Source organism: Rhincodon typus, chromosome 13 (assembly GCF_021869965.1).
Source record: "Rhincodon typus isolate 14 chromosome 13, sRhiTyp1.1, whole genome shotgun sequence".
In the NCBI taxonomy this organism is placed as follows: Eukaryota; Metazoa; Chordata; class Chondrichthyes; order Orectolobiformes; family Rhincodontidae; genus Rhincodon; species Rhincodon typus.
The window spans coordinates 33,983,340-34,044,287 of record NC_063344.1 but is presented as its reverse complement, the minus strand read 5'-3'; the positions used below and the strand labels follow the sequence as shown (position 1 = coordinate 34,044,287).

Below are 60,948 nucleotides of genomic sequence, written 5' to 3'. Positions count from 1 at the left end.
AATATATTTTAATAAGACAGAAAAGTTGTGGAAACAGATAAGCACGTGGAAATGTGATATCATGGGTATGACAGACTTGGTTGAAAGATGGAACAAAAACAAAGTTGCTGGAAAAGCTCAGCAGGTCTGGCAGCATCTGTGAAAGAAAAAACAGAGTTAATATTTCGGGTCCAGGCCTGAAACATTAAGGGCCTATTAGTAATTTTAGGGCCTAAACTCTCCCATGTCCCAGCCCCCTTCCCCACACACATAGGGGTTTAAACCCCTTATTACCACATAGCCTGCCGTTGCACACCCACTGTGGTTAGTCACTAACAGTCCCCATTAACAACTATTCACCCTCCCAGCCTGATCGTTAGCAACTCCTTTCTCTGTCCAACTGTCTTTCTCTTTCTTTGGGCCCTATCCTATGGTTTACTGTCTACCCCACCCACCTCCCTATTTTCTGCATATAAACTGACGTTTTCCCAGCCACCATCAGTTCTGAGGAAGGGTCACTGGACCCGAAACATTAACTCTGTGTTTTTTCCTTCACAGATGCTGCCAGACCTGCTGAACTTTTCCAGCAACTTTGTTTTTGTTTCTGATTTACATCATCCGTGGTTCTGTCGGTTTTTATTTGGTTGAAAGATGTGCAGGATTAGCAGCTCAATATTCCTAGTTCTAAGCTATTCAGAGAAGATAGAGGAGGGATAGGAGAAGAGGAAAAGTCACAAAATTGACCGTGGAATCAATTCTAACATGAAGAAGGGGTGACATCTGGGAAGCCATGTGGACAGAAGTAAAAACACAAGAGGGGCAAACATGCTGTTGGTTGTGTACTATAGGCCCCCTGATGGAGGATCATGTATGTATCAAATTTCAGAGAAGTGCAAGAAAAATTTGGCAGTAATAGTGGGGTATATTAACTACCTAAATGTTATTGGTATAGTTTTAGTGTGCAAGACAGGGAGGGAGAAATTTTCTTAAATTGCATACAAGAGAATCCTTTTTTCCAATAGACAGAAGATCAAACAAAAGAGGAGGCATTTCTGGACCTAACATTCAGAATTGAGCCCAAGCAGAGGGAAGGTGTATCAGTAGGTGAGGATTTTGTGGATAGTGACCATAAATTAGTTAAATTTAGGATAGTAATGGAAAAGTAGAGTGGGAACAGCTACTTGCAAGTAAACTGTGCCAGAGCAATGAGAGACATTCAGAGAGGAAATAGTGAGAGTACAGGGGAAACCTGTTTTGTAAAAACAAAAGATGGGACCGAGCCTGGAAAATCTTGAATGCAAAGGAACATAAAGGATATGATTAAGAAAAGAAAGCTAATTGCAGACACCAAGGACAGAATACATCAGAGTCCCTAGAGAAGTATAAAAAGCAGGGGGGATCTTAAAAAGGAAATTAGAAAACTAACACAGTTTATGAGAAAGCATTTGTCGGTAGAATAAAGGACAATCCAAGAGTTTTTTTAAGCAAGTGAATAACTAAGCATTTTAAAGCAAGTGAATAACTAAACAAAGAGTATGGACCATAGAGGTTATGTCTGTGTGGACCTGGAAAATGTGGACACATTTTGCGTCAATCTTCACGGTGGAAAAGGATGATGCAAGTGTAGACATCAGCATAGATGATTGTGAAATATTAAAATAAATTAATATCAGGAGTGAGGAGGTACTGGTGTTTAGCAGCATTAAAAGTGAATAAATCCACAGGGCTAGATAAGATATGTCCTAAGCTGTGGAGGGAGGCAAAGGAGGAGATATCAGGGTCCTGGCAGTAATTTGTAAATCCTCTCTGACCACAGGTAAGGTGCCAGAGGACTGGAGGACTGCTATGGAGGAATACATGATTGCATTATCAAAAGAAGGGAGGAGGGGATAGACCAAAACATTACAAGCCAGTCAATCTCACCTTAAAGGTTGGGGAAATTATTATAAATCATTCTGATAGATAAAATATATCTGCGTGTGGAGACACTTGGATTAATCAGGGAAAATCATCATGGATTTGTTAAAGGAAAGGTCACGTTTGACAAATCTGATTTTTTTTTAAGGAGTTAACCAGGAGTTTTGATGACGTTAATGAATTTGATGTGGTTTACATGGACTTTTGCAAGGCATTTGATTATATTCCTCATGACAAACTGGTCAAGAAAGTAAGAGCCCATGCAATCCAAGGCAAACTGGCATATTGAATCCAAAGTTGGCTGACAGACAGGAAGCAGAGGGTAATCATGAAATCCCTACAGAGTGGAAGCAGGCTGTTCAGCCCATCGAGTCCACACCAATCCTCTGAAGAGCATCCAACCCAGACCCACACCCCTACGCAATCCCTGTAACTCTGCATTCCCATGGCTAATCCATCTAGCCTGCATGTCCCTGGACACTACGGGCAATTTGGCGTGGCCAATCCACCTAACCCATGTTGGAGGGATATTTCTGTAACTGTAAATCTATTTTCAATGGGGTTCCACAGGGCATTGTGTTGGTGCTCTTGCTGTTTGTGATATACATAAATGATTTTGTTCAGAAAATTTTTTCTGAAGAAGGGTCTAGGCCCGAAACGTCAGCTTTCCTGCTCTTCTGATGCTGCTTGGCCTGCTGTGTTCATCCAGCTCTACACCTTGTTATCTCAGATTCTCCAGCATCTGCAGTTACTACTATCTTTGTTAAGGATAGTCGGGATGTATTTGTTTAGGCAGGTCATGTCTGACTAACTTGATCTTTTGAGGAGCTACATCAAGAAGGGCTGATGAGGGTAGCATATTTCAATCACTTACATGGATTTTTAGCAAGATTTTTGATGAGATCCCATGTGGCAGGTTGATTAGATAAGTAAGAACCCATAGGATCCAACAGCAACTGGCAAGTTGGATCTAAAGTGGTCTTGCTGAGCACTGGTAGCGTATCCAAATATTTATTTGAGGCCCAATCAAGGAGCCATCAGACAAGTGTAGCATGCACCCTGTCAAACACTTTCCCAATATTCTCTCAGGATGGAAATCTGGCCTAGAATCCATCTCTCTACACCAAAATTTGTGAGATCATTGATTTTACTAGTTAGAAATAAATTCATTGTCTAGATCATGAAGATTTTGTATTTCTTGACAAGTTGTTAATATTGTTCAGCTCTGTGATGATACGATTGAAAGCACTGACAGGACTTACCACCATTGCTTCGCTGGTATCAGAGCAGACACAAATGGAATAGATATGTGTCCATGATCATTCAGCATCTCATATCCATTGGACCTCCTGCTTGTAATGACAGATAATGTCCAAAATATTGTTCAATTAGGGTAGGCATATTGGAAAAATACTCAAGTGGTGGAAGTATATCATTCAACAAGTTTTCTATATATATATATATATATATACATACATATCCAAGAATACTTGTTCATCTCCAATACCTAGGAAAGCAATGGCAACAGAGGTTTGGGAGGATTGAACTTTAAAAATTGTGGGAGCATGCAGGAAATTGCTCATATGCTACGCACGAATAAAATAGAATTCTATATTATTATCAGCAACTTGAAAATGGGAGGCAAATGTTTTCTGTGGCAAATCTCTGTAGCCTCCCGTAGCACAGAGACCCGAGTCCCCAGTCATATATGTCCTTCACAAACAAAATACTATGCCATTGTCATTATCTGAAATAAATAGTCTTGCTTGACTGGAGTCAGTTCTAGGTAGTTCTGGTTATGTTATTATGTATCATCATGAATTTAATTTTAAGAAATTGCCTGGAATCTGAAGTAACAAGAAACAATATGCAGTTCCACAAAACAGGTTGAGAATTTGCGGTTTCCTTAGTTCATATAATCCCTGATCGAGGAACTATCTGCTCACTCTCTCTTGTATAATTAATTAATTGTCAAGTGGAAACTGCAGCATCAGTTGCAATTAATGTGCTAGTTAAAACATTCATCCTGCATATCAAGTATCCAGGGTTCAGACAGTTAGGGAAAGAGCAGGGACCTAGTCTTACATTTAAATTGCATTACTGGAATCGAGAATTTGTATAAATAGGACATTTTTGATTTTTTTTAAATTTACGTTACATACAAACATATTGTGGTTAAATTTAACTGAGCCTGCTCTTCGAAATAGGTACAATTAGCAACTTAACAATGGCCAGTTGCCAACATATATGGGAATTCAGGTCACTGCTAAAATGGTCAGAGCCTTTATTTAGGTGACCGTAAATGTAGGGCTCATTTCTATATTGGAATGAGGCTTCAGTGCTCATTTCAGATTCAGACTCTTAATTTTGTCTGCTCTTGTCAGAGTTTATACAATTTACCTGCCATCCATGAAAAGACTGCCAGTGGTCACCTTTAAAAAGGCAAAGAAAATCTGCAACATTTTGCTTATTGCTGAGTTATAAAGTATTAGGATAGCACCTCCTGGGTTCATGGAACAACTGCAGCTGCTACAAGTTTACTTCACTTCCTCCTCAACAATGAAACTTAATCCTGAGGCCAACATTTTCAGGGTCCTACTGCCAAGGTACATTAGCTGCGTGATCAAATAAAGGGACAAACAAGTAATGTATCTATTCTGTTAAGGAGATACTCCATTAACAACAATCTGATTTTTATGTTCTACTTTCAATGAGTAACAGTCCAGCTGGGCTAGCAGCTCAGTAATTCTTCACTGGGTTAGGACAGTATTGTTTACAACTGCTGACAGTACTGTTGTAGATTCATGAAAGCCAGTGTTCTAACTGAGAGATGCACATTCCAGAAACCACGAGGTTCCTACCCTAATTTTTACAGGAGGTTTTTTTATAAAAAAATAACAACAGTTAAAGTTGAGAGAAGAGGGATTACACTAACACAGACATGACTTTCATTAGCTGTGAAACAAACATGGAATTTAAACTCTCAGGTACACAAAAGAATGTCTTGTGTTGATCATACTGTATTTGTTAGTGACAATCTGTTAAAGTATCTTTGTATTTTTTTTTGGGATGAGGATGTGGATGTTGCTGGTCAGGCAATATTTGTGGCTTCCTCAGTTGCAGTTGAGAAGGTGGTGGGAAGCCACCTTCATGAACCACTGAGATGTATCTGATGCAGGGATAACCAAACTGCTGTTGTTGTTGAAAGTTCCACGATTTGGACCCAATAAAAGTGAAGAAGTAGCAAAGTAGTTCCATAAGAGGATAATGTGTGGCATGGAGGGGAACTTACAGGGGAACTTACAAGTGGTGATATTCCTATGCTCCTGTTGCCCTTGTCCAGCTAGATAGTAGGGAACACAGATTTGGAAGGTGTTGTTGAAGGAGCCTTGGTGAGTTGATGCGGAATATCTCTTAGATGGTACACATTGTTACGACTATGCAATGGTGAAGGAAATAAATACTTAAATAAAAAAACTGAAAGACTTGTGGATGCTCAAAATCAAAAACAAAACCCAAACAGAAATTGCTGGACAAATTCTGCAGGTCGGACAGCATGTGCAGAGAGAAATTAGAGTTAAAATTTTACATCCAATGACCATTCTTCAGAACTCAAACTTCAGAACTCAAACATTTAAGTCGGTGGATGTGCTATTGAAGCAGGGTAGTAAAGAAGGCATTTAGCATGTTGGCCTTCATCAGTCGAGGCATTCAGTATAGGAGTTGGGATGTTACGTTCCAGATGTATAAGACGTTGGTGAGGCTGCACTTGGAGTATTGTGTACAATTTTGGTCACCCTTTTATAGGAAAGACATAATTAAAGTGGAAAGTGTGTAAAGAAGATTTACGAGGATGTTGGCAGGACTAGTAGGCCTGAGTTATAGGGAGAGATTGGCCAGGATAGGACTTTATTCCTTGGATCGTAGGAGAATTAGGGGTAACTTTATTGAGGTGTATGAAATCATGAGGGGCGTGGATAGGCTGAATGCATACAGTCTTTTTCCCAGGGCTGGGGAATTGAAAACTAGAGGGCATAGGTTTGAGATGAGAAGGGAAAGATATAAGAAGGACCTGAGGGGCAACTTCTTCACACAGAGAGTGGTGTGTATATGGAATGGGCTGCCAGAGAAAATGGTTGAGGCAGGTATAATAGCAACATTTAAAAAACATTTGGATAGACACATGGATGGGAAGGTTTTAGAGGCTTATTTACCAAATGCGGGCAATTGGAACTAGCTGACTAGGCATCACAGTCAGCTTGGACCAGTTTCCATGCTGTATTACCCTATGACTCTATAACTCCTTTGGCCTGTATGGCATTGAGCATCTTGAATTTTGCTGGTAATTCCATGATTGTCATGGAAAAATTATTAGATTCTCTCCTGGTGGAGAAGGCCTGCCATTTGTGTGGCGTGAACATTACTTGCCACTTATCAACCCAAGCCCGAATCATGTCCAGGTTTTGTTGCATATTAGCTGCTTTAGTGTCTGAGGAATCACTAATGCTACTGATCATTTTGTACTCATCGGAGCAAGTTTACAGTATACCATGCTGACTTGTGCCTTGTGGATGGTGGACAGTCTTTGGATGGTCTGTAGGTGAGTTACACACATCAGTATTGTCAAATCTGACCTGCTGTAGTTGCCACAATATTTATATGGCTGGTTCGATTTAGTTTCTGGTCAATGGTAATCTTCATAAGGTTGACAGTGCAAGACTCAAAATGGTAATGGCATTGAATGTCAAGATGAGACGTTGGAGATGGTCACAGCCTTGGCCTTGTGTAGCATGAATGTTACTTAGCACTCGTCAGCCTAAACCTATATGTTGTGCACTTCATGATGCATATTATCATGAACTGCTTTGTTATCTGAAGAAAACCAAAAGAACTGCAGATTCTGTAAATCAGAAACAAAAACAGGTGTTGCTGGAAAAGCTCAGCAGGTCTGGCAGCATCTGTGAAGAGAAATCAGAGACATCTGAAGAATTGCTGTACTTGGCATGCCTTCAACCGCTGGAGAGCTTTCCTCCTGATTCCCACTGACTTCAATTTTGCTAAAGCTCCTTGATGCCACACTAGTTTAAATGTTGCCTTGATGTCAAGGGTAGACAGTCTAATCATGGAGAGTCTGAGATGGGAAAACATAATTATACAAGTCAGTTTGGTAGTATTCACCTGTTCAGCTATATGTATCTTACCTCGTGGAGACACGAGCATACCTGGATGAAAAGCTCAAATGCATTGAATATTTTGCGTTAGCGAAAAGTAACGTTAGAATCAATAAAAGAGGAGGTAATGGAGTACAAGAAGAAAGGAGGGTGTTGAGTGAACCTTTTTATTATTCTGCGTTTTAGGTGTTTACAATTATTATTAATATTTAAATAAAACACCACTGTCATGTATGTTTACTTCTGCTTCAAAGTATGTGTAAACTCAAATGAGAAGCTGGAGGCTGATCCGAAAGGCCGAAGTGAGCAGGGGTTTAGATTATCCAATAAACGCATTGGTCTTACAGGATAGAAACACGGGCTTATTTGGAACAGAAGACTAAAAATAGTTGCTGAGGCTATAGTGACACATCTGACGTCCTATATTACATTATTACATACATGTGAACAAAAATAGAAAATCCCCAGATTTAGCCTTTGTTGTGTTGATGAATGAATGGAATTCCAGAAAATCAAAAAAAAGTTCAGGGGCAGTGACAACTCTTCACACGTTCGTTTAAAATTACCATAACAATACTGAGAGTGACAGCCCCCAGTGCACACAGCAATGTCACTGGTGTAATCCTTGATTTGATCTGCATACAAGTTTCAGGGTGCTTTAAAACTTCAGGAATGCTGTTGCCCGTGTACGGGGACACCTGCCTTTAATAGGGCCAGCGCTAAACAGTGGTGTGGGATGTTCAGATCACAAGAGTAAGTCGGTTTCCTGAGCCATGTTCTCCTTCATCGGCAAACGCGGCCAAGCATTTTATCACGCGGAACTAAATCTGGGAGCTGTTAGCAATTTTCATTTCAGCCGTCTGCTAATGAATGGCGCCTGGGTCATTCGCTTCATTAACTTGTTTTGACGAAGCATCGTTTGTGAGCTTTCACCTAATCGATTCATTCGGACTGTTAACGATTATGAATCTTGTTTAATTTTGAGGAACCCTTCAATAATGATCTTTATTAAATGTAATCTCAGGCTGAAAGATCGAGAAACCATATTCGGTTACAGAAAATGAGCAGCTATAACCGGGGTTTTGAAATGGAAAGAGTTGCACTGCGATCAGCAATACTTAATTGTAAAAATCGTCATCGATATTTATTTTTGAGCACGTTAAACTGAACGGCCAGAAGTCGAGAAATGCAACTTTTACGTTTGAGTTTTGCACTATTCCTTGTGTATAGGTTTTAATTGAATGGAGTTGAACTGTCCTATGTGTTTTGCTATATGGTGACAGGCATGGCGAAAAATTAGAATTCATAGAATCCCGACAGTGTGGGAGCAGACCGTTCGGCCCATCGGGTCTATACCGATATTCCGAAGAGCATCCTACCCAGACCGACCCTCCCTTCCCTATTACCCTGCATCTCCCGTGGCCAATCCACCTAGCCTATACATCCCTGGACATAATGAGCAATTTCTCATGGCCATTCCACCTAACTTGCACAGCTTTGGACTGTGGGAGGAAATCAGAGCACCCGGAAGAAACCCACACAGATACAAGGAGATAGTAGGAACTGCAGATGCTGGAGAATCCGAGACAACAAGGTGCATCAGAAGGGTCTAGGCCCGAAACGTCAGCCTCTCTGCTCCTATGATGCTGCTTGGCCTGCTGTGTTCATCCAGCCCTGCACCTTGTTGTCACAGATACAAGGAGACTGTGCAACCTCCACGCATGCACAGTTGTCCAAGGCGAAGGTCCCTGGCGCCGTGCGGCAACAATGCTAACCACTGAGCCACCGTGCTGCCCCTAAAATTCTTTTAGCCCTTAAGTTTAGAAACTCACTCTTGTGAGTTGTACTTAACTGAATAGTATAATTTATCAGAAATGATTTGGATACATAGAGGGACCAATATCAACATTTCCCAAATATGTCATATAAAGGCATTTGATAAACTGTGGTGGGAGACAGAAAGGTAGGTGATTGAACAGACACCATAGCATGACATGGATAGTTGAGATGCATATTAAGTTGTCTATTGAATAGACACCTAGTTTATTGATAGTTGGTCACAGTTAGCTTGGCATGTTTCGTACAGTTTTGAATTTGTGATAAACAATGTTACAAGTCTTTTGTTATGAAAATTTGCACTTCTGAATACAGAAGCTCAAATAATATTATGCTATATTTCAATCAACAGTAACATGGATGGAAATAAGGAAACAAAAGGCAGAGATGTGATGTAAAGAGTGGATCTCCAAGCCACTCTGTGTTCGGAACCACAGTCTCATAGGAGTATTATTTCACTTGAGACACACAACTGGTAGTGAGTTCAGTCAGACGATCACCATGCCTCAGGTGGTGAGGGGCAAGGTTGGTAATGCAAGACCTCTTTAGTTACCTCAGTGGTAACTGTACCCATTCAATTGGCATCATTATGCATCACAACCAGTCAACCAACTAAGCTACTTCAGAATGGTAACATAATGGCTATGTCAATGGGTTTGTAATACAGTGGTTCTCATCTGATGATGTTGTTAATGTCATAAAGTGGGATAAAATGCTAGTTTCAATAATGATAGCCATGAATAAAATTTTGCGGTCCTGAAAGTGGCCACTTAAATGGATGGAATGCTGGCATTACCTGCATCCACCACCTATTCACCTCCACTCAAAATAAGTGAGGAGCAAACAGGAAGGTCAAACTTTGAGGACTTAAGTGGCCAATTAAGGACAATTTAATAGCCTCATTCTGCCACTGTAATAATTAACTCAGGTAGATAGGCCTATCACCATATTGTGTGCCCAGCAGGTGAACCTGAGCTGGAATACTGTCAGCTTGAGTGGGTACGCCTTGATCAAAGGCAATCAATGCCTGATTGAGGGACTGAACATAGGAAAAGCGATGTGAGCAGGGACCCAACCACTTGGATCTTTTCACACCATCTTAGAAAGCCCTCACCCACAAATCACTTACCTTACACCTTGATCCTGGGTGTTCTTAGCAGCCTTGGCTTCCTCTGTGACGCTGCTGAGTATAAGAGCCACTGGCCTCATATTAGTTGGCAAGCTCTCTGGCACTACAGTGGTCTTTGGATCCTAATTCCAGGTAACAGCCCACTGTTGGTCTCACCAATGTCTGATTGGCATTGGATTCAATAGGCCATGCCATAAAGAATCACATAGATCAGCACCGCCAGCTGACGAGACCTCCACATCTTCCATAAGATCCATGTCACTGCCAACATTTTTAAATGAAGCAGATTTATTTTCCCTATCTAGCCTGTGATACCGGAACCACAGTTTTGAGTGACTTAACTGTCCTCTGAAAGGCCAAACAGGCCATTCAGTAGTTAAAAAGATGGCTCAGCTTCTCAGCAGCAATTAAGCATGGCAATACATATTAGCTTTGACCCAAGTCACCCAAAGAATTGAAAAAAGAAACTCATGTATTCATAATGGTAAACCAAAATATTTGGACCCTGAATGTTACAAAAAACATATGCTTTTTAAATAGCCAATTGTCAGCTCATTAGTGTAGAAATTAATTGGATGCACAAACACCTTAGTCATCGAAGTATTCCTCACAGCAAAGCCCATACATAAACAGATATGTCATAGAGTCATAAAGCATGTCCTTTTATAAACTTAGTCTTCATCTGTGAAACAATGCATTCCTGGTTAGTTCTTATTTCCTGAAGACTTACTAGCTAATGAGACCTCACTGCTTAGCACTCAGTCACTGTAAAGCTTTCTAGAGTATTCAAACTTTCTATCAGCTTTCATTTCTACAGCTATCAACATACAGCTCCCTCTCTGTCAGGTTGCTGTGTGAGTTTTCTCCTTTTCTCTGCTAGTTAGTGAGAAAATGGTGCAAACACTCAACAGGCCAGTCCAACATCTGTACAAAGTATTGAGTTCAATCCAGATATTAGTCTCTACCGCAAGCTCACTGTTACAGGCTTTTTCTTAAGGGGAACGATCTGCTAAGTGTTTGATTTTCCAGACTTGAAACTTTTTTTTTTGTTATTGAGCCAGATTATGAACATTTGTACAAAATGATTCAATAGCAGCTCACAGGAAATTATATTATGTGTGAAAACTTTGATCAATTGTGCAGAATATTTTTCAATGAACTTTTTTTAATAAAAACTCTAATAAATGTTTTCTGTTTCAGATGGCTTCTAATGACCACTTTAGTGTGGAATACTCTGGGGATCCCCAGCCTGGGGACTTAATTGAAATATTTAGACCTGCATATCAGCATTGGGCTCTTTACCTGGGAGATGGTTATGTTATAAATGTCACACCTTTAGGTAAGATAAATGCATGAGAAAAAAATTAATGCCAACTTTGACCTTTGACTCTGTTCTAAACTATCCAAATTTAAAACTAATCTTTAGTTTAAAATAGCCCTTAAATGCTATATTGTCTTGATTCTTAAATCTTCAATGTGATCCAAATAAAGACACACAATTTAAACAGTAACATGAGATTCTACTCCAACCCATCCTTGAGCTATAACCCCTATTCAAGCCTTTGTTCAGTTTCTTGCCAGATTCAACTCCAAAATGTGAGACAAGTTCCCTCAATAAATGTGTGCTCATTATAGGACCAAAACCTCACTAAATACTAGGACATACCACGCACATCAGGAACAAAAACAAAGTTGCTCTAAAAAGCTCAGCAGCTCTGGCAGCATCTGTGAAGGGGGTGGGGGGAAACAGAGTTAACATTTCAGGTCCAGTGACCCTTCCTCAGAACTGATAGTGGCTGGGAAAACGTCAGTTTATAGACAGAAAAAAGGGGCGGGCATGGGGTAGGGAGTAAACGATAAGGTAGATCCTAGAGAGAGAGAAGAGCAGCTGGACAGACAAAGTGTTGCTAACGATCAGGCTGGGAGGGTGAATAGTTGTTAATGGGGACTGTTAGTGACTAACAACAGGGGGTGTGTAATGGCAGGTTATGTGGTAACAAGGCCTGGTGTGTGGGACAGGGGGCTGGGACATGGGAGAGTTTAGGCCCTAAAATTATTGAACTCAGTATTGAGTCTGGAGGGCTGTAGGGTCCCCAAGCGGAAAATGAGTTGTTGTTCTTCTAGCTTGCAAAGAGCTTCACTGGAACACTGCAGCAAGCCAGAGACAGAGATGTTGGTCAGGGAACAAGGTGGTGCATTAAAGTGACAGGCAACAGGTAGTTCAGGGTCTTTTTTGTGAGCAGAAAGTAGATGTTCTGCGAAGCGGTCACCTAGTCTATGACACCATACCACACACATACTCTCCTATCTCAACTTAATTGTGGTTCCTTGATTTGAGAAGCCCATGTACTCAAAAATCGTGGTTTTCTGCCATGGGACTTCATGAGACTGAACAGGCTAATTTTAAACCAACAGATGTTTATGCACATAGTGCAGTGTGTCCAAGAGGTGGTAGGATCTGATTTCAGGATTTGTTTTTTTTCTTTCTCCTGCTACTCTGCCTTATTGTCAACATTGTTATGACTTAAAGCATGATGCAGCTTGAAAAACAAGTTGTTGCTATTTTGGTAGCAACCTCCTGACAGTCATTAATGTCAATTTATTTGCACCTCAAGAAGAACTTGAGAGTGTGTATGTAACATTTTCTCTGATCCGTCACTCCTAGAACACTGGCATTTGAAGACTGCAGAAATAAGACCTGGCAGGGAAGATGCTTTTCTGCCATCTGAACACAGTAACCAGTTCATCGTAGTTGAATTTGTAGGAGTTTTGCACGAATGAGTGTGGAGTTGGATTAAAAAAGTACACAAGTGTTTGTTGGCCCCCACTTTGATTCAGGTGAATGTAGCAGAGACGTTGCTGACAGGATTTTTCTGTACTCTAATGTGTCACTGACCCACAGAGTTTAGGTCTCACGACTGTAAAGGAATATGGTGATGCCAACTGCTCTGTACACTAGGACTTTTATTGACATGCAGATGTCTTTGTTTTCAAACACTTACTGCTATAGTTTACTGAAGACTGGTGTAGCTGATCTGGAGTTGGACCTCTTCTTCAGTGGTGGCTTTTTTGAGAGAGGTGGCTAGTAAAATATGGGAAGTGCCGAAGATATTTCAAAGTCTCTCCTACATATTTGGGAAGTGAAATAATTAGACATGTGTGAGTTGAAATGCGTTTTGTTTTGGCAACATTCAAGGACAGGCCAAATTTCTCTTATGCAGAATTGACGAGACTGATAGTGGCTTGTAAACCTGGTGTAAATTTAATGGAAAATGATATGACAGTTCAGTTTCGGCATGGATATGACTGAGGTTAAAGAATAACCCAAACAGTAGGAGAACAGGTGAAAGATGTCTGCGGGCGAATCTTACTTTTGTTAGCGTTTTTCCAAGTTGCAACAATGTTTATGGAGGTTTTGTCACTGCAAGGCCAAGTGAGTTCTCACATATGTTATCTGCACCATCTTAGAATCAGAGCGTCAGAGAGTAATACAGCATGGAAACAGGTCCTTTGGCCCAAACTGGTCCATGCTGACCGTGATGCCCCCTCAGTTCCAATTGCCCGCATTTGGTCCATATCCCTCTAAACCCTTCCTATCCATGTACCTATGCAAATGTTTTTTAAATGTTGCTGTTGTACCTGCCTGAACCACTTTACCTGGCAGCCCATTCCATATACACACTACTCTCTGTATGAAGAAGTTGCCCCTCAGGTCCTTCTTAAATCTTTCCCCTCTCACCTTTTTTTTCCTTCTTTTATTCACGGGATGAGGGTGTCACTGGCTAGGCCAGCATTTATTGCCCATCCCTAATTGCCCAGAGGGCAGTTAAGAGTCAACCACATTGCTGTGGGTCTGGAGTCACATGTAGGCCAGACCAGGTAAGGTTGGCAGTTTCCTTCCCTAAAGGACATTAGTGAACCAGATGGTTTTTTTCCTGACAGTCGGCCATGGATTCATGGTCATCATTAGATTATTAATTCCAGATTTTTATTGAATTCAAATTCCACCATCTGCCATGGCAGAATTTGAACTTGGGTCCCCAGAACATATCTGGGTAAAAACCGAAAGAACTCCAGATGCTATAAATCAGGAACAAAACAAAGTTGCTGGAAAAGCCCAGCAGGCCTGGCAGCATCTGTGAAGGAAAAAACACAGAGTTAATGTTTCGGGTCCAGTGACCCTTCCCCAGAACTGATGATGGCTGGGAAAACATCAGTCTATATGCAGAAAATAGGGAGGTGGGTGGGGTAGAGAGTAAACGATAGGATAGGACCCAAAGAAAGAGAAAGACAGTTGGACAGACAAAAGAGTTGCTAACGATCAGGCTGGGAGGGTGAATAGTTGTTAATGGGGGCTGTTAGTGACTAACAACAGGGGGTGTGTAATGGCAGGCTATGTGGTAATAAGGGGTTTAAACCCCTATGTGTGTGGAGTAGGGGGCTGGGACATGGGAGAGTTTAGGCCCTAAAATTATTGAACTCAATATTGAGTCCAGAGGGCTGTAGGGTCCCCAAATGGAAAATGAGGTGTTGTTCCTCCAGTATGTGTTGGGCTTCACTGGAACACTATCTATGCCCCTCATGATTTTATACACCTCAATAAAGTCACCCCTCATTCACCTACGTTCCAAGAAGTAAAGCCCTATCCTGGCCAACCTCTCCCTATAACTCAAGCCTACTAGTCCTGGCAACATCCTCGTAAATCTTCGGATCACACTTTCCATTTTAACTATATCATTCCTACAAAAGGATGACCAAAACTATACACAATACACCAAGTGCGGCCTCACCAACGACTTATACATTTGTTACATAACAACATCCCAACTCCTATACTCAATGCCCCAAACGATGGAGGCCAGCATGCTAAATGCCTTCTTCACTACCCTGTCCAGCTGTGATGCCGCTTTCAACGAACTATGTACTTGTACTCCTAGGTCCCTCTGTTCAACAACACTCCTCAGGACCTTACCATCTACTGTATATGTCCTACCTTGGTTTGACTTTCCAAAATGCAACACCTCACACTTATCTATATTGAGTTGCATTTGCCAATCCTTAGCCCACTTCCCCATCTGATTAAGATCCCTCTGTAATTTTTGATAACCTTCCTCGCTATCAACAATATCTCCTAATTTTGTATCATCCGCAAACTTACGAATCATGCCTTATACATTCATATCCAGATCAATTATGTAAAAAACAAGTAACAATAGTAACCTAACCTTCATGACTAGCCTGCCGTGCGGGTCCTTGTAAAAGGCCTAACTAAAGTCCATATAGACAACATTGAGTGCCCTCCCTCATCTATTCTCTTGTTTACCTCTTTGAAAACTCTAAAAGATTTGTCAGATATGACTTCCCACGCACAAATCCGTACTGAGTATCCCTAATCAGACCTTGACTATCCAAATGTTGGTTGATCCTGTCCCTCAATATTCTCTCCAATAACTTGCCTACACTAGCTTGTCATTGCCACCTTTCTTAAACAACGGAATATTAGCCACCTTCCAGTCTTCTGGAACTTCACCAGTGGCTGAAGATGAAGCAAAAATCTCTGAAAGGCCCTCTGCAATTTCTTTCTGAGCCTCCCACAATGTCAGAGGATGGAGTTGATTAGGCCCAGGGGATTTATCCACCGTAATGTGATCTAAGGCTGCAAATACCTCCTCTCTGGTAACACATGCGGTCCAAAACATCCCCTCTTGTTTCCCTTATTTTCTTAACATCCACTGTTCTCTCCTCAGTAAATACTGACAGGGACAGACTGTCCCTGGACTCTTGATATCACACTTTTAAAAGCCTCCCAATTGCCAGTCGTTCTTTTTCCTTCAAACAGATTCACCCAATCAACTGCTGCTAGATCCTGCCTCATGGTCCCAAAATTGAACCTGCTCCAGTTCAGCACCTTAACCTGCGGATCTGTCTTATCTTTTTCCATAACTGTATTAAAATTAAGGGAGTTATGGTCACTGGACCCAAAGTGCTCTCCAACTGAGACTTCAGTCACTTGCCTGACCTCGTTTCCTAAGAGGAGGTCCAGTGTTGCACCCTCCCGAGTAGGGCCCCCTACATATTGGTTTAGGAAACTTTCTCGGAAACATTTGACAAATTCGACCCCATCCAGGCCTTTTACGCTCTGGGTGACCCAGTCAATATGGGGGAAATTAAAATCTCCAACCAATGCTACTCTATTATTCCTACAGGTATCTGCAGTCTCTCTACACATCTGCTCCTCTAGTACCTGCTGGCTATTTGGGGGTCTATAATACAGTTCCAACAGAGTGACCATCCCCTTCTTGTTTCTACATTCTAACCATATCTTCTTACTTGATGACCCCTTAAGAATATCCTCTCTAAGCACTGTTGCTACGTCCTCACTTGTCAAAAGGGCAACTCCCGATCCCCCCAATCTTACCAGAGGTCTTCCCAGAACAACGCACCACTGTGTCCTTGCACCCATGCCATTTTTGAAAGGCTACTGTGTACCCAGACAGGTGTTTGCAAGGCAATTCCACATTGCCACTCACCAGTAACAGACTGTTGAGTATTGACAAGTATTCTGTATGTCTGCGCTAAACAGACCCTAAACATCAGTAGTGAAAGCCTTTGACTCTGCCTGAAGTGCCAATGTGCAACAGGCAAGGCATGACATGAAAAGGCAAGGCTCAACTTGGTATTGATTATGAGAGCATTCAGGACAGCACAAAAACGAATCAGCATTAAGAGAGTTAACAAGCACCACTGAGTTGTGGCCTGGTCTAATTCTCATGCTAGGTCTCTGTTTGCACATACAAATATAACCCTGCTACAGCCATTTCAATGCTAGTTGCTGATGTGCTCTGCAGTGCTCACTGTGTGGCCTGCTAGTGCATCAGAGGGGTGCTAATATGGTCATGATGGGTTTGCAGATGCCAATGTCTGTAGATCAAGGGTCTCTGCAGCTGGTACCCATGGACCGTGCCCTGAAAGGTTGCTGCCCAGTGTCCAACCTAGAGGTCATTTGGAGCAAGGAGTGAGCTGAATTATCCAGGTACCTGCTCTGGTTTCCATGTCAAGTTTTCTTAACATCCAGCTTATTTCACAGATTTGGTCAGATGAAGATTAATCAGGAGAGTCATAACTTTAACAAGGTGTTTAACAAGTGCTAATCCCTATCAGTTGGCATGCCGCCACTGCCTAGCGAGAATCTCATTACTCCGCTCATAAAAAGCATAAAAGGTGGTGCAAGAGGATCCCACATCGAGAAGGATCTTGCTACACTTGTTGCTCAATTGTGCCATACACTTCCCGATAGCCCATTGTCAAAATGTTTTGGCAAAGATCTGTAGCTCGGGTTGTGGGTGAGGTTGTTGAATTGCTCGCTGAGCCGGCTTGTTCTCGTTCAGACCTTTTGTCACCATGCTGGGTGACATCATTAGTGGACCCTTCAATGAAGCAATGTTATTCTACTCCACTTGGAATTTATACTGTTTGGTCCGTTATAGTGAGTAGTGTCATTTCCGGTTTTGATCTGTATGAGTTTGTATATTTGGGTCCAATTCTATATGTTTGTTGATTGCACTACGGATGGAGAACATGCCTCGAGGAATTCCCATGCGTGTTTATGTTTGTGTCGGGCTAGTGTGGTTACCTTGTCCCACTTAAACTGATGGCCTTCATTGTCTGAGTGTACCAATACCAAGGAGTGTTCATACTAGCACCCCTCTGATGCACTAGCAGGCCACACAGTGAGCATTGCACAGCACATCAGCAACTAAATTGAAATGGCTGTAGCAGGGTTATATTTGTATGTGCGAACAGAGACCCAGCTTGAGGATTAGACCAGGCCACATCTCATTTATGCTTGCTAACTCTCTTAATGCTGATTCGTTGTTGTGCTGTCCTGAACGCTCACATAATCCATGCCAAGTTGAGCCTTGCCTTTTCATGTCATGCCTTGCCTGTTGCACATTGGCACTTCAGTCAGAGTCAAAGCAGAGACAAATATTACATCGGACAGACAGGAAGGAAACTAGCCATCAGAATACATGAACATCAGCTCACAGCAAAACGGCACGATGAACTCTCCTTAATATCGGTACACTCAGACAATGAAGGCCATCAATTTAAATGGGACAAGGTAACCATAATAGCCCAAGCCAAACATAGACACGCATAGGAATTCCTAGAAGCATGGTTCTCCACCTGTAAGGCAATCAATAAACATATAGAATTGGACCCTATATACAAAGCCACACAGACCAAACTGGAAATGACACTACTCACCATAACGGACCAGACAGTATAAATTCCAAGCAGGGTAGAATAACCCCTTCATCTGATGATGTCACCTAGCATGGTGACAAAACATCTGAATGAGAACAAGCCAGCTCGGTGAGCAAGTCAACTCATTCTCACTCAAACTCTGTGAGATACTGTATTATCATTCTCTTTACTAACTCACTCTCAAGCACTCTATGTTTACTATACCGTATTTCCATTTGCTCATTCGTAAAACCACGTTTTTGTATTACATTTTACTTTTACAAGACAAAATAAATTAAACATCCCTTCCAACCCATTACTGTTTCTTTACACCTTCCAAGTCTTATCGACCGAATGCTGCAAGCAATGTTTAGACCTGTTTCTGTATCAAAGGCTACTCCTGAATAAGTGTTAATACTGTAGCCTACTCAGAACAATGCCATCCCTACCATTGTGTCTCCATAACTCACTCAAAACTATGGAAAGGTTATAATATTCTATATTAACTGTCTGTCAGGATCTGATTTGGTTGCAGGACATCACTTTCCTCCACTAGCATGTCCCTACAGTCTGCTGCTCTTTATCTCTTTGAAATTTCCTTATACTCTAACTGTCTCTTAACTGTACTACCTAGTCCTAACTTTTATTTAGGATTACTGTCTTGTACTAACATATGGATTTATACCAATCATATACGCATTAAATAGGACCACTACTCTCTTTAAGAAACTTACAATCCAAACAGTGCTTCCGTGAAACTGCATGAATGAATGTGTAAGAACGGCCTAAACCTACAATAGTAAATGAAATCTCACGACCCAGCTGTGGGAGATCAGTTTAATATCCTCTATACTTTTATTTAGTGCATGTATAATTTCTCACTTATTTAGATCATAAAGACAAAAGGACTAACATCTCTTAATTATGCAAGCTCAAACCGAGCAGATATGCTAATCCCATCAGGAGTAACAAATAGCATTTAGCAAGTGCTTAAACCATCTCCGGTTTCCCCTGGACAGATGTTGCTCAAGTTTATGTACAACAGATACAACTATGCGACACCATAGTGCTAAAACTTTAATGTATGTAAAAACTGTGTATCAAAGAGGCTACTATAAAACTGTACTTCGGATCCCATCACCACCTCGAACTGTGCTACTGCAGGTGCTCAATAAAGAGGCTATTTTCCCTACTCACCAATCTCGGTCGTTCCTGAACACGATCCCACAGACCCCTATAAGATTTCATCCTGTGAATCTCTTCAGCTGATGATTATAAAACATTACAAAATGACAACAAAGAGCTCATAACAGTTGAAGCAAACATAGTTATTTGTATGGACCATAAGCAGGTATTTAGAGCAGATCAATAGTTGTATTAACATTGGAAAAGTTTACATTGTTACAGTAAATTGTATTTAAAACATAACTTTTTTTAACAGCTATAACATCATAGTTGCAATATGTTAAAATAAGAAGAATACTGGTGACCTTAGAAGCCTGTAGTCTTCTTCCTGAACCAAAAGCAGTCTTACTGTCTTACTAAATCTCTCTTTTCTTTCAACAGAGGAGGGGCCAGCTGCACCATTCACTAGCGCAAAGTCAGTTTTCAGCAGGAAAGCAATGGCAAAAATGCAACTACTTAAAGATGTTGTTGGGCAAGACACTTTCAAAATAAATAATAAATATGATGACAAACACACACCTTTACCAGTGCATGAAATTGTTAAGCGAGCAGAATTTCTGATTGGTCAGGAAGTGTCGTATGATTTGCTTGGAAATAACTGTGAACATTTTGTCACTTTACTTCGTTATGGTGAGGGTGTGTCTGATCAGGTATGAAACTTTGTCTAAAAGTCTATCTCAATTATAATTATTTTGTGCAATTCTAATATACCCACTTCACCTCAGAAAACAAATGTAAGATGCAGATCTCAGACTGATGTAAGATTCATTGCCGATGCCAATTTCCTTAGGGTTCTTTACTCATATACCTTCAGATTTGTGCAAGCTAAAGGAACATTTAACATTGGCAAAAGATCATTATTCTTGAATGGGTATCTCATTGAAAAGTATACATGAACAAAATGCTTGTCAATTCGCAAAGAAATATTAGCAAGCATTTTGTAAAATGATGCCTGTCAATTTCTAAATAGCTCTGAAGTAGACGCCTCTATCATAAAATGTTTTTGGATATATTGAAATGATTCTTTCATGTTTACTTTTTAACATGACATTTAATCAATGCGTTCCCACAATAGCTGACCAGTTATATTAATATTTTGTTGTTTGTTTCCTCAGGCAGACAGAGCTATAAGTGCCATTTCCTTTGTAACGGCTGCCGCTAGTGCCTTCTCACTGGTTGGACTATTTCATAATCGATCAAGGCAAAGAGATTATTGAAAGATATAAGAGAATTAGGGGAAAGTAATTGAATATGAAAATTGTGACAAATTTAAAATAAATGAACAAAAATATAGTTTGCTATCTTTTATTGCCATCTTCTTATAAGTTTTAAACTGTTATATTCAAACATTTTTAGCCAAATTGTTAGTTTTTTTTTCTGGAAAATAATGATGGTAATTTTAAATCATCTTAAATTCAGAAAACATGAAACATTTTCTGTAGTATAAAATGAATATATTAACCCTAAATATTTAATTGTATAAATTTTAATCAATATTTCCATACATTATTAAATGTTATGACTTGATTAACACTGCAGTTCCATAGTTTTGTATATTTAATAAGATGGTGCAGTGCAAACCTATATGTTGTTGGCTGATATGCAACATCAAGATGTAAATGTGTTTATAAGTGGAACTCCATGGAAAGGTGGCTGCCTATAACAGTATGTCACCATTTCATCCATGCTTCAAAAAAGAAAAATGGAAGAGATGTAGGCAGACTTCAGCAAAAGATAAAAAGAGAGAGAAACTAATTGATTCAGTTCCAGAGAGAAAAATAGGATAAAGACCAGTTAAACACAAAATAAAAGTTAAATATAGTTTTGGCACTTATCAACTCTTTTATGAGACTTGTGGCTCATTTTATGGCTAAGTAATGCCATTATATTTTGTGAATATTCCAATGTGAACTGCAATGTAGGATAAAAGCAAGTGTCATATAGGGATTGATAGGAAAGGAGAGACATGATAAATTAGGATCTTTGGAGGAATGACAGGAGCCGTTGGTATTGATGGAGATGAGGAGAGAATGAAATCTGGAATTGAGAAAAGGTAGAGAGTTATAAATAATCGGAGAAAATGGATGGACAGACAAGAAAAGGGAAACACACTACTGAAGAGGAATACAAATAGAGAAGATGGAGAGAGACAGATTAAGAGGTTCTCCCTTTGAAAGGAAGAAAATCCATCAATTTCCTTTCACTTTATCACATAATTTTGTGTCTAACTGGGAAGAGGGGACTAGCTCTGAGGAAACTACTGAAAATAGAAAAAGGGACAAATATTAAGAATAATGTTTGGGGATTGTAATTACTTTCAGACTTTTGGCCAGCTCATCTCTCATGTGGGTGTGACAACCTATTGTAGAAAATTTAACGAGGACAGACATGTTAACAATGCAAGTGAATATATATTTACAAAGGTGAAAGGTTATTCACAATGAAGTATCACTCATGCCACCTTGTGGCCAGTTGCTCCATTTAAAGGTATGAATATAGGGAAGTACTTTGCTCACAATTGCTATTTGCTGGTATTATGTCCAAAATTATTAAAGGTTAATACAGTCAATATAGGATTCTTTATTTTTAAGGCTAATATAGTGAAACACAAAGGCTACTGGGATATTTGACATCTAATTTATCTCACATCAAAGGCCAATCTGTGGTTACAAATTGTGGTTTATGTGGTTTTTCATTGTGTTAGGAATGTGTGACTGTGTGCATACAGTTTTGTTTAAGATAATAGTAAAGGCAAAGTTGCTACAGTCTTACTAAGCCAAATGGCTGCTCTCTCATTAAAGACAGATGACTGGTGGTGGTTTAACCTGAGAGTCACCATATCTCAGGTGAGAGGAAAGGTTGAGAAAGAGACCCCTTCACAGTCACCTCAGCCTATGTGGGAATTGAATCCACACTGCTCTGAACCCACATTGAACCCACACATCACCCTGCTTTGCAAACTAGCTGTCCAGTCAACTTCAATAGTAGAACATTATTTAATAAGTAGGAATGTTGTTGTTTATAATTGATCCTGTGTAACGATTATTGGTGAAACCAAGGACAGATGGGTAATGAATCTTTTCTGTTGCAACAAACCAGGTGAATGGAAACTTAGGATGCAAAACAAAACGTACAATGGATCAGGCTAAAATTTCTGGTCAACAGGTTTAGAAGGAGATTAGGCAAACTTGTCGGATCCTTCTGATCTATGAGAAGTTACTGGGATAAAAATAGTCCAATCATGGACTGATGCTATCAGAGAATTAAGCTGATAAGAAAGTGTGTAGCGGGCAATGGCGATACAGAGATCTGTTTCAGCAGAATGCTCATTGAACTCAGAACTGTTACTAAATAGCCGCTATCAGTTCTGAGGAAGTGTCACCGGACCCGAAATGTTAACTCTGTTTTTTCCTTCACAGATGCTGCCAGACCTGCTGAGCTTTTCCAGCAACTTTGTTTTTGTTCAGAACTGTTACTGCCAAGCTGCAGTCAAAGCTGAAGGAAACAGATTGCTCAGTTAGTTGTTAAAGAGGAGAACAGCAGAAGGTGGATTGATCATCCACTGTCTGCCTCTATCTCAGGAAACAAAGCATTTAGGGCACAGGGTGAAAGATGAATTTCATACCTGAAGTATTACTGGATTGTGTATGTAACATGATTAGCAGTCAATGAAGGAACAATTGTTTAGGAAAGTTCTAAGTTTTAAGTCATTGATACTCAGAGTAAACTTTCGAAGCTGACAGGAATAGAAATAGCTTACAGGATTTGGCAAGCCTTTCATGAGGTTGAAGGTAGAGAATTGATTAAATCTGAAGCTGAAGAATTAATGACTAAATATGTAATCAAGCAGTTATCTCTTAATAAGAGATAGGTCCAAATAATTTTACAGGGTTATTATTTAGTGGACGAGGCTGATAAGTGGGTATGAGAGTCTACCCAGAAGATGAAAGTGGAAAAAGCTGCCTGGTTGATGACATATTAAAAGAATCAGGTTATATATCTCGAGGAGATGGGAGACAGTAAAACAACAGTTAGATGAAAAAGAAGCTGAAGTTAAAAGGTTAATTGATCTGTGTAATGGTTGTTGGTGAAACCAGGGACAGATCAGATGGAGAGAAATGGAACTGAGGGAGATGAAGGAACTGAAAGAGGAATAGCTGGGAAGGAGAGATGAGGTGGAGAAACATGAACTTGAGAAGGAGAAGTGTACAGTTTGTAAAAAGTCAGTGTGTAAATAATGAGCAACGATGTGACTTGTTTGCTAGAGAGAGTCACACAGGCACCAACTGAGTCACCGAATACTGAGCGCCTCGAGGCATCGTTAGACACCCCTAAACTGGATAGGTCTAATGGAATGGCCTCAAAACCACTGGCTAAGTTCACTCACTGCTGTACCTCCAGGTGGCATTTGACCTTGAGGCAGACAACAACATCATGGTAGGGATGTTAAGGAAAATGAACTTGATTCCAAATGGATAAGAAAGCAGGACCTGAGCAGAAGTGAAGGAGAAAAGTCTGTGAGGCCTAGAATATGGCCCCTAAGTCCTGGAAACAGAAAGGGAAATATTAGGAGTCATACCTTTAATAGTTTTAAGTGTCACAACTTTGGACAGAAGGAACACTTTAAGTGAAAGTAAAAGAAATAAACTTTTAACCTCTTAATCTTAATCCCTTAATCTCAAAAAAGGGGAAAATGCCTCCTCAGGAAATGGATACAGAAATCTGTTAAATTCTAAGGTGGACGAGCTGTAGAAGAAAATGGCAGCGTGAAGAGCCAATTGAGGAAAGTCCACTCATAGACTGGAGAAGGTGGAAGGTATCAGCCAGGTACCAAGGGGCAGCTCCCATCCGGAGTACCTGTGCCCAAAAATTTATAAGGAATTGGGGAGGATCTTGCGTCCGTGAGTGCAGAGGGAAGAGTGGATCACTAGCTGGTATATGCAGGAGAATCCAGAACAGCGATCCACTCGGCCATGCCATATAAATCACCCTATCTAGTGGCATGGTTTTCCAAATGCAAGGGTTTGCAGGTGACCCGGCAGTAGGGGCCATATCTAAACCATTGAGGGTAAGGGGCGCTCCCTTGAGACCGAATGCATATTAACCAAATGTGATTTTACTGATGGAGTTTTGAGAGCAGATTGGATGACAGCCCACTGTATGGCTGTTGATGTGGCCAATGATTTGTTAAGGGGTGGGGTGATGGTGGATCCAATGATTTTGGTGATCCTTGCTCAATCACCAAAGGGAGAACATTTAGCATGAAATCATTTAACCTGCAGGAACTTTTGATGCATGTGCTTGAGACATAGCAGAGTCAAGTACAGAAAAAAGTGACAACTTTTGCAAATCATAAACATTTTTAGAGGAGGATGCAGTGCAGATATTCATTTCCAAAAGAACCAGAATGAGTTCAAGAAGCAGCAGGAGGGTTCTCAGTACAGCAGAGAATACTACATCCCGTTGCCACTAGCATAAATCCACCCACATGGCCAATCCGAAAACCGCACGATCATGGAAAAGGCGGACTCAACCTGTAAGCAACAACTGTTAGCCACCTTCTGGGCAGTAAGAGGCACTCATTACATTATCTTAACTACCCTTCATACCCTAACCAGGATACTATTATAGAGGAAAGTAAAGGATGAGACAGTCAGTAGTACAATGGTAGCCAGGTGGATCATGTTATTAAGTCACATAGATCTGAAATTGAAACCTTACAGAGTCAAATTTGGCAAGGAATGTGGACAATGACACATATTTGCATAGTGTAAAGCTTTTGAGACACTGAAGGGGGTATGCATGTCAATATATACCCTAAAGAAGGAACTCGTTTTGGATGGTATAGCTCTGTGGTAGAAGGAGAAAGAAGGACAGCTTGTGAGATCTGCAACCCTGCTGAGGGAGTTAGGGTTGGTTCTAAATATGCCCTCCAGCCCATGAGTACCTAGTATGCCAAGTTGGAAGCAGTAACATATGTTGTCACCCATCTTCAAGAGCTCCAATGCTATTTGTGACTTGTTCAATTCAATGTTCATTTGGAACTCCTGTCAGGGTACCTGATTATTTGGGCCAATAAAAGCTTTACCTCCGCAGAAGGGAAGTATTTGATCTTCACACCTATGTTGAAAGCTATATTGGAGGTAGAGAATAAGTAACAATATTTCATCCACTGGTGAAGGCACATTCTAAGACAGAGAAATCAGGTGAGAGAGCAACAAGAAGGCAGTTGAGTTGATAAAAGAAGAGCGGAGAAAGCTAACTGCTGGTATCTTTACAAATCAGGAATGGTGACAGAAGCAGTGTCTGTACCACTTCTGCAGATCCACAGGAAGTAAAATACAAAGATTCAATCATTAAGACAGTAATCAAGATAAGGATAAAAGGGAAGAATTTGAAATATCTTAGCAGGATACAGGAGTTATAGAGGGAATATTATTTAAGAATGACATGTGGGTAGTGCCTGAAAGAAGTAATACAGCTAATACATGGGGTGCATGGAGCAGGATATCTAGGAAGTGATGATGCTTTGGAAAGAATAAAACAGGGGGGATGGTGGCCAGGAATGAGACTAGACACAGAGGATTATGTGAAACGATGTGCAGTGTGCCTGGCGGACAATGCAGAATCCCAGAAAAGGAAGGTAGAACTGGGAGTGACACAAAAGGTGGAGAGACTATGGTGATCAATCCAGATAGACCTTTGTCCATCACCTAAAAGGGGAATAGGCATTGTCTGATATAGTAGATAACTCCATAAAGTGGATGGATGCATTCCCATGTAAGCTGGCTGCAGCTTTGTGCACCAGCAAAACCCTACTGAAAGAAATATTTCCTGGTAGAGACTGCCAGACACAGTGGCGTCTGACCAAGTAAGCCAGTGTACAGGGCAGGTCAAGCAAGACACACTGAAGTGGCTGGGGATAGGGGGAAAATGGCATACATCCTCAGGAATAGTAGAGAGAATGAACAGAACAATTAAAATTGCCATGAAGGAGGAACTGGAGGGCCAGTCCCAAAGATGTGATGAACTACTAACATTGGTCTTGATGAATATCAGGGGTCATAAGTCCAATTCCCCTCACACATTGGTAGCAGGAAGACTAATGATGATCCCAACTTATTTATTAATCCTGACTCTATCTAAATGACAGACAAGAGAGGTGGCTAAACGTAAGTTCATCTGGGAGCTTTGAGGTCAATTGCAACTGTTGCATAAAGGCACACCAAATAATACTGGGAAATAGCACAAGCAGCAATTAACTACCCAGATGAGGGTCCAACAGAGAGATTTGTCAGCATATTGTTTGTGTTTTGTATTTTTATAAGTAATCCACTGAAAGCAGGGACCCGGGTTCGATTCCACCCTTGGACAACAGTCTGTGTAGAGTTTGCACATTCTATCTTTGTCTGTGTGGCTTGCCTCCCACTGTCTAAAGTGCAGGTTAGGTGGATTGGCCATGCTAAATTGCCCAGTATATCCAGGGATGAGCAGGCCAGGTGGATTAGCCATGGGAAATACAATGTTCCAGAGTTAAGGTAGAGGGGTCGGTCTGAGTGGAATGCTGTTTGGAAGATTGCCGTGGACTCGATGGGCTGAATGGCCTGCTTCCACACGGTAGAAGATTCTATGATTCTATGAAAAGGAGAAAAGTGGAAATGCTTACACCCAGAAACTTGTTATTAATTGCATTGTATGTGTTAGTGAAGACCATCAGTAGGTGTGTAATGTACATCATTAGACCCTTACAGGATAAGTTTGATGTTCTGGTTACCTATGAGGTGCTCGATATTAATGAAACTTAGATTCGAACATGGACAATAGTGTGACAATTAGTCACAATTGACCCAAACATTTACATATGTATTGAGTGATTGAGAGCCCATGTGGACACCAGAATTTCACAGCTGTGGTGATACAGGGGTGTGGTGTACCTGGCACTGGGACCAAGCTTAAATCGGATGTTCTGAATATGCTAAGAGTACAATGTGTGCTCAGCCAGTTGGATAGAGCAAATGACAATTCTGGAAGCAATTTGTTTCAATGGCAGGATAGGCAAGGTAATGAAACCAGACTAGCATTAGTCAAGGAAACTGATGTCATATGATAAGGTACAGCATGGTTGGTACCCATTGTGCTAAATATTACAGATAAAGGATTGCCACCCTGGTATTCAGAGAGAGCAAGTGCACTATACTCAGCTTCATTTAAGAAGGGTAACAAAAAGATGGTATAGTTTGATTGGAGTGAAGCACTGAGCTGATATGGCAGAGAAGCCTCTAGGACATGCAGGAATAGGCAATGAAAGTAGAGCCTGGACCTTAATGATGTGTCAACCTTGTACAATACTGAATCTCAACTGGAAGGTTTGCACGTTAAGTACTCAGATTAAAGAAATATTGAAGGGGCAGCAGGAGTCCAGGACAAGTGATTACAGACTAACCACATCCTCACCCAGCAGATCAAAGCCCACTGCTGTTAAAGCAATGCTCACACCATCAATGAGTTAATTGAGGAGGAACAAATTACCTCCAGAAAAGTTTACAGAATGATTTCTGCAGTATTAGGAAATCATAGGTAATAAAGTATACCCGGGAAAATTTGAGGCAAATACCTTGAGGTCAGATTCCCTTGTAACCCTATGGTCAACTTTACAAGAAATGTGCTGCCAAAGCAGGAGGATACCTTGTGTGTATTCAACTGCCTCTGATTGTATTGTAAAGGGAGGAATGTAATTGGAATGATACAGTCCTCCATCGGGATTGTTATTGCCATGGATGCACTCAAGGATAAAGAGGAAATAGCTCAGTCAGCTCGTAGAGAAGAGACCAACTGAAGGTAGACTGATGACCCAACTGTCTGTCTTTATCTCAGGGAAACCAATTAGGACACAAGGTGAGCAATGACTCTCATGACTGAAGTACTACTGGACTGTATATGTAACACAATGGGCAGTCAATACAAATATAAATGTTTTGGAAAGTCCAGAGTCATTGATACCCAGAGTAAACCTTTGAACCAGATGGGGAATGTGTAGAGGTTGAAATAGCCTAGCCAATGTGTCCTCAGTAGTTTTTTCTTCTTCCTCTGCCCCTCACTATAAGTGCAGGCCTGACTTCTGTGGCCAGGTAGAGGGAGCCTACTTTGTGGTTGGCCCTGTTAGCTTGGAAGCCTTGCAGTCATACTTCAGAGGACCCAGGCCCACTAAACATCTTATGCCCAGACGTAGGCTCATCTGCCTCAGAATGAACTGCAGCAGGCTTTGGAATCATAGGCAGGGGAAGGTGGAGAAGTCAGGCACCTCATCTTGGTGGGTACACTTTCTAGATCAGATTCACAAGCACAATCTGGAGAGCACCTACCTGACATGTCTCAGCGTCTGATCAAGGAAGAAATGCTCTGAGAAGAGGCTTATGGGTGTCCTGTGTGTGGCATCTCTTCTCAATGGGTACCTGTTGGCATCACCTCATTTCTTTTAAAGAAAGAGGCACCTCGGTCACCCATTCCCTCACTCATGCTACTGATACTGAGTGCCTATGGTTAGAGCAATTGAGTGCAGACCATGCAAATACTCAGTGTCCTGGACTTGGCTGTCCAAGGTAGTCATCAACCTGTCCATGGAGACAGATAGATGTACACATGCCAGACCCAACATGACACTGAGAATGTTGATGGCTGGCTCCAGCTTATTGAACAGCTCTGATAAATTTGCTTGAAGTTCTTGTGCCTGTCTCTACATTTTGACAATGTAACTAGTGGCCAAAACAGGGGTTCATCTTCTGCCTGGAGCTGAGCAGCTGCTTGATCTCCGGAGAACCTCGGGGTGCCAGAGACTTAGTGCATTTCTTCCTTGATCAGACACTGAGACATGTCAGGTAGGTGCTCTCCAGATTGTGCTTGTGAATCTGATCTAGAAAGTGTACCCACCAAGATGAAAGTCTCTGAGCTGGAAGAGGATTTAAGTGAAAGCTATGCTGATACATCCTCTAAGGGTTCAATCGACTTCTTCCTCAGAGTTAGAGATGGAGGTGGAGTTGAGGGCCTCTGGTGCTAGCCAGAGGTTTACTGGAGGTTGCGAACGCCTGCATGAAACAGGAGAGGTAATTTGTTATCCAAGAGTAACTCTGTGGGCTGAATGGTTTATTTCAGCTCCAATGTCTTATGGTCCAAAAGCTTAGGCAGATTAACAATCAGTTAACATTGGTAGAGAGCAGTGCAACTCAGCATCATTGTGGTTAATCTCCTTACAAAATCCAGAGGACAACTCACGTATGCAGGTTAATTTTGAGTTTATTCAAACAATCTCAGTTTTAGACTGGCTAAATCGAAGTCTGTTTAAGATGCTGTCCCACCTCTGTCCAATCTTGGTCTGCTGTCTCACTGATCTTGGTCTGACATCTATCTCCCACACCTGTCCAATATGTATAAAAAATCATAAACCTTTATACACATTTGTTGTTTACATTTTGTTCTTGTAAGATAAACAGAAATCTTACATCCTGGGTATTGCTCTTCTTCTGTATACAGGAATCTATTTATACTCTAATTTGATCTCAATTGATACCAACCTTAGGATATACAAAGTTCCTTGGCACTCATTTCTGCGAACATGGACCCTTTGGGTTTTAAAGGTTTATTCCTTCTAAAATGTGCCATATAACTTTTAAAATGTCAACTTACTCATGTTGTAGAGTCTTAGAGTCATAGAGTCATACAGCACTGAAACAAACCCTTTGGCCCAACTCACCCACACCAACCAGACAGACAACGATGCCACCCAAAGGTTGCAGGAACAGCACCTCATATTCCACTTGGGAACTCTGCAGCCCAATGGTATCAATGTGGACTTTACAAGCTTCAAAATCTCCCCGCCCCCTACTGCATCCCAAAACCAGCCCAGCTCGTCCCCGTCTCCCTAACCTGTCCTTCCTCCCACCTATCCCCTCCTCCCACCTCAAGCCCCACCCCCATCTCCTACCTACTAACCTCATCCCGTCCCCTTGACCTGTCCATCCTCCGTGGACTGACCTATGCCCTCCTTACTCCCCACCTACACTCACCTTTACTGGCTCCACCCCTGCCTCTTTGACCTGTCTATCTCCTCTCCACCTATCTTCTCCTTTATCTATCTTCTATCTGCCTCCCCCCTCTCCCTATTTATTTCAGAATCCCCTTGCCCTCCCCCATTTCTGAAGAAGGGTCTAGGCCCGAAATGTCAGCTTTCCTACTTCTCTGATGCTGCTTGGCCTGCTGTGTTCATCCAGCTCTGCACCTTGTTAACCAGACATCCCAATCTGATCTAGTCCCATTTGCCAGCATTTGGCCCATTACCCTCTAGACCCTTCTTACTCATATACCCGTCCGGATGCCTTTTAAATGTTGTAATTGTACCAGCTTCCACCACTTCCTTTGGCAGTTTATTCCATGCATGCCCCACCCTCTGCATGAAAATTTGTCCCTCTGGTCCCTTTTATATCTTTCCCTGCTCACCTTAATTCTATGCCCTCTAGTTTTGGATTCCCTCACCCGAGGAAAAAGATTTTGGCTTCTCACCTTTACAATGCCCCTCATGACTTTACAAACATTTATAAGTTCACTCCTCAGCTTCTGGAACTCCAAAGAAAAAAGACACAGCCTATTCAGCCTCTTTCTATAACTCAAACCCTCCATACCCAGCAACAACTTTATAAATCTTTTCTGCACTCTCTCATTTAATGACATCTTTCCTTTCGAAAGTTGACCAGAACTGTATACAGTATTCTAAAAATAACCTCACCAATGTCCTGTACTGCCACAAAATGATGTCCTAACTCCTATACTCTGACCAATTAAGGCAATCATGCCAAATGCCTTCTTCATCACCCTGTCTACCTGTGGCTCCACTTTTGAGGAACTGTGTACCTGTACCTCTCGGTCTCTTTGTTTGCCAACACCCTCCAGGTGCCTACCTTTAATTGTATAAGTCTTGCCCTGGTTTGCCTTTCCAAAATGCATCACCTCACATTTATCTCAATTAAACTCACATCTGCCACTCCTCAGTCCATTGGCCGATCTGATCAAGATCCTATTGTATTCTGAGATAATCTTCTTCACACTCTACTATACCACCTACTTTGGTTTCACACTTTTTATAAAATCTTAACTCATTCCCATTACAACACAATGAAGCTTAGTGGGCTGATTGATTAATGAGGTCTCTCCATCCTCACAAGAATGTAATGCTCTTCTCTGACCATATCTAAAGTGCTATCCCCACAGGGAATGAGGAACCTGATGTCTACTGTCCTGCTGTCAATCTTGGATTTGTCAGCCTGGTTCTGAGTAGGTACTTCCTACAGTGAGACTAAAGTAGGAATTGAGTGTGATGGAAGTTGATAAATGAGCAGTTAATGATGATGCATGAGCAGGAGAGGTGGTGAAGTATCCCCAGTGAGTGAGTAGGATGTGCAGAGAGCAGGAAGGCTTAGAACTTTGGGAGGATGGGGTGGGCCTTTGAATGGATGCGATGCAGGTAATAGGGAGAGTTGTAGTTTGTGAGTCTTTGTGAAACTTGTGTGCAGTGGCAGAGTTAAAGTGACTGGTGACACTTTGGTTATGAGATTGCAGAGAGCACCGAAGTTCATTGATGTTATTCCTGCTCTGCTGGGCATCATGCTTCATCCAGGATTCAGTGCTGTCCCGAGCTGCAATTTATGTCCAGCTGGCTGTGTTTGGTGGCCTAAAGTCCCGTAGCTGTTAAAAGTACTTACATCCTCTCCACCGCCCTGTCCACCAAGACCTTCAGGTCCCTGTCCATGAAGCAGGAAGCAACCTGTCCTTTCTGCTGGGCCATGTCAATGTGTAGAGACTTGAACACTACAGTGTAATAGTTATTCCAGGCTTGCAGCATCAGAAATAATGTGCAGCTGAGCTTTTTAACATGGCATCAGAGGTGTGTCTGCCAGAAGATCTCAGCACTTCCTCCTCTCGTGGCACATGATACCCTGAAGAAGGCATCCAGAGCCTACATACATAAACAGTAAGTGGAGAGCAGAGGATAGCAAGGCCATGGCTCAGATGCAACGAATCTCGTTCAACAAACTGAAAATGGGGAATTGTTTCCTATGGTCATTATATAAGTGTGTTATTAAGGTGGTAAAATATATCTTCTACCACCACATTGAAATGGGACGTCAGCACCCATTCCACTGTCAGCACATGTGCTATGCAGTTTACTTCATATTATGCTATCATTGTGCATTGAATCCTTTTCCACTTGCTGCTTGCCTCACTGCCTGTCCCATTCATGTTGCCCCCTCTTCACGGCCCTGCATGCCAACTCCCTTGTAGGCCCACTCACCACCCTTCTGCACCCTCCTCCCCCACTTCACTTGATGGCTGGCATCAGGTGCAAGCCAAGAAACAAAAACTGTGTTAACATTTTATTGCAATAATACTGTGAACTGGGATAGTTTGCTGTCTGCACATGATAGATAAATGCTACAATTATAAGGATTTAGGATATATTAGCAATACAAACCCGTAAAAATGAAACGCATAACCAATTTAGCAGGTTTTGGAATGGAGTGAGTTGCTGTTAATATTTATCTGCTTTCATTCATGCTATTGTCAGTGGTGTTTTGCAGATGTACACTGAATTTCGGATGTTTTTTTTAACAATTGAGCCTAATTTCAGCATGAAGTTCTCTGCAGTGTTGCTAGCCATATGTCACAAGCACTGTGGTTCCAATTATCTTGAGTACAACCCTTCAGTTGTAGTGGCAACAAATGCAATCTTGAAATAAATAAGACTATAAGACCATGAAACATAGTAGCAGAAACTAGGCCATTCAACCCATCAAGTCTTCCCTGCCATTCAATCATTGCTGATAATTTTCTCAAGCTCATTCTCCCACTTTCTCCCCATAACCCTTGACAATTAAGAACCTCTCTACCTCTGTCTTAAATATATTCAATGACCTGGCCTCCACAGCCTTCTGTGGCAGTGAGTTCCATAGATTCACCACTCTCTGGCTGAAGAAGTTTCTCTTTATCTGCATTCTAAAAGTTCTTCCCTTTACTCTAAGGCTATGCCCTCTGGTGCTGGTCTCTCCTACCAATGGAAACATCTTCCCAACATCCACTCTGTCTAGGCCATTTAGTGTTCTGTAAATTTCAATTAGGGCCCCCCTCATCCTTCTAAACTCCATTGTCTATACACCCAGAGTCCTCAAACGTTCCTCATATGTTGAGTTTTTCATCCCTGGGAACATTCTTGTGAACCTCCTCTGAACCCACTCCAGGGCCAGTACATCCTTCCTGAGATATGGGGCCCAAAACTGCGCACAATACTCCAAATGTGGCTTGTCCACGGACTCAGAAGTACATCCCTGCTTTTATACTCAAGTCCTGTCAAAATAAATATTAACATTGCATTTGCCTTCCTAACTACTGATTCAACCTGCAAGTTTACCTTGAGAGAATCCTGGACTAATACTCCCAAGTCTCTTTGCACTTCAGACTTCTGAATTTTCTCCCCATTTAGAAAATAGTCCATACCTCTATTCTTCTCATCAAAGTGCATGACCTCACTCTTTCCCACGTTGTACTCCATCTGCCACTTCTTTTCCCACTCTCCAAATCCTTCTGCAGCTGCCCCACCTCCTTAATACTACCTATCCCTCCACCTATCTTTGTATCACCTGCAAACTTAGTCAGAATGCCCACAGTTCCTTCATCTAGATCATTAATGTGTAAAGTGAAAAATTGTGGTCCCAACACTGACCCTTGTGGAATACCACTTGCAACCGGCTGCTATCGTGAGAAAGACTCTTTTAACCCCACTTTCTGCCTTCTGCCAAGGAGCCAATCTTCTATCTATACTAACACCTAGCCTCCTACACAATGGGCTCTTAACTTACTCAGCAGCCTCCTGTACAGCACCTTGTCAAAGGCCTTCTGGAAGTCTAGGTAGATAACATCTGTTGGCTCTCCTTGGTCTAAACTGCTCATTACTTCCTCAAAGAATTCTAACAGATTTGTCAGGGATGACCTGCCCTTGATGAAGCCATGCTGACTTTGCCTTATTTTACCAAGCACTTCCAAGTATTCAGAAATCTTATCCTTCATAATGGACTCTAAAATCTTACCCATGACAGTGTTAGGCTAATCGGCCTGTAATTTTCCATTTTTTTGTCTTGCTCATTTTTTTAAACAGGGGTATCACGTTAATGATTTTCCAGTCCTCTGGGACCCTCCCTGACTCTAGCAATTCCTGAAAGATCACCACTAACGCCTCCGCTGTCTATTCAGCTACCTCCTTTAGAACTCTGGGGTGCAGTCTATCTGGTCCAGGTGATTTATCCACCTTCAGACCAGTCAGTTTTTCTAGCATCTTCTTCTTGAAGATGGCCACCATGCTCAGCTCTGCCCCCTGTCTCTCTTGAATTTTTGGGATATTACTCGTGTCTTCACTGTGAAGACTGACACAAAGTAATTATTCAGTTCCTCAGCCTTTTCCTTGTTCCCCACTACTATCTGTTCAGCGTCATTTTCCAGTGGTCCAATGTCCAGTTTTACCTCTCTTTTGCCCTTTGTATATCTAAAGAAACTCTTACAGTCCTGCTTTATATTACTGGCTAGCTTACCTTCATAGTTAATTTTCTCCCTCTTTATTTCTTTTTTTTGTTGCCCTCTGTTGGTCTTTGTAAGGTTCCCAATCCTCTGGTTTCCCACTGCCCTTCGCCATATTATATGCTTTTTCTTTTGCTTTTACGCTATCCCTGACTTTCCTTGTCAGCCATGGTTTTTGCATCCTCCCTTTAATATGCTTCTTTTCCCTAGGGATGAATTTTTGCTGTGTCTCCTGAATTACTCCTAGAAACTCCTGCCATTGCTGTTCTACTGCCTTTTCTGCTAGGCTCCTCTCCCAGTCAATTTTGCCCATTTCCTCCCTCATGCCTCTGTAGTTGCCTTTATTCAACTGTAATACCGATACCTCTGATTCTATCTTCTCCCTCTCAAACTTCAGAGTAAATTCAATCATATTATGATCACTGCCTCATAAGGGTTCCTTCACCTTAAGCTCCCTTATCCAGTCAGCCTCATTGCACAACACTATATCCAGTATTGCCTATTCCCTAGTGGGGTCCACCATAAGTTGCTCCAAAAAGCCATCTCGTAGACATTCCACAAATTCCTTTTCTTGCAATCTACTATCAACCGATTTCCCCAGTACGCCTGTGTATTGAAATCCCCCATGACCACTGTGACTTTGCCTTTCTTACACACCTTTTCTATCTCCTGGTGTATCTTGTGCCCTAGCTCCTGAATACTATTTGGAGGCCTGTATGTAACACCAACTATGTTTTTTTAACCTTTGCGGTTCCTCAATTATACCCACACAGATTCTGCACCATCTGACCCTATTTCGTTTCTTACTGTTGATTTAATTTCATTTCTTACTAATAAGGCAACCCCACCCCCTCTGCCCACCTGCCTGTCTTTCTGATAAGATGTATACCCTTGGATATTCAGCTCCCAATCCTGATCCTCTTGCAGCCATGTGTCCGTAAAGCCCACAATGTCGTATCTGCCAATTTCGATCTGCACCAGAAGCTCATTTACCTTATTCCTTATCCTGCGTGCGTTCAGATATAACACCTTCAGTCCTGTATTAACTGTCCATCTTCTCATTGCCATTTGTTTGTCCAGTGTGCTTAAAGTTTGATTCCTAATCCTTTCCAAACACTCTGTCCTATTTGTGTCTGTACTGGAGACTTTAATAACCTCTCCTAAGTTCTCCTTTGCTGTCATTTCTTTCATAATTTTCCATGCAGTTGAATCCACCCCTAAAGATGCTGCTTTGTTTCTTACTGGGGTAAGTTTTACCCTTCCCTTCCCCCTCATTTTCTAGTTTAAAGTCCTGTTGACCAGCCTATTTACCCTTTTCGCTAGAACATTGGTCCCAGCTCGGTTCAGGTGGAAACCATCCCAGCGGTACAGATCCTTCCTGTTCCAATACTGATGCCAATGCCCCATGAAAAGGAACCTCTCTTTCCCACACCACTCTTTTAGCCATGTATTTACCTCTCTATTGTTGTGTCCCTATGCCAATTTGCACAAGGCTCGGGCAGTAATCCGGAGATTATAACCCTTGAGGACCTGTTCTTTAGTTTGGTTCCTAGCTCCCGATAATCCCTGAACAGATCCTCTTTCCTAGCCTTGCCTATGTTTTTAGTTCCGACATGGAGCAAACAACTGGATCCTCCCCCTTCCTCTCCAATATTCTTTCAAGCCGGTCAGAGATATCCCTTACCCCGGCACTGTATAAATCTGTATTTATTGGTGGGCCTACGTATCAGGAAAGGATTGACAACCTGAATATCTTCTCTCTTGACAAAAGAAGGCCAAGAAGTTGCTTAGTAGAGATTTTTAAAATGATAGAGGTTTTGATAGAGTGGATGGAAAGAAAATGATTCCTCTCGTGGGGTAAGCATAACATGAGGGCATCAATGAAGAATAGTGACAAAGAAATCCAAATAGGGAACTCAGAAGTAACCTCTTTACCCAAAGTGCTGTCAGAAAGTGGAAATCACATGCACAGGGATTAGATAAAGACATCAATAGGAGATGAACTAGCATAATGCCAATACTGTGGGTTCAGATCCTGATATAATGTAGATGTGGTAGAGAGGAAAATTGAATGGAAACTTGAAACAGATCAATAAATATATAAAAACACAAAGGGATTTATTCTTTAAAATGACTTATTTTCATTTCTTAATTAAAACTGATTTTTACAATTTGCTCAGAAAATAAAACTACACTCATATTACAAAGGATTAATCATTAAAATAGTAAACAAGGGAGTCTATAGGGACCATACCAAGGAACCATGTGGAAATCTAGGGCCACCAGTAAAAATCACCGTTAGGCAGATGACGCGAATAAAAACACTGGATCAAAAAATATTTTAGCATTTATATATACTGTCAGAAGGGGACAAGATAGAGTCAGCAGATTTCTTACAATATAAATACTGACTTTTGCAGTTTCAGTTAATAATTACCAACCATTCAACAATGAAGAATCTTAGAAACAAGGGGAATAATAATCTTACGATTTTTAAAATACATGGGGTATGAGCATCACTGCCAAGGCCAGCATTTTTGGCCATCCCTAACTTGAACTGCTATAGTCCATATAATGTGGGTAAACTGAATGGCTTGTTGGTCTATTTCAGAGGACAGTTTCAGAGTTTACCATATTACTGTAGGTCTGGAGTCACCTGTAGTCCAAATCAGGTAAAATGCCAGATTATCTCCCCTGAAAAGATATTCATGAAGCAGATTGGCTTTTACAACATTTCTGTTGCTTAATGGGCCAAACATTTCATTTGAGGTTTAATTATTTGAATTTATATTAAAAATGATCGCCAAAGAATGAAATTCCATGATAATAAAGAAACAATTAGCTTGAAGGAGGAAGAGAAATGATGCCGTGATGTGTTTGTATACAGGATATGGCGGGTCCAAAACCCCAAGAGTTCTTAATCTAGTTCTGCATTCATTATTATGGACAGGAGTCTGGTAAAATCTCAATGTGAGTGGGATATAGTAGTCGCATTACAAAAATGAATTTCCAATGAGATTTTAGATCAAAGGATCGAATTCAAATATCTACGCTACCTTGTTCAAGAGATTCCAAAATGCAGATACCAAAATCACTGTTTATGTTTCTTAACCAGTAATCTGAATATAATTGATTATTTTGCATTCTCACCGAAACAAATCCAAGTTTTTTTGTATGAAAAGCTGCACAAGCAAGTATACAACAATGAGATTTTCAAAATTTTCAGTGAAAGGCAAACAGTTAAAAATTGAGAGAAAGAACAGGACTGCTGCTTTCTTTATTACAATCAATAAAGACTCTGCTGAATGTTGGATGAGGGTGCTCCGACATGTATGAACTGACATAGTAAGTAACAGAAATGATCAAGCAATGTAAATGAATTATGTAGGTTATTTGCTATTGATTATTCATGATGTAGGACACTATTGCAGCAGGGAGTAAAACTTGACTTATTCAGCTTTCCCAATCAATCTGCACAGCTTCCTTCAATGCCCAGACAGATTTAAACCTTGTTTTGAAAAAGCAATAGGGAGCAGTAAGCACATAATAATTCTTTCAAGAAGCTCTGGTGTATCGGGACTTTTTATTGCATAGTATGTGAATGAAGTGGAAGGTATATTTTCACTCTAATAATGATGTAAGGGTAATAACAGTCAACAAAGAGTACCGTATCATAGGATAAATGAGAAATGCCCAAAGTTCTCAGGTGATTTTCAGAATATATATGTATGTAAATTAGGTTAATTACTTTGAAAATCATTTACATTAATCCCACATTGATTATTGTACTTCATTATTAAACTGTTTACCAAAGACCATTAGTCAATTGGAAGTGTTTGCTGGTGGAATGGTATTACAGTGTGAAACTAAAGTTTTCTGCAGCAGTATCAATAACCACTTTAAATGCCACCTTTGTTGTAGCCTTCCTCCTTATTTTGCTTTGAAGTATTTGCAAATCCATTTGAGGCCATTTTAGAGTCTTTGTCATGTTCATAGTTCATATTAGAATATGCTTCCAGAGTTGCTTCGTCCATGATACAAAATGTTGTATAGTCTGTATCATCTTCAGGAGGCCAGTTTGGTTCTTTCATTATTATTCTTTGCATCTTCTTGTAGCACTGTGTAGATTTTACTTTGCAGCACTTTGTTAGGAACACCCTGAGGCATCTGTTTTCTATTATAATTTCCTATTAAAATTACAGTAGCTTTATTTCACTCATTATTTTTCCTTCATTTAACCTAAAGGTTTAATTACTTTTAAATTAAATGACACGTCCTTTTAATAAAATGTGTAGCTATTGCAATCTAAATAAGATGTCACTATCTTCTAATTAAAAGTGACTGTGCTATCACCAAGTTCATTGATGACACAAAAAATAGTGGGAAGATTGTGGTGAAGATGGTACAAAGAGGGATATCGGCAGGTTACATGAATGGACAGAAACTTGGCAGATGGAATAACATGTGGGAAATTGTGTAGTTACACACTTTAGCAGGAAAAATAGAGAAGCTGAATATTATTTAAATTAAGGGAGGCTGCAGAAAGCTGTAGCACAGATGGATTTGGTGTCCTCATGCATATATCACAAAAAACTGGCATACAGGTTCAGCTGGTAATAGGACATGCAAATTGAATGTCAGCCTTTATTTCAAAAGGAATTGGGTATAAAAATAGGGAGGTCTTGCTAAAACTATACAAAGTACTATTTAGATCACACCTAAAAAAACATGAACAGCTTTGGCCCTCTTATCCAAGGAAAAATATATTGGCTTTAGAAGCAGTGCAGAGAAGGTTCACTCGATTGATCTGGAGCATGGAGGAACTTTCATGTGACAAAATGTCGAGTACGTTGGGCTTGAACTCATTGGAATTTATAAGAATGAGAGGTGACGTTATTGAAACATAGGAATCTGAAGGGATTTGATAGGGTAGATACTGAGAGTTTGTTTCCCCTGTGGGAGACTCTAGGACCTGAGGGTTTAATTTCAGAGTAAGGGACAACCCTTTTAAAACAGAAATGAGGAGGAATTCTTTTTTTCAGAAGGCAGTGAATCTGTGGAATTCTTTACCACAAAGGGCTCCAAGAGTCATGTTTTAATGATAGTCAAGATTGAGATAGATCAATTTTTAAACAGTAAGGGAATCAAGAGTTATGGGCAGAAAGCAGGAAAGTGGAGTTGATGATTATCAGATCAGCCATGATCTCATTGAATGGAGGTGAAGAGTCAAGGCTCTATGGCCCATTTTTGCTTCTATGTTTTATAGTCTTGGTCAATCTCCAGTACCATTGTATATAAGAGCATGTAGCTTTGAGATTAAGCAGTTTAGGACAAAACAACAATTGAACCAGGCCCAACTTTAAAGTCATCCATTCTGTCCTTACGTTCTGATTACAAATTTATATGTTCACAACTATAACGGAAACATATGACACCTGTAATGCTGTAACTACAGTGCGTGGCTATTGGTGGCACTTTAGCATCCTCACTGGGGCACAGGCCAATTACAGGTTGACAAGTTTTATAAATGTGGTTTACAAAACAAAAGTCACTTTTGGAATTTATGATAGAAAAAGTTGAGGAGTCAGCATAGGACTGTTTCAGTTCTGCAATTTAAATGTGGCATTGTAAGAATTCTCTTATTCTGTGAACAGTTAATATAAATAATTTAACATTCGCACAAATGGATCTGTACATGAATTCTTGATTCATATGTAAATCTCTGTTATCACATTGAAAAATTTAAATTATAGGAAATGGTTTCTCAGAATATTATAAATGTTTTAATGTGTGATTTTGCATTAAGCTAAAGTTGTGCTGTAGCTGGTGCAAACAATCTGCTTTGAGACAGCCTCCTCTGTACTCTGTTGTTAAATATCAGACACATTGCTACCACAATCACTGATGCACACCTGAAAGCAATGGCTGCTGTAAAAGTAGGCTTAAAGGAGGGGGCACCTCTTGCGGCTCAGTGGTAGTATCCCTAGCCCAAGAGACCTGGGTTCAAGTCCCACCTCTTCCAGGAGGTGGTTAATAACATTCCTGAACTAGTAGATTAGGCAAATTAGTTGACTGCACTTAGCAGGCTCTGCATGTAAATTAAGTATTCATTGGTGAGTGGTGGGAAGGGGTGTTGCACATGAAAGCACCCCTAGACATTGGGTGGGGGGGGGGGAGGGTGGAAAGAATCATTTTAGAGTAAATGGGTTCAGAGATTGTAGGAACTGCAGATGCTGGAGAATCTGAGATAACAAGGTGGAGAGCTTTTCTGAAGAAGAGTCTAGGCCCGAAACGTCAGCTTTCCTGCTCCTCTAATGCTGCTTGGCTGCTGTGTTCATCTAGCTCTACACCTTGTTATCTTAGAGTAAATGGTATCTGATTTCACTGGAGTCTGGTAGTGAAAGGAAGATGTAGATTTGAAAGAGCCTAAACAGAATGGAGCTTGTTTCTGTGGTAAAGATAAAGCATAAGGACTGATTTAACAGAAGTCTTTCACATCCTGATCACATTTACAGTATTGGACACCAAGGCTAGTTGCCATAAGCATAAGGAAGTCACCAAATAGGTCCATATTTATTGGATTATTTTTAATAAATCCATTATGGAAATTAGGAAAAATGTCTTTGCCCAAAGTGTACAAAGCACGTGGAGACTAGCACCACCATCAATGTTCCCTCTAAGCTGCATGAAAATGCAGCTGCTCCAATGTTCCATGCATGGTGATGCATTGGCATGCTGATCATGGCATTGACTTCGGAAGTCTCTGCCGTGCATGGGACTCAAAGGCCGGCATGAAAATTAGAGAGAACTCTTGCTAACACAAGGAGTAATTGTAACATTGTGGATTTAGTGTTTATCTGTTTCAGAGATTTGTATCGCAGGCACCTCAAATCACTGCAACACTAGCAATACATTTGCAAGATCCTCCAAATACAGTGTTAAAAACATCTTCCAAATGGCAATGTCCTCTCCCAAGGTGCTGGTGACTGCAAATAAGCTCTGCTGGTCAGGACATGTCATAAGTATGCCTGATATCAGAGGCCAAAAGGAACTGCTCAACTTGAAACTTGGTCATGATAGGACAATCCCTGGAGGAAAGCAGAATGCTTTAGGAATGCCCTCAAGCATTCCTGAAGAGGTCAATCATCCATATTGACCAGGAGTCCCTTGATCTGTAGCCAATCAAAATGGGCGAAGTTCAATCTGGCAGGCACTGAATACATCATGAGACTTTGCCAGAAACACAAAGAGTCAAGGTTAAGGTAACTCATACTCAACCCTTCCACTGTCACTTGCAGATTGTGAATTAAATTTCTAAGCCTTTTGTAGGTCTATTGAATTGCAGTGGGAGCAAGCCATCCTCAATCCCAAGTAATTGCCTAACATGATAAGCGCAAGGAGTAAAAGGAAATAGAAGGATATATTGATAAGATTAAACTAAGTGGGTGATAGTCGATTCAAGATAAAAATGCTGGCACGAACCTGTTGGACAGAATGGCAAGTGCTATAGATTCTCAGTAACATTATGAAAGTTTCATAAATATCATGAACACATACATCTAGCATAAGTAAACAAAGGAAATATGGTTTTCTTATTTACCTCAATGGCCATTATGACAGCAAAATGAACAAGAACCATTACTAGAAGGTAAACCCTCCAGCTTCTCGGGATGCAAACAAGCTGAGAAAAGGGAAGAGATATAACATTACAATGATAAAATAAACATGCATTGGCTGTTTATTCTGCAAATTTGTCATAAATTTATTGTTGGAGTTAGCTGCATTTTCTGTCAAATCTGCGAGTTTGGGCATATTTGTGGAAATTCTTTGTCAAACACAATGATTCTTATATTTGTTGTATTCCCTAGAAGTCAGGTTGTTAAAGTTTTAATTGATCAAAATTTTCAAGCTCTTATGGGGAACAGATAGGGTGGATGGAAAGAAATTATTTCAGCTGTATGGGGACCCTCAGACCAAGGAGCATAGTACATTTTTCAAGGATGAAACTTAGAAAGACTTTTCAACATGTTTTCAACATATAAAGGGTGGCCAAAGTTTTGAATACACCATTGGTACTGGATCAATTGTTAATATAGATCTAAGATTAATTTTTGTTAAGAAAAGTTTCAAAGGGTTATATGGTAAAAGCAAGTATAAGGATTTCAGTTGCAGGTCAGCCATCTTCTTTTTGAATGGTGGGAAAGACTTGAGAGACTAAGTGACCTACTCAAATTCTATGCGGGCTCCAACAATCCATATTCTCAGTGCAACATGAACAAAGTAGTTCAAAGAAAATGTTTATATTGTCACAGGACAGTGGGTTATAAATAAATAGTTTAGTTACTTTCCAATGTCGCAATTAATTACTTTTATATTTTAAAGTCAATTTTGAACAGATTTGTCAGCACATAGAAGAAAATAATGCATGAAACTGCTTGGAATTATTTACTAACAGCATAAATATAATTTTCCTGGAGGTGCAAAACAAGTGGCTAATCTGCAACCATCTACTATTTTCCATTCCTGCTGAAGTAAAATTTCACATCTGTTGGTTTTGTGTACTTACATCTAGAGCATTGTATAAAGTTTCATGTTCACCAAAAAGGAAATACAAACATGTTCCAACCTGAGCCAAAAGGACAATCATAAAAATATCTGAAATCAACAAGAAAAGTATCACCAATGAATGAAAAAGCTGACAAATTAACAACCTTCTTTAGTTTAGACATAGGATTTTGTATCTAATATTATCTAATCTTACTTCAAACTTACAGGCTACAGTACAAGGGAGCTACTTCCCTTTAGGACCAATTTAACATTCACGGTGGCGGGAAGCCTTTTGTCAAGATCCATCATAGAAAATCATCAGTACACTGAAAACCAAAGGCTGTGCCACTATGGCGCACCCTCCATGAACAGTATTCCTCAGAAGACTGCAGAACAGGCCCTTTCAATTTTTCATAATTGGAAAATGGCCACATGAATGTCCAATCCTTATTTTTTATGAATCCTTATGAAGAAAGTGATTGAAATACAGGTGACTGAGCAGCGTGATAGAATTCTATCAACAACATAAACCACCCAAATATAATCAATATACTGCGGATGCAGGAGATCTGAAATAAACACACGGGAAGTGCAAGATAAATGCAGCAGATCTGGCAGAAGCCGTGGAGATACAAACAGTTCCCATTTCGATATAATTCTGGAACTGAAGAGTTAGGAAATATAATCAGTACTTCGTTATAAATCAAACACTTAATCAGTGTTCTGTGCTTTTAATACGCCACCCAATCTGTGTCCTTAGAATCTGTGAAATGTTAGATTAGACTGAAACATAACAAATCTCTAAATCACATAGAACAAAGAGTTAGTGAACTAACGCTGAATTTGACATTCAAAGTATCATATGATTTAAAAAATTTACAAGCATTGTAGACTTGATGTATTTCTTCCTTCTTTATTTAACCACGTTTTCATCATTCTCTCAAAGTATTATCTCATCAAAGTAAAGAGTTCATAGACATTGGTCACTTTCAGGCACCTATTCCAGCTTAATTTGCTGACAGTCCAAAGGCAGGTAAGAACCTGGTGCTGAAACCTCAGAAAAAGGGACATGACGTATTAAAGCTTTACAACCTTGCTTTCTTTTACAATGGATGGTGAGCATACTTAAAGATGCAGCCATTTAGAGGTCTCAAATACAGATAAAATGTCAACAGCTTGTTCAAGGATTGTTGTTGGAAGAGACATAGCAAACAAAACCACTGATTAACACTTGATCTACGGAAATAACAAACAGAGCCAGGAGTTGAGGGACGATGATAATAAGTATAGCCGATCTATTGTGTTTGGCAAAGGAAAGGTTTTGTTAAATAAGTGGATAACAAGCAGAGATAACAAGGTGTAGAGCTGGATGAACACAGCAGGCCAAGCAGCATCACAGGAGCAGGAAGGCTGACGTTTCGGGCCTAGACCCTTCTTCAGAAATGGGGGAGGGGAAGGGGATTCTGAAATAAATAGGGAGAGAGGGGGAGGTGGATAGAAGATGGATAGAGGAGAAGATAGGCGGAGAGGAGACAGACAGGTCAAAGAGGCGGGGGTGGAGCCAGTAAAGGTGAGCGTAGGTGGGGAGTTAGGGAGGGGATAGGTCAGTCCAGGGAGGACGGACAGGTCAAGGGGGCGGGATGAGGCTAGTAGGTAGGAGATGGGGGTGGAGCTTGAGGTGGGAGGAGGAGATAGGTGGGAAGAAGGACAGGTTAGGGAGGCGGGGACAGGCTGGGCTAGTTTTGGGATGCGGTTGAGGTAGGGGAGATTTTGAAGCTTGTGAAATCCACATTGATACCATTGGGCTGCAGGGTTCCCAAGCGAAATATGAGGTGCTGTTCCTGCAACCTTCGGGTGGCATTGTTGTGGCACTGCAGGAGGCCCAGGATGGACATGTTGTCTAAGGAGTGGGAACGGGAGTTGAAACGGTTTGCGACTGGGAGGTGCAGTTGTTTGTTGCGAACCAAGTGTAGGTGCTCCGCAAAGCGATCCCCAAGCTTCCGCTTGGTTTCCCTGATGTAGAGAAGGCCATATCTGGAACAGCTGATACAGTATACCACATTAGCAGATGTGTAGGTGAACATCTGCTTGATATGGAAGGTCTTCTTGGGGCCTGTGATGGGGGTGAGGGGGAAGGTGTAGGGGCAGGTGTAGCACTTCCTGCGGTTGCAGGGAAAAGTGCCGGGTGCGGTGGGGCTGGAGGGGAGTGTGGAGCAGACAAGGGAGTCACGGAGAGAGTGGTCCCTCCAGAAAGCAGATAAGGGTGGGGAGGGAAAAATGTCTTTGGTGGTGGGGTCGGATTGCAGATGGTGGAAGTGTCGGAGGATGATGCATTGGATCCGGAGGTTGGTGGGGTGGTACGTAAGGATGAGGGGGATTCTGTTTTGATTGTTATTGCGGGGAGGGGGTGTGAGGGATGAGCTGTGGGAAATGCGGGAGACATGGTCGAGGGCGTTCTCGACCACTGAGTGGGGGAAGTTGCGGCCCTTGAAAAACGAGGACATCTGAGATGTTCAGGAGTGAAATGCCTCATCCTGGGAGCAGATGCGGTGGAGGCGAAGGAATTGGGAATAGGGGATGGCATTTTTGCAGGAAGGTGGGTGGGAGGAGGTGTATTCTAGGTACCTGTGGGAGTCGGTAGGCTTGAAATGGATATCAGTTTCCAGGTGGTTGCAGAGATGGAAACAGAGAGGTCCAGGAAGGAGAGAGAGGTATCAGAGATGGTCCAGGTGAACTTAAGGTTGGGGTGGAATAAGGTTGGGGTGGGATAACAAGCAGAATGCCTTGCTTGCTTCACCTTCCTGTAAGACAAACGTACAGTATGCCAGATGGGAGGGGTACAACAAAATGAGAGGTGGTTGCTGACCGTAGCCCCTAATGGCAGTGCTAGCACTATACTGGGTATTAGTTGCAGTTATCCTTCCAGTTAATTAAGCCGAACTGATTGGAAAATCTGTTCTTGCATGTCGGAAGGCTACACAATCAGGAGGGTGCTGCAGCCAATCTAATCCTGTCACTCTCCACACTTTTCCAGCAGAGGTGACTGAATAGTGATGAGTGACTGAAATATTTAAACATTTTATTCTCCCTAGCCAAACAGCACAGCAGCCAATTATAATGTCTTATTATTTTCCCAGATGTGATTGGTTAACTGTATATCAAACCCGAGAGTGTGCAGGCTTGCGTTGCCCAATTAAAACAGTATAAGGTGATGACTTGAGATAACAAGGTGTAGAGCTGGATGAACACAGCAGGCCAAGCAGCATCATAGGAGCAGGAAGGCTGACGTTCTGGGCCTAGACCCTTCATCGGTCTAGACCCAAAATGTCAGTCTTCCTGCTCCTGATATGCTGCTTGGCCTGCTGTGTTCATCCAGCTTTACACCTTGTTATCTCAGATTCTCCAGCATCTGCAGTTCCTGCTATCTAAGGTGATGACTTCTTACTTTTAGTGTTACTTTGGTGCTTAGATGTGTATCAAAAATATAATAAATTAGCACATGAAGTATAGTAATCTGGATTTCTATTGAAATCCACATTTCTGAGGAAAAAATCAATTACTAAGTTCATGCATCGAGATTAGCTGAAAGTCATCATAAAATATAATCTAACTGATGCCAAAAGAAATAACAAATTTCCTTACAGTTAGTATAGATTGGTTTGCGATAGGGCTTTCCTTTGCTGAATACAATCGCTGTTGATATGCAATTGAAAAGAGATAAAAGATATACAGTGGTATTCTCATAACTCTTGTAGCTATCTTCATTTGTCAGAGAGATGGCAATAGTGTCTGTTGACTTGTTAGATGTGGTTTTACCATCACTAGTTAGATTTGTGGGGTTACAAGCTCTGCAAAGAGAAATAATTAAACAATTTTAAACAATTATAAATTCATTAGTATTATTGGTTGAGAAAGCAAAGATACATTTTACTATCCTGATGCAATATTTTGAAGAGGTGATGGGAATGGTAATTATAGAGACCAAGTAGACATCAGCTATTTATATTTCCTCAAGGATTTTATAAGAGTGTCACCGGAAGCATTGTGCAAAAATAATAGTGTAGAAAATGAAATAGAAAGGTTTTTTTTAGAAAAGGATGATGAAAAGGGAGGTTTTGATGAATCTTAATGCAACTAATTACTCAATGAAGTGCTCAGATTTTCTCATTCTGTTTGTGATGTTCCAGTAGCAAAGAGTTTGTAGGCAGCACAATAACTATATTTTCAGATGTCACCAAAATGTGTGGCAGTCACAAGAAACAGAAAATAGATTGAAAGTTGATCTAAATCGACTGGAGGATTGGGCACAATTTGTAGAGCAAATATGCTTCAATGTAGGAAATTAAGAAATTACACATATAGATATTTAAAGTAAAGGCATAGAATGCAACATGAATTGTTGTTAATTACAGATGAATGCAAGGGAGAACATTTTGGAAGTGACCACTGCCCACTCCTTCAAGCACCAATCTCAGCATGAGCAGGCCATTAATGCCAATAGGGCTATATTGCCTGACCAATACTGAACAAACCTGAAGGACTATGATTACAAGGTGTGATGTAAAGTGTATGATATACATATATATGTTTATATATTCATATAATTGATTTTAGATTTTAGATTTTGAACTAGTGGCTTGTGGGTTTTGGTTTATGTGTAGGATGGAGTTTAGTGAAGAACTTGCCAGTGTCTTTGGAATAATAGATTTTTAAACCAATGAGAAAGAGAGTTTCCTACACTGCTACCAGGGATTTGTTTGCATTGGGAGAGTTTTATAAGCAGATGTAATAAAACCGAGGAACATTAGCCTGTATTCAGTTAGAAGCATCAGGATTGACTTTTTTAGCTTAGGAAAATACCCATAGCTTGGAAACATTTTGATTTCAGTTTGCAGACGTCCTGCTTGAAGTTGAATATTTGAAACAGATCTACAGATTAAGGAGATAATTTAGAAAAGTTAGAAATAGGTTACCTCAGTGTAAAGGTATATAATTTGAAGGCATTATTTGAGAAGTTGAGAAAGTCTAAACTTAGTTGTGTAAATACTCAATGATTCTCAAATCCGGAATTGAAATAAACAGTTAAGTTTAATCTATAGGTGTGACAGAAAAGCAAGAGAGTTCATTTGTGTTTGAGTACTGTGAAGATTTGCTGCTGGGGTGGATCAAATATTGTACATTTTTGCGTTTCAAAATCTTTTAAATTGTGTTTTATGTACACACATGGGTTTATTCTATTTTATCATATCTTCTTTTGCATAGTAAACTTCTGTCTTATTGTTGAAGCCATATCTGTGGCAATGTGTGCTTGTGGTTCAATGGAGGACTGCTTCATGAAGTTTTTAATAAATGATGGATCAAACCAGATTTCAGTCTGAGATCGAATTTGTCCAGTCATAACGTCAGCTAGAATCATAACAGTGGTTATATAAGACTTGGTATGACCTTATTTATTTCCTGTTCTTCAAATTTAGGAAGGACAATATGATAGTGGAGAAGATGAAATAAGGTCAGCATGATGATTTCTTGCCTGAGAGTCTTGAGCTATAGCCAGACTTGATGTCTTGAATTTTATTCCTTAAGAGAGTAAGAGTTAATTATTCTGTAAAATAATTTGCAAACTTGGAAGCTTCTGGAAATTTCTTAATCAAGACATCGGGATGGAAAAATTTTTTTAAACAAAAAGACTCATGATTTGTTTACAAGTCTCAGTTTTCTTGCCTTTTTTAGGAAGGGTTGTCAGGATGGCTGACAGATGGCCATGAAATCAGCTGATAGTCTTTCTATATTTTGTATATATTAACAAACACAAAGATGAACCATGCTCATACATTCTTCTAAAAGGAATATTAATGGAGAAGCATTCAAAAATTATTTAAGACTAGAATGAAAAGTTTTGTAGCAGAAGGTATGCAAAAATAAGATGAGAAATATAGAGTATGTGAATCTGATTAACAGCACAATACAGGCTCAAATGAATCTATAGTCAGTTTTACACACTGCTTGATTGACTTTAATGGAAGAAAAAACAAAACCTAAGTGAAGTTGAGAAGCCTCTCTGCTCCTATGATGCTGCTTGGCCTGCTGTGTTCATCCAGCCCTGCACCTTGTTGTCTCGGATTCTCCAGCATCTGCAGTTCCTACTATCTCTGAAGTTGAGAATACACTGCTTATTCTTTATTCAATTATAAAAGATCAATTATAGTTATCCAGATTTATTCAAGAATAGAATTTAACACTGATTATGAACAGAAAGGGATTATGAAAAATTCCAGTCTGAATCAAAATTTTAGATTAAAATGTCTGAAAATATCAATAAGAATTACAAACTAGTAAAATAAGTTTCCTTCATGGACAATTGATTAAAGAATAAATTTTTTTCTTCTTTTGCTGGCAGTTTCTTTTTTGAGACGTTATCCTGTCATCTGATTAGGCAGGTAATCTGATTATTCAATATTTTGTAATAGCTCTGGAGCAATATTTTAAAAATAATTTTGTGCCAAAATGCAATAACTTTCACAATGAATCAGATCATATTTTATTTTCATTAGAAGTAAAAACATCGCAAATATTCATAGTTCCTGAAGTAGTAAAAATGTTGGAAAGGCTGTTAAGCTAATATAAATTTTACAATGGTGAGAGTTTTTAACAAACCTAACATCCTACATGATTATTGATCATCCAAGTTGTTGTAATTATTCATTTTTAAGTCCGACGTTAAGCCATACAAGGGGTGATGTGAAGAGTTCTGGTTTGCTTATTCTAAAAAAATATTGCAGGCATTGGAGAAGACACAAAAAAGGTTTTCCAGAACAGCACCACAATTGGGTAGTTACATGTATCAGGAAAGATTGAACAGTCTGTGACACTTATCTCCAGGAAAGGAAAGAGGTGACTGGATAAAAGTCTGAAATATAATGAAAGATAAAACAGATGGACAGATAAAAAAATGATGTTTCCATGCTGGTTAGACCAGAACCAGGCCACTAAAATAAGATAATCAGCAAGAAATCCACTGGGGAATTCAAAGGAAATTTCTTTACTCAGATGGTCATTAGAATGTGCAACTCAGAAGGAATTCTTGTGGAAAATTATGTAAATACCTGTAACGGGGAAGTTGAACAAGGATCAGAGGAAGAAAGGAGTAGAAGGATGATAGGGTTATATGTAAAGTGGTGGGAGAAGACTTTAGTTGAGCCACTTTCTTCCTATTTTACCCAAATTTTGTTGTAAGTATTTTGTAATGCATTTTAATGCCTTGTACCTGTATATATCTGTGGGTGTGTACCAAGGCTGTTGCTGAACCATTATGAATCCAAACACATGTAAAACCAGGCTTAGAATAACATTAAGAATAACCGACAGCAGCAAAGGTGGAGAGATAAGCTGTCCAGGAGGTCGATTTGGATCCAACTGTGGATATGCATGATTAAAGCTCACTGAAATACAAACAAAGATTTGAATTAGCTCCTAGCAGTTCATTTGCACAAATATATGGGACCTGCTGAAAAGCACAGTGACATCCTCCAAATATTCTTAATAATACTCTTACATGAAAAATTATATACAGTGACCACAACGACATTAAAAATCTCGAACTGGCAGAACAGTTATTTCTATTATATCTAGGGTTGAGTGAAATGACTGCAATGTATTCAACAGGTCTCAACAGTTTTAAACCAGAAAAACAAAAGAGTCTTCACAGCATATTACAATGTTGAATACACATTTTATGACTCATAATGCAAGCAAACCAAATTTGATTTCTTGAGAGTTTATCAAGTTGGAACAGTTCCACTATCACTTCCAAATTGGAACAAGCCATTGACTCAATGGCAGCATTCCTATTTCTGAATGTGAAAGGTAAAGTTCAAACTCTAATGTAGTCAATCCTGGTGAGTGAAATCCAGAATACTGGTTTTGAATTCTGGGTTGGCATCTAATGGGATACTAGCATCAGTGTAATTGACCAAGATTTTCCCTTTTGTCTCTCTGTGTGGGGGTAAGTGTGTCAGCTACTTACACCCATGCTGGCCTAGTGAGGTGATGACTCACCTGATCACCCACCAATCAGCTCACAAACAGTTGACAACACTGGCAGTCTGAAACACTAAAACCTGCTGGCCAATCAAGACTGGCATCTTTAAGGTACTAAAATCTGCAATCAAGGCCTATTCCTTGAAAGTAAGTGGCAAGGAGGTAAGTGATGTTTTATTTCCTGTCACAGGGTGGAGGTCATGGGTACAGAGGGGTTGGGGGAACAGTGGCATGGGCAGGGTTTGGCTTTTAGAGATGGACAGCACGGTGGCTTAGTGGTTAGCACTGCTGCCTCACAGTTCCAGGGACTTTCAGCTTCAATTTCACCCTCGGGCAACTGTCTGTGTGGCATTTGCATGTTCTCCCCATGACTTCGTGGGTTTCTGCTGGGTGCTCTGGTTTCCTCCTGCAGTCCAAAGATGTGCAGGTTAGGTGGATTAGTCATGCTAAATTACCCATAGTGTTCATGGATGTATAGGTTAGGTGCATTAGCTATGGAAAATGTAGGGTTAAAGGGAAATGGTAGGGAGATGGGTCTGGGTGGAATGTTCTTGTGAGGATCAGTGTGGACTTGATGGGCAAAGTGACCTGTTTCCACACTGTAGGGATTCTATGGAATCTACCATCTGTGCCTCTGATTGCCCCAATCAGGGGGCATCTGGAGCTCCTCACAACTCAGCAGGCAGGACACACTGGTTTCCCATCTCTTTCATCCACCAGGGAGGCAGTTGATGGAGGAGGTGGTGCAATGAGACTCTAAAGTGCCATTAATTGATCACTTAAGAACTTTAATTGCTGGTGAGTTTGGAAAGGTACCCCAGACCTCTTGCTCAGCATTTAATTGCAAAGCAAATGAGAGGGAATGAGTTTCTTTCAAAGGCAGACTTTTTGCCTTTTCATCACTTCTCTTGCAGTGGAAATTTCCACCATTGACTTCCTCACTCATTGTCATAAGGATTGTAGTAGGTAAAAAAAAGTAAACAATTTTTAATGGGTATAAAAGGTGTTTATGTCCATCCATGGATGCAGCATTATGGGCTGTTTAACTGCAAATCTACTACTTCACATTATCTTCCAAAAGAAGCGTTGGAAAATAAGAACCCAACAACGATAAGGACTAATTTATGAACTCTGCTTTGATAGATGAGGCTTTGGTGCTTTTCACCTCAAAACTGTAAGTATCTGTTAAAATACATTACATCATATTTGGATCTCGGTTCTATTAGCGCAGGCTAATGGAAAGAAGAGTTTTCTTAAAAATGCTTTGTTTCAGATTAGGTTGCAATTGATCTACATACAATACTTAGTATCATATCATATAATGCACACCACATTTAGGAATTATACATTATTCATTTAAAACTATGGTTGATTTAACAATGAACACACTGTTAAAATCATAAGATGCAATTTGCACAGTAAAGAAGGCTTATCCCTATCTCAATTGTGCAGGTTGCTTGTCCATTTAAAATGTGGCATCAGGTGGGTGTTGGATATCAATGGAGCAGGTGAAGTGCTGATTAATTTTCGATGTTGATAGTCTGAGAGCTGAATCTTTCCCCCTTTGACTCCAGTGAGAATAGCAAGTTCCCAGGAATAGAAGGAGAAAACCATGGAGAGGACAAGGCAAACAGTAGTTTTTCAGGAATTGCACCATTATTTTTCCAGTAAGACAGTTTGTCACTGGGAGAATTCAAGTCCTTACTGTTCCACCATCACAAACAAACAGAATGTTTTGGGTCCAAAATTGACTAAAACAAAGTACTTTTTTAGATACTTATACAATTTTTTACATCAATATGCCATATTATCACTGATATTCATGCATACCAAAGTGTACATTAATGTTTTCTGACAAATCTACTTTTTTTTAAAATTATTTGAGTTCAATGTTTTTTTCCTACAGGAAACTACCAACAATTTCTCTAATTTATAAATAGATTTTTACAAAATTTAGAAGCTGATAAGGTGAAGTAGAATTTTCACTTTGTGTTCAATCAATGATTCCAGAACAAGTTAATCAGTAAGAGAATCAAGGGAAATTGGGAAAAGACCAGAAAGTAAAGTTGAGAATCGGCCATGATCTCATTGAATGACAGACCAGACTCGATGGGCTGATTGACCTACTTCTGCTCCTATGTTTTATGATCTAAAATATGCTTTGAAAATGCTATTAGCAAAGACCATTAAAGACCATTTTTGCTAAAAGTGTTTGGCAACACTCAGTAAGTGTTTGGCAAAGCAATTACCCAGTCTCACTGATATTGAGGAGACCACATTGTGAGCAGCAAATATAGTTGATTAGATTGAATGAAGTGCAAGTAAATTGACGTTTCACCTGTACAGATACTTACTTGTGATACCAATAACTGTTGTAATAGCTAGATCCTCAAACAAAAATTGATAATTCCCAAATGTATTTGCTTCCTAAATCAAAAGAAATATATATTAATACATTGAATATGTTTAACTTATAATTTAACAGGGCATCTTAGAATAGTATGTTGCTAAGATTGTTGTCATGTTGGGAGAACAAGTAGGCTGCACATTACACAAGTAGAAGTAACATTAAATGTATTTCCATACTGCATTAAACATGCAGATCACAGCCTTCATTTCTTTCAACAAACTAATGACTCAATTTGATTAAAAAGTTATACATGCTGCTTTGTAAATTAGTTGAAATCATGAAAATGCAAAGGATTAGCCCGAGCTCCCTGATAGACTACTTCGCCGATTTGTATCATTTTTTGGGACCTTGTAGAGGAGAAGATCCTTGGTTCAATTCTTGGGGTATTAGTGTGACTTTTCCTCCAAAAGTGTGTTTCACCTGGTGCAGCATTGCTGATGCTATCTTCAATAACATAAGAAACGAAGCATGGATAACGTGGTATTGAACAATCCAACAGACATTTATAACAAGTAAATATTTTGTATAAATATTACATTCCTCAGGCACATAAGTGTCTGGCTAATATTGAGCTATTTTGTTACAACATAAGAGCGTGCTTCTAGAAGAGTGTTATGCTTCAAGTGATCTGAGGTAAGGTGGGCTTTGAGACTTCAATATTGTCAGGTCATCATTCTACGATACAGTGATGATTTCAAAAGCATGTTTTTTGAAGGCATACTGACACACTAATCATGAGACATAATGCAACATGCTTAGTTAATAGATTTCAGCTGTTGTGGTCAATCTAGCAGACCTGAGTATTCTTGTTTGGAAAGGAAAAAGTCAGCCAACACACAAACTATTGATCACCTGAACTAGAAAATGTGTATAGTTTGGTAGCAGATGAGGACAAGATCGAACTTTATTTTGATTGTCCTGTTCAAATTTAATCACTGGACTAATGCTTAAACACTAGGAAATTGGGCAAGATTACACAAACAGAAAACATCCAGTGGAACCATAACATTTCCTAAAGCTCAAAGAAATAAAATTGAAGACAATAAATAAGTGATTTTTGTAAATTTATGAGATTTCCTTTGTGAAATGCATGCATTTTAATGAAGAGATTTCTGATTAGAAATAGTACACTTTAGAATTTTAACATAAATCGATAGTTTGATGTAGTTAGTACTTTTAAATAAGTGGATTCAATGTCCTTGGTTAAAATGTGCTCTTTAAATGGAAATCATTACCCTTTTGAATTTACATTGGGGTTGAGAGCAGAATTTAGAAGAATCTGACAAAAGATGATCAACCTGAAATGTTAACACAGTTTTATTGTGCATGGACCCTGCCTGCCTTTCCAGCATTTTCATTTCAGATTTTCAGCAACTGCAGTATTTTGCTGTTGTTTCAAAAAAAGTGTCTTTTCTTAATTCCAGTCTTTCAAATATCAATGGATTTGATACACCTCATAAGCGGTGCTCTGAATTTTAACCAAGTTCTTTTGAATCCACAGAATGAGATGAATATAATATATATTTCTATAATTTGACTGACAGAATTAAAATATGAAAATCTTCCAATTCTTTTTCAAGAAAAATAATTTTGAAAAATTACTCATACCCAGTACAGACACAAAACCCCAACATACTGGATCATGCTGTAGAGAGCCATATACTTAAATATGCAAAATGAAGACACCAGTGCAGCCCTTCCTTCCCTGTTAGGGAACAAAAAACATAATAAAGACATTTATCTCTAAGCTGTTGATATGAAATACCGTACATGTCTAATGATTTTCATTTCCAAGCCTACCCAGCTTGCCTTTGTCCCCTTCACGAAGGATAATTAGTGTTTGTATGTTTCGTCTTTGTACAACATTAGTGAATAATATGAAATGATTATCAACTGTGTGGTAAGCTTTATGTTATGTAGCTTCCACTGCATTGTGGATCAGGTGGTACTTAAACAATGCTGAATTCAACATAAACTCTACATACTTAATTGTTTGAAGTTGAATAACCATAGTTGAAAACTTAGCTGCGAGCTTCTCACCATTTAAAAAAAAAACAGGAATGTATTATATCAATGACATATAGTGCTTAAGGAGCTATTCATGTACCACAATTAAAATCCATGGAATTTATGCCTAGAAATGTCTTTTTAAATAAAGGCTAGGATTGCAGGATTCCACATGGCATACAGTAGAATTGATTATACACACATTGCTTTGCAAATGCCACATATCAAATCTGTTCTATACAAGAGCTGAAGGGGATTGCATTCTATAAATACCCAGCCATTGTTTGATCGTAGGCAGGATCGTCATGCAGGACAAAGCCCAGTATAGATGTGCACTGTGCCATTTCCATTTCATCCACCTTGGCAAACCAAAGGGTGGCCATTGGGCAACACAGGCTATCTGCTGCCAACATGGCTGATGGCTTTAGTGTGTAAATCATGCACATACGTCAGCATGTGTATAATGGAAGCCACTTGTGCAAAGTGGAAGCCGCTGGCTGGACCAGCATTTATTGCCCATCCATAGTTGCCCTTGAGGGGATGGTGAGTTGCTGCAGTCCATTTGGTATAGGTATGCCTAAAAAACTATTAGAGAGAGAGTTCCAGGATTTTGACCCAGTGACACTGAAGGAACTACAATATAATCCCAAGTCTGGATAGTCAGAGGCTTGCAGGTAATGGTGTTCTCATGTATCTACTGCCCTTGTCCTTCTTGCTGGAAGTGGTCATGGGTTTGGAAAATGCTACTGAAGGAGTCTTGGTAAATTTTTGCAGTGGATCTTATAGATAGTATATACTGTTGCTACTGAGCATCAATGGTGGAGGAACTGAATGTTTGTTGATGTGATACCAATCAAGCGGGCTGCTTTGTCCTGGATGGTGTCAAGCTTCTTGAGTGTTGTTGGAGCTGCACTCATCCAGGCAAATGGGGAGTATTCCATCACACTCCTGACTTGTACCTTGTAAATGGTGGACAGGCTTTGAGGAGTCAGGAGCTAAGTTACCACTCCAAGATTCCTAGCCCTTGACCTGCTGTTGTGACCATTATATATATGTCTGGATAGTCCAGTTCAGTTTCTGGTCAATGGTAACTCCAAGGACGTTAATAGTGGGATTCAGTGATGATTAGATTTTCATCTGTTCAGAATGGTCATTGCCTTGGATGCATATGGCATGACTGTTGCCTGCCACTTGTCAGCCAAACCCTGATATTCTCTAGATCTTGTTGAATTTGAGCATAGACTGCTTCGGTATCTGATGAGTCGCGAATAGTGCTGAACATTGTGCAATTGTCTGTGAACATCCCACTTCTGACCTTATGATGGAGGGAAGGTCATTGATGAAGCAGCTGGAAATTGTTGACCCTAGGACACTTACACTGAGGAATTCCTTCAGAAATATCCTGAAGCTCATATGGGTGGCCTCCAACTACCACAACCATCATCCTACTTGTAGAGACTTTTCCCTGATTCCTACCGAACTCCAGTTTTGCTAGAGCTCCTTGATTCCTCATTCAATTGAATGCTGCCTTGATGTCAAGGGCTGTCACTCTCACATCACCTCTGAAATTTAGTTCTTTTGTCCATGTTTGAATCAAGGCTGTAATGGTATCAGGAACTGAGTGGTCCTAGTGGAACCCAAACTGGGTATCAGTGAGCAGTTTATGGCTAAGCAGGTGCTGCTTGAGAGCACTATTATTGACATCTCTATCACTTCACTGATAGTTGATGTGGTGGTAAATGGCCAGGTTGGATTTGTCCTGTATTTTGAGTACAGGATGTACCTGGGCAAGTTCACATTGCTGGGTAGATGCCAGTGTTGTAACTATACAGGAACAAATTGGGTAAGGGTGTGGCAAATTGTGGAGCACAGGACATCATTGCTAGAATGTTATCTGGGCCATAGCCTTTGCAGTATCCAGCATCTCCAACTGTTTTTGATATCATATAAAGTGACTTGAATTAGTTGAAATGACATCTATGATGCTGGGGTCCACTGGAGGAGGCCAAAATGGATCATCTACTTGGCACTTCTAGCTGGGGATTATCGCAAATGCTTCATTCAGGCCTATCTCTTGCACCAATTTCCTGGGGTTCCCCAATATTGAGCGTCCTCCTCCAGTGAGTTTTTTAATTGTCCACAATCATTCAAAACTAGTCATAGAGTCATCCTGCAGCATGGAGAGATAGGCCCTTCAGCCCAAACTGGTCCTTGGCAACCAAAATGTCCAACCACACTAAATCCATTTCCCTGCACTTGGCCCATATCATTCAAAACCTTTCCTATCTATGTATTCATCCAAATGCTTTTTAAATGTTGTTAATGTACCCACCTCAACCACTTTCACTGGCAGCTCATTCCATATACATACCAGCCTCTGTGTAAAAATGTTGCCCCTCAGGTTCCCACAAAATTAAACTGATGCCCTCTAGTCCTCGATTCCCCAAACCTGGGAAAAAGATTGAGTGCATTCACCCTATCCATGCCTCTCATGATCTTATACACTTCTATAAGATCCCCCCTCAGGCTCCTATGCTCTAAAGAAAAAAGTCCTAGCTTGTCCAACCTCTCCCATAACTCAGTCCCTTGAGTCCTGGCAACATCCTTGTAAATTTCTTCTGCACTCTTTCCAGTTTAATAACATCCATCATATAGCAAGGTGACAAAAACTGAACACAATATTCCAAATGCAGCCTTACCAACATCCTGTACAACTGCAGTATAACTTCCCAATTTCTATACTCAATATCCTGACTGATGAAGGTCAGTGTGCCAAAAGCCTTTTTCATTGCCCTGTCTACCTGTGACTCCACTTTCAGAGAACCGTGCACCTGAACTCAGTTCCACTACACTCCTTAACGCCCTACCATTCACCATGAAACTCCTAGATCCTGCTGCAATTTCTGATAACCTTCCTCACTGTCCGCGATACCACCTACTTTAGTGTCATCCGCAAACTTACTAATCACGCCTTGTACATTCTCATCCAAATCATTGATATAGATAACAAATTGCAATGGGCCCAACACCAACCCCTGAGGCACACCTCTAGTCACAGGCCTCCAGTCCAACAAGCATCCTTCCGCTATTACTCTCTGCTTCCTACCGTCAAGCTAATTTTGTATCTAATTTGCCAGCTGTCCCTGGATTCCATGCGATCTAACCTTCCAGAGCAGCCTACCATGTGGAACCTTATCAAAGGCCTTACTGAAATCCATAGACTACATCTACCACCATTCCCTCATCAACCTTCCTGGTTACTTCATCAAAGAACTCTAACTTGTGAGGCATGATCTCCCATGCGCGAAGTCATGCTGGCTATTCCTAATCAAACCCTGTGTTTCCAAATACATATATATCTTATCCCTCAGAAACTTCTCAAGTAACTTACCTAACACAGATGTTAGGCTTGATGTTAAACTAAATGTGGCACAACTGCAGATTTTAAATTGGATCCACTGTTTGTGGAATCGCTTGGCTCTGTCTAACACTTGTTGTTTATGCTGTGTGTATTTTGTAGCTTCACTAGGTTGACACCTCATTATTTGGTGTGCCTGGTGCTACTCTTGGCATGCTCTCACACACTCATCATTGAACATGCAGCCCGTTGTCCCCTTAGCGTTAGGATTTAAATCAAAATTTGTATGTCTCAGCAAGGACTCTTCAAATTGATTTTTAAAGAAGACATGCGATTGCTCACCCCATTCACACTCAGTCTCAGTTTCCTATAGACAGTGTCCCTCTTTACATTCTCCAACTACCATAAATCAATGTACAAAAGCGCAGTGAAAGTTTATAGCCATGTTTAAGGAGAGCAAATGGTAATTTCACCATTGGCTACAAAATCTGGGCAGGATGCAGATGCAATTAATTATCTTATCACTTGGAGTCAGTACTTATGAGTGAAAATATAATTCTTGGTATTAACATTGAAGGTAATAATCATATTTGAATTTGTGATAATGATGAAAACCAGCCCACTTGTAAATTAAACCTGTTGTATGGTAAGTGTGAATAGCAGTTGCCCAATGAATGATTTATTTATATAACTGAAATGGCACCCACACTCATGCTTCTAATGATCCAGATGGCATGATTGTAATTTGAAGTGCAGAACAACTCATTATAAAAGTACACAAATAAAACATGCTTTTGATTCATTCAGTAATTTGAAAAATGTAGAAAGAAACACCAAGCCAACTTCCAAACCTATTCACTTTGCAATTTTGTACAGTTATATTAACGTTCAATTGTCCTGTTAAATGTTTTGATTCATATTTATTACTTGTAATATTCCAGCACTTATATTCTGATCTGTATTAATTAATTTCTGTGATGTTAATTCGCCATGAATTGGTTTTTTAAATGTTAACTCTGCTCAAGTAAGATTTTTTTGAGAAGAATTGCATAATAAATTTACTGTTCAAATGATGAATTCTCACATTTTTATACAGATTGTGATGCTGCTGGACTTACTTGATAAGTTGTGGCACGCAGTCAATATTTGGAATTTTTGAGGTAAACGGTGAAGCTACTGAGGCTTCTTGTTCGGACAACGAAATTCCTGCATGAGCAGTTTTTAAAGCCTAAAAATAAAAATATTTCACTGTTGCATTTCTGCATCTCTTCGTGTTTTTAACAGTAACGAGGTTAGCCTTGTTGAAATTATGCTTTTATAAATGAGACATTATTTCCACTGAGATCATTTTTTAGTAAGCAGCAAAAAAATTCCTGAGAATTTAGAGTCATCATCAAAATGGGCAGCAAGTCAATAAAATTGTTTCTTTGTGTGTTGATCCTTCTTGAACTGATAGAACTTCAATATTGAGCCTCATTTGAACTAATCAGGTGAGTTTCAGATGGAACTAGGG

General features: G+C 40.2%; 1 protein-coding gene across 2 annotated transcripts; it reads left to right on the top strand.

Annotated features, from left to right (window-relative positions):
- The first annotated feature begins 7,689 nt into the window (after positions 1 to 7,689).
- On the top strand, positions 7,690 to 20,709 carry plaat1 (phospholipase A and acyltransferase 1). 2 transcript variants are annotated; one of them, XM_048604618.1, is made up of 5 exons: positions 7,690 to 7,820; positions 9,256 to 9,428; positions 11,233 to 11,371; positions 19,846 to 20,114; positions 20,580 to 20,709. In XM_048604618.1, the coding sequence occupies exons 2-5, from the start codon at positions 9,405 to 9,407 to the stop codon at positions 20,679 to 20,681; spliced, it is 534 nt and encodes a 177-aa protein (XP_048460575.1). In that variant the 5' UTR covers positions 7,690 to 7,820; positions 9,256 to 9,404; the 3' UTR covers positions 20,682 to 20,709. The 2 variants fall into 2 exon arrangements, with proteins under 2 accessions (XP_048460575.1, XP_020391181.1); XM_020535592.2 differs by lacking the exon at positions 9,256 to 9,428.
- The last annotated feature ends 40,239 nt before the right edge of the window (positions 20,710 to 60,948 follow it).

Coding starts and splice junctions, on each gene's coding strand:
- plaat1 (XM_048604618.1), top strand. CDS start 9,405: ATGCCTCAGGTGGTGAGGGGCAAG. Junction 11,372..19,845: donor TATAAATGTCACACCTTTAG/GTAAGATAAATG, acceptor TTCTTTCAACAG/AGGAGGGGCCAGCTGCACCA. Junction 20,115..20,579: donor GTGAGGGTGTGTCTGATCAG/GTATGAAACTTT, acceptor TTGTTTCCTCAG/GCAGACAGAGCTATAAGTGC.